The 72,089-nt window shown below is 32.2% G+C and overlaps 3 protein-coding genes, 1 long non-coding RNA gene and 1 pseudogene across 9 annotated transcripts in view; 4 read left to right on the forward strand and 1 right to left on the reverse strand.

Annotated features, from left to right (window-relative positions):
- LOC107892193 (uncharacterized) overlaps positions 1 to 153 on the forward strand; it is a 6,734-nt gene extending 6,581 nt beyond the window's left edge. The window contains exon 6 of the long non-coding RNA XR_001682518.2: positions 1 to 153. This exon is cut by the window's left edge and continues 640 nt beyond it. This is a non-coding gene — a long non-coding RNA (uncharacterized lncRNA).
- Positions 154 to 9,113: 8,960 nt separating this feature from the next.
- On the forward strand, positions 9,114 to 11,803 carry LOC107892192 (cytosolic Fe-S cluster assembly factor NBP35). 2 transcript variants are annotated; one of them, XM_016817205.2, is made up of 3 exons: positions 9,114 to 9,427; positions 9,501 to 9,602; positions 10,622 to 11,803. In XM_016817205.2, the coding sequence occupies exons 1-3, from the start codon at positions 9,391 to 9,393 to the stop codon at positions 11,545 to 11,547; spliced, it is 1,065 nt and encodes a 354-aa protein (XP_016672694.1). In that variant the 5' UTR covers positions 9,114 to 9,390; the 3' UTR covers positions 11,548 to 11,803. The 2 variants fall into 2 exon arrangements, with proteins under 2 accessions (XP_016672694.1, XP_016672695.1); XM_016817206.2 differs by having other exon boundaries at positions 9,198 to 9,427; positions 10,640 to 11,803.
- Positions 11,804 to 13,459: 1,656 nt separating this feature from the next.
- LOC107892188 (glyceraldehyde-3-phosphate dehydrogenase 2, cytosolic) lies at positions 13,460 to 16,703 on the forward strand. The gene is made up of 11 exons (XM_016817201.2): positions 13,460 to 13,735; positions 13,804 to 13,904; positions 14,327 to 14,442; positions 14,553 to 14,652; positions 14,814 to 14,960; positions 15,051 to 15,111; positions 15,188 to 15,285; positions 15,429 to 15,571; positions 15,672 to 15,755; positions 16,241 to 16,330; positions 16,426 to 16,703. Exons 1-11 carry the CDS (start codon positions 13,708 to 13,710, stop codon positions 16,466 to 16,468), a joined length of 1,011 nt encoding a protein of 336 aa, XP_016672690.1. The 5' UTR covers positions 13,460 to 13,707; the 3' UTR covers positions 16,469 to 16,703.
- A 2,997-nt stretch (positions 16,704 to 19,700) lies between these two features.
- On the reverse strand, positions 19,701 to 22,263 carry LOC107892189 (prohibitin-3, mitochondrial). Of its 5 annotated transcripts, none has more exons than XR_001682517.2 (4): positions 21,846 to 22,246; positions 21,012 to 21,544; positions 20,582 to 20,656; positions 19,701 to 20,040 (listed from the first exon to the last, which is right to left on the reverse strand). XR_001682517.2 is itself a non-coding variant. In XM_016817202.2 (3 exons), the coding sequence occupies exons 1-2, from the start codon at positions 22,155 to 22,157 to the stop codon at positions 21,014 to 21,016; spliced, it is 843 nt and encodes a 280-aa protein (XP_016672691.2). In that variant the 5' UTR covers positions 22,158 to 22,263; the 3' UTR covers positions 19,701 to 20,040; positions 21,012 to 21,013. The 5 variants fall into 5 exon arrangements, 3 of the variants coding, with proteins under 3 accessions (XP_016672691.2, XP_016672692.2, XP_016672693.2); XR_001682516.2 differs by having other exon boundaries at positions 20,582 to 20,642; positions 21,846 to 22,245; XM_016817202.2 differs by lacking the exon at positions 20,582 to 20,656 and having other exon boundaries at positions 21,846 to 22,263.
- A 443-nt stretch (positions 22,264 to 22,706) lies between these two features.
- On the forward strand, positions 22,707 to 23,822 carry LOC107892190 (uncharacterized; annotated as a pseudogene).
- Positions 23,823 to 72,089: the final 48,267 nt, after the last annotated feature.

The raw sequence follows: 72,089 nt of genomic DNA on the forward strand, positions 1-72,089 counted from the left end.
TCGTAACTTTTTCTGTTTGTAATATTTGGGATGGTATGTCATTACAATCTTCTAACTTTTTTATGTTCTAAAACTGTATAACATATGAATTATGACATAGAATTTCATGAATTTCATTTAACCTTTTGTTAATATATAAAAATTATGTTTATGAAAAATATAATTCTCAAGTTATTTATTACTGCTAATATTTTTTTATTGTAGAATAATTAAATTATTTGTTCCACTAATGATATTTTAGCACATTAAAATATGTATTACAGTTTAAAAATAATAAAGTAGACTATAAATTATATTTAATAATAATTATTTTAAATTATATTTTATAGTATTATATATTATGATTTTAGTAAATTCATATAAGAATATTTAATACTAAAGAATTTTATCAAATTATATATTTTTATTAAATTATATTTAATAATAATTATTTTAAATTATATTTTATAGTATTATATATTATGATTTTAGTAAATTCATATAATAATATTTAATACTAAGAATTTTTTTAAATTATATATTTTTATTAAATTATATTTAATAATAATTATTTTAAATTATATTTTATAGTATTATATATTATGATTTTAGTAAATTCATATAAGAATATTTAATACTAAGGATTTTATTAAATTATATATTTTTGTTAAATTATATTAATAATAAATATTTTAAATTATATTTTATAGTATTATATATTATGATTTTAGTAAATTCATATATTTTATTAAATTATATTTAATAATAATTATTTTAAATTATATTTTATATTATTATATATTATGATTTTAGTAAATTCATATATTTTATTAAATTATATATTTTTATTAAATTATATTTAATAATAATTATGTTAAAATATGATTAAATTATTTATTATTTATATTAATAATCTTATTAAAATTTAATAACAATAATCATCTACCTAAAAAAATTTTGCTAAGGGTATTCTAGTCATTTTAGTTTTTTTCCTTATGCTATTACAATATCATTCCATTCAACCAAACACAAGAATACCATTATGCCTCTATTCCATTCCATTCAACCAAACAAAAGGATCACCTATTACGCCTCTATTCCATTACGCATTTATTCCATTACACCTCTATTCCATTATAGCGAACCAAACGTGCTCTTATTTCAACTTGGGTCCAATCCAATGTATCATTCTTCTAATGAGTACATCTATGTCTCTACCCGTGGAGTCAACTGCTCCAATAACCAAAACTAACCATCTCCCCAATTGAAATTGTAGATGATATAATAATCTTTCTTAAGTATTTGAATCAAATGCTCACTTTGATTCTTTTACGAGATTACGGACTCGTTTAAATTATCTGCTGGAGTAAGTTGTCTTTCTCGCAATGTAAACATTCTTACAATGCCACTTATAATTAGTTTGAACTTAGACAATCAATGAGCTAATATTTGCTTGTCACAATTTCGTTATGCATGCAAAACATGAAAGACAAAAATATAAAAAAGATAATAGTGACATGTGAAATTAACTTTATTTATTCATTGTTCAAATACATAGAAAATAGTTACATGTTTACTACAATATGGGCATATTTCCCAACATCATCAATATAAAGCAGCAAATATATGAATGAACCATCATCAAGACATTGTAAAAATACACAATTGTCATGCTTACTTTGTGAAAAACCAATACTTAACATGAAAGAATCAAACTTTTTGTACCATTGCTGAGGAGACTGCTTCAAACCGTACATGATTTTTAAGAAGGCAAACATGATATTCATTTCCTTCAGTTCTAAATCCTTTCGATTGCTGCATGTATATGTCTTCCTCAAGGTCATCATGAAGGAAAGCAATCTTCACATTTAACTGCTTTAATTCAATATTGTTTTATGCAACAAGAGTCAAAAGTGCCCGAATGGACGTATGTTCTACAACGGAAGAGAAAACATCATGAAAACCAACTCCCTCCACTTGAATTTAGCCCTTTGCAGCCAATCTTGCTTTGTTTCTATTTTTGTTTGGCTCGAACCTTCCTTCTTCTTAAACATTTATTTGCAGCCAACTATTTTCTTACCGATGGGTGGTTTTACTAGCCGCCAAGTCTCATTCTTTTGAAGTGATTTCATCTCTTTTTCCATAGCAACAAGCCATTTTCTAGAATCAAAGGCTTCAACTGCCTCGGAATAGCATGAAGGATCGGTCGAATTAATGTTCTCTGCAACACTTAAAGTATATGCCACTAGGTTTCCTTCACAGTACTTCTATGGTGGTCGAATTTCTCGCATTTTCTTGTCATGAGCCAACTTATAATTAGTTAACTGAGATGGTAAGGGTACCTAAGGGTCATATGAAGTTCCAAACGGATCCAAAATAGTTTCAATTTCGCAAGAATTTGTATTTCTTCGTGTTGTCGTGACGTCGCTTGCTTCCTCGTCGAGACGACAACCCTGTTTGTCGTGACGTTGCAACAAGGCTTTTCGTGTTGTTATGACGTCACCCCCTATTTTGACATTTAACTCCTCCTTGCTTGAGACACTCTAATTTGTTGCGTCTTTAAAAATAAGTGACTTTTTTTCTGATCAAAACATGATAGATTCATTGAACGTGACATATCTGCTAACAATAGTTTTGTTTGTTTCTGGACACCACAGTTTGAAACCTTTTGTACCGGTAAAGTAACCCAGATAAATGCACTTTACGGCCCTTGAATCGAGCTTTCCCTAGATAACTTTAGCATAAGTAGGACAACCGAAAATTTTAAGATTAGAATAATTGGGAGGATTACCTAACCAAATCTACTCTGGAACTTTACCATTCAATTCTTGATATGGAGGTCGATTTACCAAATAGCTTGCCAAATTTACGGCTTCAGCCCAAAACTCCTTTCCTAGTCTTGCATTTGAAAGCATGCATCAGGCCTTTTCCAACAAGGTTCTGTTCATTCTTTCTGCAACTCTATTCTGTTGCAGAGTACCTAGAACGGTGCGATGTCTCTTTATCCCTTCTCGTTTGCAGTGGTCATTAAACTCAGGTGAACAAAACTCAAGTTCATTGTCTGTTCTCAACTACTTTATAGACTTCTCGGTCTATTTTTCTAACAGTGTTTTCTACTACTTGAAGATTCCGAAGATTTTTTTTTCAGAAATAAACCCAAACTTTTTTGGAATGGTCATTAATAAAAGTTAAAAAATATTTATTACCTCCTTTTGAGATGTCAAGAGTCGGACCCCATAAATCGAAATAGAAGTAGTCAAGAGTACCTTTTGTTTTGTGCACTGCTGAATCGAAACTTACTCCCGTTTGTTTCCCACAAGTGCAGTGTTCACAAAAACCTAACTTACCAATTCCAGTGTCTTCTAGAAGACCTTGTTTGCACAATGTTGTCATACATTTCTCACTTATATGACCGAGTTGCATGTGCTAGAGTTTAGTTGAACTAGAATCTGTAGAGAAAGAATCATGTCGCATCGTTGCGACGTCAGGTTGGTTCTCATCGTGGCATGGCAATGATTTTGGCTGACGTACGAACAATATGGTTGACGTACGAACTTACCACAGATTGAAATTTGCGATGTCGTTGAACTTATCAATATCAAATCTTGATGCTGCAATCTCTGAATGGGTTGAATGCGAAAATTGAACAAGCTTTGATACCAATTTGTAAGGAAATAACTCGTGTATGCAACGAACAAGTAAATAAAGTAAAATCGACAAGATCAAACACTCAAATCTTACGTGGAAAAACTCCTCAAAAGAGGATAAAAAAATATGAGAAAAAAGAGATTTTACTATAATAAAAAGAGAGTACAAAAGATAGAGAGAATCAAAGAAAAACTTGAAACCTTGAAAAAACCCCGTTTAAAATAAAGAACAAAATTCTCTCAATCTCAATATTTCTGTCATATGAAACTTAGAGTAACTAAGGCCCATTTATAGGTTGAAATTCGTAACATATGACTAAAATATCCCTACTTTAATCAAAGTTTAAGTGGCAAACGAAAATAGAGTTTAACTGAGAGAATAAAATTGAGAAAACTTGAGAAACACGTCGCCATGCCATGACGTGGCATTTGCGTCATCGGGAGGAAAGGGATGTCACATCGTCAGGATGAAAATTCTTTTCTCGTCGTGACGTCGGCTATTCGTCGGAACAAAGAACAATTCCTTATTGTGACGTCACACACTATTTAGCCTGAAAATGCGAGGCATAACTCCACACCTATGATTCAAAACTCTAGCTACTTCACACATAGTGCAAGTCTCAACCATAGAAACCTCAAACAATTAATCATAATCAAATTGGTCGCCAATCCTATACAACTTGAAGATTGCAACTTCAAAGGAGAACAATAGCTTAGAAGCTCAAAGGTGGAGACATTGATAAACTCAAGGGATCAACTTTAAGGTCTCTAGTGCATTTTGTTGAACACAATGTAGGCAAGAAACTGTAGCAAGTTTTGGATAACCAAGTTAGATGATATCCAAATGAGGAGAAAAAAGATGGTCCAAACCAAGAAAAAGAAACTAAAAAAACAAGACTCTCGACAAGGGCTCGGGGGAAGACAAGACAAGAGCTCGTGGACAAAACTTCTTCTTGTTTTGTAAATAATATTTGAAAACCTAATTTTATTGCATGACATAACATTTTTTTGGATTTTGTGGGTAAAAAAATATAGCATTTAAAATTTAATACTAGACTGATAAAATGCCAATATCATGCTATTCTATGTTTATTACATAATTTAAAAAATATGTATACCATGGAAAATTAATTTCCAGATTTTATTGCTCCTCTTTTTATCATTTCCCTTTAATTATCTAATATATTAAGTTATTAATTAAGATGGTGTTATAAGTCAATCGAACACCAATTCAGTTGGGTAATGATTAAAATATCATTGTTTTACAAAATAAATTATATTATTTTAAAGATACTTTTATTTTTTTATATCTTATATGTAAAAAAAAAATAGAAAAATACAGACACATAATGAAATTTAAACATCAGACGCTATAGCTTTTAACATCTTTGCTTAACTATTTCAACTGAACTCTCATTTGTTTTTTATATCAACATGTTTAATTGGGGGAAGGCTATTCAATTCCCCCACTTATTACATATGTAACAATTAGTTTGTTTAGATTAACTATTTAGCGTTGAATTCTATTCCATTGAATGAGTTGTTCAACAATTTCGTTGAATAGTTATTCTGAGCACATACTTAAGGATAACTACTATCAAGAAATCCTAAATAGGATCAAAATCTTTAACATCATTTTAACCCCTACGACCCTCCACTATCAATTTTTTATTGTTATTTTTCATATAAGCCAACATCTACCATATTTTCAAAAGAATGCAAATGAAATAGATAAAAGTAATAGGGAAAAATAGGGAAAAGCTTTTGTTTTCATGAAATTTTTGTTATTGTTAATCATTTTTAACATGGTTAACCACATAAAGATAAGAGAAAAGGGATAAACTAAAGAGACATATCAAATCAAATAAGGAAATTTTGAACCCAAAGTTTTGGAAAAAAATAAAATTTTTAGATCTTCTTTTGGATTTATAAAAAGAAACTATGCATTAAAAATCATATTGAAAAAAAAATGATAAAAAAAATACAAATAAGAACCAAAAACCAATCATAAATAAGCACCATGGTGGTGGTGGGATGAACTACAATGCTAAAATTTGGGGAGGGGAGAGAAATGAGATAAGAGAACATTTTAGCAACTTTATATTTTTAAGCGTAAAATATGAATTATATATAATATATTTAATTGTTTTGAGTATAATATATTATTTGGTTGCAATCAGGGCATCCATCATTGGTAGTAATGACTAATTCTTTTGTTGTGGGTGTTCTTTGAAGATGTAATCGGTTGACTATGGAATGTGCTCTATTTCCATGAGCAAAAATAAAATTGCACATGGGTCTGGTTGAGGCTTAGTTCCAAAAAAATTTTATGTCCAAGCCTGCTTTTGGATTGAGACAGCCCACCCAAAAAACTTATTTTATTGTTCCAATAATAATAAAATATTAAAAAATATTTTTAATTGATATTTTATATATTTTACAATTAAATTTAAATTTTAAAATATTTTTATTATTTAAATTGAACTCCAACTCAGCTTGAGACAGATTTTTTTTGTCCAAATTCAGTCCAAGTCGAGCCGAATGAGCTACTCGACGCTTGGACAGATTTAGGCGATGATACTATATAATATTTATAGATCTTAATTTTTCATACAATATTTTTATTAATATACATTTTTTTATTTTTTATCGAATACAATTCAAATTTATTTAATTATGATATAATAATATAAATGTATTAATTAAATAAGGATAGTAATCTCAATTTATAATTATTGTTGCAGGCCATTTTGCCGGGGGCCCATAAAAAATAATAAAAGTCCAAATTACAGTCCATAAGGTCCAAAACAACAAACCCAGTACCACTAGCCCAATAACCCATTACCAAGATACCCAACCACTTACCTAAAACAGACTTAACCCAGCAGAATCGACCCACATGCCAAACCCAAATAGGCCCAATACCCTAGCCTTAGCCCAAAAACCCAAAACAAAAAAAACCCTAGCAGAAAACAGAGGAGCCCTAGGCGCTGCTCCTAGGGTCTTCTGACCTTTGGTCTTCTGCTCACCTGCTCTGCCAGCAACCATCGCCAACTGCCACCGTAACCTCCATCCACGTGCGTTGATCCCTGCAAACAAATCAAGACAAACGAGATAGGCATAGGCATAGACTAGGGATTTCATGTAAATCGACTATAAAAGCCGAAACTAAAAACATGTAAAGGGTTCCGATTTGAGAAAAAATATTGAAGAAAGGAAAAAGAAAATTAGTTTAAAAAGGTGATATTTTTAGTCTTTGTCTCTTCGATTTTGATCTGTTCTTGTTCTTTCTTTTCTCTCACAGTTAATAAACTTAAAAAAGTAATAAACAGAAACTTACCTGAACGTTGCGTTTAAGTTGTCGCAGGAGTCCTTTCGGTCACCGAAATGGACGGGGATGGCAGTTTTTGGGGGTTTTTCTCTCGGCTTTAGGGATGGGAAAACCCGATCTATGAGGGGCCTTTGCAACGGGATAAAAAATCGACCTTTCGTCTTCTGACCGCCGCCTGCGGTGGTGCCGGCGTCGGTTGGCGCGATGGCCTGCGGTCGGGTCCCTTGGCCGGAGAGGAGAGGGTTGGGGGAGAGGTTTTGAAGTTTTTTTTTGTTTTTAACAGAGAAGAATGAAGAAATAAAAAAAAACAAACTTAAACGGACACCTTAAACGGCGTCGTTCTGACATGGATCAGGCCGACCCAACCCGACCCGATGAAGGTCCGCGTGTTTTCGTACCTGAGGGTCTATTTTCGATTTCAATCCTTCCATGTTTATTTTCCTTTTAATTTGCTCCCTTTTGTTCGATTTTATTTTATTTCAATTTTGTCCCGAAATTTTGTTTCTCTTTCGATTTCATCCCTAGCCATCTGGCGTACTGGGCAACGAGCACGTGTCTTAATAATGGTTTTATTGTTTGTTTGGTCCCCGACATTTGCACGTATTTTCATTTTAATCTTTCTTGTTTGTTTTATTGTAGTTTTTACCCTGTAATTTCATTTTGCTCCCGATTTCATCCTACTGTTTTGTTTATTTGTTAATGTAATTTTTTATATTATGACTTTCATTATCATTAAACTAACTATTATTATTATGGTTATCTTTGTTATTATTATTATTTTTTTACTATGGTTTACGTACCCATATCATTTAACTTTATATATATACGTACATACCTTTTTTTTATATATACGCATGTACCCATTTATATATATATATTTTATATTCTATAATTTATATATACATTTAGATCTATATATATTTTCCTTACGAATACACATATATTAATATCTCTTCTTTTGTCCTTTTATATACGCATGCGTACATATATGTATATACCTATATGAGTTTTTTTATATTTAATAACTTTAAAACATAAATATATGTAGGTCTTCATGCTTTTATAAGTATATATATATTTTTTTTTCTTACGTGCGCATGCATTTATTTATTTATTTATTTATTTTTTACTTTTTTTAATCTGGGCCAATTTACCCTTTTATTATTATTTTGTTTTATCTCATGTTCATTCGTTTATTTGTTCATATGTCTATTTTTATGTGTTAGTTTATTTATTTATTTATTTGTCATTATACGCATATGATGAATTTGCTTCATTTTTATTTATTTATTATTTGTTTTTGCTCATATTATTTTAGTCTCATTATCTTATTTATTATTCCATTATGCATATAAATACATATTTCAAAAAAGAAAAATATTTCAAAAAAGGCAATGTTTTGCATTTGAAAATTCGAGAAAACATGCCCTAAGGTGCTGGGTGTCGTTTTTCTCGTTTAACCAAATGGCTTTATATCCTTTTAAAAATTTTACAATGAGGTAATGTTTTGCGTTTGGAAATTCGAGGAACGTGCCCTAAGGTGCTGGGTTTCGATTTCTCGTTTAACCAAATTACCAAATATCCTCTTGAATTTTAATCTATGCTATTCGAGTTTTTAAGGATCGTATTTTAAATTTCTTTAAAGTTTTCAGTTTTTCGACACTAAGACATTAAGTAATCAACTAGGTACCAATTTTGGGCGTATCGAGGGTGCTAATCCTTCCTCGTGCGTAACCGACTCCCGAACCCATTTTTCTGAATTTCGTGAACCAAACTTGTTGTTTTAATAAAATCAAATCGTTTATTAAAAACAACCACTTTTCGAGGTGATCCAATCACACCTTATCAAAAAAGGATTGGTGGCGACTCCCGTTTTCGTTTTCATTTTTAAAAACCCAAGTTAACCCCGTTTTCCAACCAAAAAATGGTGTCAACAATTATAATTTACATATTCCTAAAATCATTTTATTTAACTAAACAATTCGATTTTTTTTCCCATTAATCTATTACTTATTTATTTCATTCCTACGGAATAACCATCCCATTCGTATTTTCTTTCAGTTTAGGGAACCAAAAATACTATAATTTTATTTTTTTAGTGATGGGCATCTTTCAAATTTATGATATATAGAGTGGGCCTCTTTTATTTTCTTTTCGGTTCTTAAATTTGTTAATTCGATTGGGCCTTTATTCATTCTTTCGCAAACTTTTATAACCTAAAATTTTAATGTTCAATTAAGCAAATTTCAAATCAAATAAGTCAAAGTTTGGATAATTATACAGCAATTAAGAGGAGAATTCGCTTTGAAATTAATTTGGGCTTTTTTAAGAACAGTATTTTCCTCATTTTTTGTTGCCGCCATTGTTAGCACTTGAAGCTCTCCCTTTTCTTCTCATAAAATTTTATTTTGCTTTCATCAGAAATATCTGCCCATGGAGAACGGAGAAATCCCAGAAAACGCCAATGAACGTATGTTTTCTCAGTCAATTTTGTGGATTACTTTTTTTTATATAGTTTATTCATTTTCTTCATTCCTCTTCAGATTGTCCGGGTCCTCAATCGGAGTCAGCTGGTAAATCCGATGCATGCCAAGGTTGCCCTAATCAAGAAGTTTGTGCCACCGCCCCTAAGGGCCCTGACCCGGGTTTACTCTTTCTTTCCAATATTTTCATTATATTTTCTAAGTTTGGGTTTTATTTTGTTTTTTCATTAAGTATTATTACTTTCATGGTGATCTGGTGACTTGTTTTTGGTAGCTAAAATAGAATTTATGGTTTCTTTAGCATATGAAGCCTTATTATTTCTTCTTTTTGTTCGAAGCATATGAAGCTTTACTAGAGAAAATAACAGCTGTTGTAGATGTCACCAGTATGGTTCTCTCATAATCGATTGGAGCTAGAATTTGTTAATAACCTTTAGTGGTGATGGAGCTCTTATGTTTTCAATGATAAGTTATTGCTTCAAAAGTTCTAGTATTGTATGTTAGGGAAGCTTACTCATGAAGTGGGGTTGAATAGCTTAGCACTTTAACTGGAATTTCGGACCTTGTAGGAGATTGGAATTAGTATTAGATGATTTCGGATATTGACTCTTCGACATTCATATGCTATGGTGGTAGTTCAATAGTTTTTTAGTATTAAGTTGTGTTGCATATACTAGTGCATCGGGTCTTATCTATACGAGGGCTTTGACTTTTGACACGGTTTATCACCCTTTAACTGTTCCATGTTTTGGTTGTCCTTGTAATTTCATTTCATTATTTTCACACTTCTTGATTTAAATTTTGATAATGGTCTGTAAAAATATGCTCTCTTATAATTGCTTTAACTGTCTAAAGCTCAATAGATTTTACCTCATATATTAATGAGGAGAACTGTTTGCAGTGAACATATATGCCATAAATGAGAAGTGATGAATTCTTTTGGGCTATGTAACTTGCTCTGTCCATTTTAGTTGCTATGTTGTTTTTTTCCTTTTTCATCTGTTCTATTTTATATTTGGCACATTGTGGGTTTTATATGGAAGGATTATCATCTATCTTTGTATGGCTATATAGTTTATGAAACATAAAGTTCTTTGCTTCTTTCCTAGCTTGACCATGTTATCCAGAGTATGAATCTGTTATTGGACATACTAATATTTATAATGCTTTGCATTTTGCAGACTTGGTTGCAATTGCAGAGAGAATGGCTACTGTTAAGCATAAGATACTGGTTTTATCGGGGAAGGGAGGGGTTGGCAAAAGCACTTTCTCTGCCCAACTCTCATTTGCACTAGCAGCTAAGGATTTCCAGGTGGGTCTACTGGACATTGATATTTGTGGTCCAAGCATTCCGAAAATGCTTGGCCTAGAAGGTCAAGACATTCACCAGAGTAACCTTGGCTGGTCCCCTGTTTATGTTGAGTCCAACCTTGGCGTAATGTCAATTGGGTTCATGCTCCCCAACCCTGATGAAGCTGTCATTTGGAGAGGACCGCGTAAAAATGGGCTCATCAAACAATTCCTTAAAGATGTATACTGGGGAGAGCTTGATTTTCTGGTTGTTGATGCCCCTCCTGGGACCTCTGATGAGCACATCTCAATCGTTCAGTTCCTACAGGCTACTGGGATAGATGGAGCTATCATCGTCACCACGCCGCAGCAAGTCTCTTTGATTGATGTGCGTAAAGAAGTTAGTTTCTGCAAAAAAGTTGGAGTACCAGTTCTTGGAGTTGTTGAGAACATGAGTGGCTTGTGTCAGCCGTTGAAAGATTTCAGGTTTTTGAGGATGACAGAGAATGGTGAACATACTGATCTCACAGAGAAGGTTATTGAGTATATGAAGGAGAAAGCACCTGAAATGCTAGATCTCATTGCTGCCAGTGAAATCTTTGATAGCAGTGGTGGTGGTGCAGCAAAAATGTGTACAGAAATGGGAGTACCATTTCTCGGAAAGGTTCCATTGGATCCACAGCTTTGCAAGGCAGCTGAAGAAGGCAAATCTTGTTTTTCTGAACAGAAGTGCAGTATTAGCGCTCCTGCATTGAAGATTATTGTTGAGAAGCTGATGGCAAAGTATTGGTGTAAAGAAATGTCTGTGGAACAGTAGCCCAGGGTGAACTAATGTTCAGCTGTACTTGGAGATCTTTGTGTAATAGAAGTTTGTTTGCATGTCATGTAATATTCATATAATTATTCCTTATTTTCTGGAATTTTCTGTGAGGTACAATACTTGAGTTATAGAAGCTCAGTACCCTACAGTCTGGACACCGAAACTTTACAAATTAGAACTGTAATTTTTTTTGGTAATTCTGAACTTTGTTTTTGTAATGTTTGCTTAATGGGATCACTCAGCCCTTAGAACAGATCTCCTGGTGCTCACCAGGATGCATTCATACACAACTGTCCTTTTAAGTTTATAGAGAGTTGGGTCGGTGTCAATACCCTTTGCAGGTGCTTTGTGGATTCTTGTGTAAAATGATTTTATGCTCTTACTTTGATGTGAAAAGCTTCGCCATTTGGTATGCAGCAGGTTACCGGTCAACAGCTAAACCAGATCAGGCATTAGATCATGGAGGTGACATTCCGGTCATTACTGTCACTAAGGTTTCTTCTTCCTCTCATTTTTGCTTTTATTCTTGGAACTTGATCAAGGGTACTGGGGGTACAACTAACGAAGCAGTTGTCTTTGCCTAGGTGATGAACTAAACAAGTGTTTGGTTAGAGGATGAGGACATCCTTTTAGGAAATCATGCTCTCCGTCTCGATAAGGGTATTTAACGTCCTTAACTTGCATTTCATATAATGAAATTGCAAAATTGTTCATCAGAAGCTGTCGTACAAATCCTTGTGTTTGTTGGCAGGGAATGAATTGTGCCTTCAAACTGAAGTTGAGTGCAAAACTATTGGCACTGTGGTTGTACACAGAAGATGGTCTCCATGCCTTGACTTGACAGGGTTAAGAGAGAGACAAACACAGATGCATCACATGTTAAAGCAAATGAAAGTAACGCATACCTCAAGCATGGTTAATCAATTGATTTCAAAGACGAAAGTTTTAACAAAAGAAAAGAAAACAAAGATGAAAGTTTTAACCAGAAGTAGAAAAAAAAGAGAATTAGGATAGTCACAAAGTAGAGGCGAGGCGAATGTTCTTGAAGAAATTCAAGATATAACTAATTAGGGAACTCAAAAAGAGATTTAGGTACTTGAAAATAAAAACGAAAACTATTAAAGATTTCGATGAATTATGTCAATACGATAAAATATAGAATCAAAATGAAAAAATTACAGACAACATTTATATATATAATGTTACTATTGAAATGATAAAAATAAATGAGGATTTTGAACATAAATAAAGCAATTGATTTGAGTCCTTGAATAGTTTTGAAGTTTCTTGTTAATTCCTTTATTTTGTCATCTTGGCTCTGTATTTTTGGGCATTCTTTTTAGGTATTTTTGGAAAGAATTTCTTTGCTTGTATGTGAGGTTACTTTTAGAAGAGTGATATGTAACAATTGGAGCCATTGTTAGGGTTGTTAGATCTGGTGCTCTGGGTGTAATATATTCATTTGTAAACTTATAATTTTTACGAATAGATTAGTTAATAAAATAAATTCATAAATTACATTAATATACTTTGTATAATTGTCATCATATAATTTTTGCACGTAAAACAAAATAAAAAAAATATTATCTTATTGGTTGTCTAATGTTTAAACTAATATTAAGCGATATTATGTGGTCGGATCGTAATACAAAAAGACAACTTATCTTAGTAAATGAACCTAAATATGTTATTAGTCTAATAAAAATTGAATAAACCGATTTAAAGACTAATATGCCGTCTATAAAACTCAATTAAAGAAATATTTTGTCTTGAGTATTAAAACAGATAACTCCTAGAAGATATAATCATTTGTGACTGACTAGATTAATAATAAATCGGATAAACTCAAGAAGAATAAATCTTTAATACATTTATAGTTTTATTCACTCTGCACTGTCCTCTTTGATTTTACGTTTTTACCCTTGCTTCTTCTTCTTCTCATCATCCTCCAAAGAACACGTGAACAACGACCCCACTTTCCTCGTGAGAATCTCCGTCATTTTCCCTTTTCTATCATTCTGTCACCAATACTTCCTCTCATATATAAACAAACCCCCTTTTTACTCATTTTTTCCTCTCAATTCTCACTTCCTTTACCTCCGTTCTTTTGCCGTCGTATTTTTTTTCCAGAGATTTGTTCTTTTCGCTTCTTTCGTTATGGGGAAGATCAAGATCGGAATCAACGGTACTCTTATTATTATTATTATTATTATTATTATTATGGATCTGATTTTCTTTTTCTGTTTGGTGAAGGATTTGGAAGGATCGGGCGTTTGGTTGCCAGAGTTGCTCTCCAAAGTGAAGATGTTGAGCTCGTTGCTGTTAACGATCCTTTCATCACCACCGATTACATGGTCCGTACACTGTATTTTCCTTCCTATTTCTCACTTATTTACTAGGTTTTGGCATTAGTCTCCGTGCATGTTTGTGTTATATTGGTTTTAGTTTTAAGAAAGCTGATCTGATCTTCTCTGCTCTGAGATGAGTGCTGATCTGAATTTCTTTCTTTCTTTTTTTCTTGTGATATGGTTCTTGAACTTTTAGTGTTACCTAACAGAGCATGATGAAATAGTTTAAATTTCAACTGGTAAACTGATGTATTTCATGTTCGATCTTTAAGAGATTTATTATAAACTTACTGGTTCTGATTGGGTGTTTTTTAGTGAGCGAATCTTGTGTCTAATTTGAAAAGAAAGGATGAAAAATGAAGAACCGTTTTAATCAGTTTTTTTAACGATTTAATTATTGATGTGATTTGATAATTGTATTTGTACAGACCTACATGTTTAAGTATGACAGTGTTCACGGTCAATGGAAGCACCATGAGCTTAAGGTGAAGGACTCAAAAACCCTTCTCTTTGGTGAAAAGCCTGTCACTGTTTTCGGCATCAGGTGATATCATGTGTTTCTTTTCAAAATGGGTTGTTGTAATTGACTTGAGGAACATGGTGAGTTTTTCCATTTAGGAGCTATTGTATTGATTGGCTTTTGATTTATGCCAGAAACCCTGAAGAAATCCCTTGGGGTGAGACTGGAGCTGATTATGTCGTTGAGTCTACTGGTGTTTTCACTGACAAGGACAAAGCTGCTGCCCATTTGAAGGTTTGTGATAATAATTTGATCCTATGTTTATTTTATGGTACCAGCTGAGTTCTCTTTTTTGGAGTTAAGGCCCCCAAAAGTTGTGTGTTTGGAACTTGATTTTCTTCTTCTTATCTTCGTGTATGGTATTCTCATCTGATCTATGCTTTTTCACTTTTTAGGGTGGTGCAAAGAAGGTAATCATCTCTGCTCCCAGTAAGGATGCTCCCATGTTTGTTGTGGGTGTCAATGAGAAGGAATACAAGCCTGACCTTCACATTGTATCCAATGCTAGCTGCACTACCAACTGCCTTGCTCCATTGGCTAAGGTAATAGTGGTTTCCCTTTTATTTGTTTTGGAGCTTCTGACAAATAGTTTTATCTTCATGGTAATAATGGTCTTGTAAACATGGTGGCAGGTCATCCATGACAAATTTGGCATTGTTGAGGGTCTTATGACCACTGTCCATTCGATTACTGGTAAGTATATATGGTGTTTTATTGCTTTCTGTTGCTATCAGTATGTATTGTTTATTGATTAGTCTCTTCACTTCAGCTACTCAAAAGACTGTTGATGGTCCATCAATGAAGGACTGGAGAGGTGGTAGAGCTGCTTCGTTCAATATCATTCCTAGCAGCACTGGAGCTGCCAAGGTATATAATCATCTTTAGATTTTCAAATACTAATAACTGTTTTCACCCTTGAATAAATGAATTACGATCAACAATGACTGTCTTTATTATTGTTAAATAGTCGTTGGATTTGAAGTTTGACAGTTTATATTGTAATTGTATAGGCTGTTGGCAAAGTGTTGCCATCATTGAATGGCAAGCTGACTGGAATGGCATTCCGTGTTCCCACAGTTGATGTCTCTGTGGTTGACCTCACGGTTAGGCTTGAGAAGAAGGCTTCTTATGAAGATATCAAGGGCGCTATCAAGTAAGGATTAGAATATTTTTATATTGTAATGATATTTTTAATATTTCAGAATATAATATTATCTATATAATGTACCTAAATAATATATATTTTTATGTAGGGCGGAATCTGAAACTAATTTGAAAGGAATTCTTGGCTACGTAGATGAAGACTTGGTATCGACTGACTTTGTTGGGGACAGCAGGTGTGAAACTTCATTCTTAATGCCTTTCATAATGTTGATTTGCATGCTTGAGACAGTTCTTTGTTGATCAGTCAATTCTGACCCAAATCCGTAGAAGTCAACAGTCAAACACGATAATGATTTGAACAAGAAATTACCTGAATTTGAAATAACCTGAACAACTAACTTAAATTGATCAAAACTTGAGTTTCAAAAATATGAAATTTCTCCAACTTGAAATGACCTAACCTAAAAACCCTGATTGTCGAACCTGAATGACTTGAACTCAAAACTGCCCAAACTTGAATAGACCTAAACCTGAAGCAGCTTGAACTCGAAATTGACTTGAATACGAAGTGATTTGACCTGAAAATGTCTTGAAAATTTTGACACTTAGATTGATCTTATCTAGATTTACCTGATCTGAAACCAATCCATTCTGTCCTATTGTGATTAAGGTGATACAAATATATAAATGGAACTTACCTTCTGTTGTATTCTAACAGGTCAAGCATCTTTGATGCCAAGGCTGGCATTGCATTAAATGACAATTTTGTTAAGCTTGTCACGTGGTACGATAACGAATGGGGTTACAGGTAAACTAACATTTCATTATTAGCTTGAGATATATGTATATATATATGCTTGTTCTCCGCGGCTTTTTTTACGGTGTCATGATTTTCTGTCACAGTTCTCGTGTGATCGACTTGATCCGGCACATGGCTTCTGTGTAAGTGAGTGATTTTGGTGAACCAAACTCATTTCATAATGGACTTTTTAATAATAGCCTCGTTCTTCAGCTTTAGCAAAATATAGAAGAGATGCTATGGGAATAATAATAGAAATTGCTCGGGATTCTGGGAGTTTCTAATTTTACACTGTAATTGTGTTCTGTCTGAAACACTTGTAATATATATAATTACGAGGAAACAAACAAACAAGGCAAGGCTAAGGTAAACTTGGGAACAAGAGCTAAACATTCTATTTAGCATCAAAACCTAAAGAATTTAATTTACTTATTTAAATCTAAAATCGGCGTACTGAAAATGGTTGAACGGGAATGTTAGACCTGTTTTTTTATTATATACACATTATTCCCGACGTAAGATGCTTCTAAGTTGAAACGTCACTAATTCAAAAAAAAAAAAAGGTTGAAACGTTAAAAGGCCTAAATTAAGGCATAAATGTCGATTTTAAAACTTAATTGAGTGATTAGGTCCATTTTTGTACCGGTTTTTCTCTCTCTTTGGTCGGATTTTGATTTTAGGGTTTGTTTGGTTTGTGTTAGGGTTTTGGTTAAGGTAGTAGTTGGATTTTAGGGTTTTGTTAGAGTTTTTAAGGGTTTAGGGAGGTTGATTTGTTCGTGTTTGTGTTTGTGTTCGTGCTTTAGGTAGATATCAAAGGTTTATTTCAATTGTCGGCGGGATGAAACCATTGCCTTAGAAGTCGATATTGATAATAATTGTAGGAAAAATTTAGGGGATTTCCTGTATAACCATATTTTTTTTCTCTATCTCCACCAAAATGAGTATCGGTAACCTACTTATTGTTTGAAACGGTGAAAGTGAGGTCAAGAAGTAAGTGTGTATTGATTGATTCGTTAGGTAGGAGAGGTCAAGAGAATATTGTTTAGTTAATAATTAATCATCATTAAAATCTGATTTCTCCTGTTAATTACAATCATTAAAGCAATTTAGTCTTCTACTTGTTAATCGGATATAGGCTAAAGCTCTCATTAGTGACGCCAGGAAATTCTATTAGGTTAATTTAGGGTAATTAATTTAATTTATTTATTTAGTCTTTCAATTTGGATTCGCACTACTAATAAATTAGTAATTATTTTTTTGTAATTTATTTAATAATAAATTTTTTCAATCTGCAACCTCTTGGGTACGATATTTGGAATACTTACCGATGTTTCATTGTAACACTTCTATATATTACTATTTGGCCTATTCTTTTGCAAATACTACACTTAATATATATATTATTTGCACGATTTTTACTCTGAATGGTTGCACGTTTAGAGGTGGTCAGTACACTGATCTAATCTTAATGCATGTCAACTATACTTAATTTTGCCCGAGACAGTTAATAGGATAACCAATGAATCAATACATTTATGTTCATTATCACATCTCATAGTTTCATACCATGCTCATTTATACTATGCTTGTCTTAATTTAAATTCTCGACATTCTATATCATCATATGCAAACTAAATCATAAGACAATAGAAAGCTTACCTCCATAAGCTAGTTTTTAACAAATCATGCATACATGCATATTGAACTCAAATCATAAAAATACAAATCGTATTTCCTTTACTCGTCTATAATCTCGTTTTTCCTTTCTCTCAAGATGACCCGACATCATCTTAGTTACGTTTAATAATTTAATTAAGACAATGGCATTAGTCCGTATCTAAATCACATTCAAACTCAAAATCAACATATTTTACATTTTATTCATTTTAGTCCTTATATATGAAATACTCATTTTTCTTATATTTAACATCGGTTCAAAATCTGATTTCACATCCTTATATTTAGGACCCTATACTATTTATCTATAACATAATTTCATGATAGCTTTCACTTTATTTAATTTTTTCCCTAATGTCACAAAATCTTCTAACAAACTTCACTTAATTTCTAACTTCATCTTTAACATAATCTAAATTCACTATTTAACAATCTCTTTAATTTCAAGCTTAATTTCATTAATTATGCTTTAATGACAACTTGCTAAACATCAAACGATTGAAGAAATTAACACATGAACTAACTAGATCAAATTCTCATTATTCAAATTCCATAAAAATATTAAAGATTTAGCTTAATTCCCTTAGTGAATTGGTGGCCGAATGTTTGCTTAAGAAAATTAATGTTTTTCTTTCTTCTTAATAGTTTAGACGATTGAAGGAAGGACAAGATGGGCGATGTTAATTTCTCTCTCCACTAACTTGCTTATATATTACTATCAACACTTAATTTATTTAATTTAATCATGTTTAGTTAAAGAAACCATGGTTAAAGAAACCATGTTTATTTAATTGTAAAGTTAATTAATCACCGTCGTTATCATCCGCTATAGTACAAGAAACCATGGTTTCGTAATTATTTAGGCTCTTTGGATAATTGCTAATTAAGTCCTCAAACATTTTCTAATTTAAAATTTAATAGTGATTGAACTTTTATAATTTAATCTGAGTTTTAATTAACGATTTTCTCTGTTAAATTACTTAACCGATCTTTAATATATTTTCATACTAATACCGTACATCTTCTAATTTTATCCTTACAAACTCAATTTATAGAAACAAAATTTCGAAACCGCATTTGTTATCACCGAAAAAAATCGAATTGTTACATAGAGGCTATTGGGTGAATGATTTCATCAAAATTATAGGGAAATGCTCAGCCTTTGATGCAGAGCTATGGGACATATACGAGGGATTTTGAATGGCTTGGGAGCTGAGTATTAAGCAGCTAACCATTGAATCTGATAATACGAGTATTGTGCGGATGATCTCCAAGTGTGATGGCCATAGCAACCTACTACAGCGAAGAATTCGTTCGCTGTTACAATTGAACTGGACTGTGAGGCTATCGGGCACTGGGACTGAAAATCCCTCAATCACCACCGGATGAGGTCTTACAAGCTTTGCATGATGATATAAGTCAGATAGGAAATGCATAGGGTCTGTTTGGGTTACGTAGAAAATCAAAAAAAAGAAAGCAAACGTTCGGATATGACGTGGAAGAGGACATTGGCGGTACAAGAAATGAAAAATGATCTCATTCAAGCTTTGACCCACCTTCCAACTTACGCCCCCACTGGATGTAGAAGTACTAAAGAACTAAACAGGTACTTTTTATATATTTATGGTTATTAGTCTTGCAAATTGCTTCAGTGAGATTTATGCCAACAGACCATTAAGTATCCACTAGTGAACAACAATGATTAACTGATACCGTCGAAGAATTTTATTATCAATAAGCAACCTTACATGGTAAGATTAAGGAATACTTTGGGAACAATGAGAAGTGGACATATATTTAGCATCAAAACCATCTTTAAAGTTCTAAAATCACTGATTTCTACTAGTAATCTAATTCTAAAAGGCATATGTTCTCCAACTGGACATCAAAAACACCTTAAAGCTAAGCATGGTCCTTCAAACTTTATTTTCTTTTTCCTAGACATAAGATGGTTTCAAACATCACAAAGTTCCCATCAATGATAATGCAATAAAAATACGTAAATTCACAACCAGTCGAGCCTCGTTCCAAGTCATAAGCTCCTGCAACAACCAGAAGGGAAAACAAAAGCAGAACCATTAAAACAGCAGTGAAATATCATAGTCGATCTTCACCATAAGGCCTGAATTACAAATTGTAGAATTACACATACAGCCTTCTATGAAGGTATCATAATTGCATGAGCCATGTAATCAAAACAGAATAAAAATACTAAATGATGTTAAAACCCGATTACATATTATAAACTTATGAGGAGAGCAGATGACTGTAGGCATTCGTACTTCTAAGCTACATCAAGTTCCCATTGAAATAGGATCCATACAAGGAAAATCACTTCCCATTCGTTGGTTATTAGCAGCACCCCGAAAAACATTTGAGTCAAAGTATCACTTTCAAATTAAGTTCTGAATTAGTAGATGCTGCCAAAGGGAGTGGCAATGCCATACGCGATAAGGAAGAGACTCATAGATTGGCAGAGGCAAATTTTGCCTTAGCAGCAAGGTATCAAATTTGGTTTATTTTACGTTGCTTCCTTTCTAAATCTATTACTTCCTTCATTCGTTAATTGTAACAGTTCTTTACTTGGAAGGTTCGAAATCTCCATTCTGTATGTATTCCATTCTGTATGTATTCATCCCTGAAACTGACATTTGGCATCTAATATCAAAATAGGAACAATGCATTAATAAGAGGATGTTGAAAGGAACCATACTTCATAATTAGTTGAAACAATTCAGATGCAGACAAATATGACCTAATGAAAGCTAGAGCAAGTTGCTAAACAGCCTCACCGCAGATAAGCAAATATAGTCTTCAAAAAATTCATTCTCTCGGTAACAGTTAAATCAAGTACTATGTAATAACAACAGAAAATAAACACCAGTATCCATTTTCAGTCAGCAAATTCATGCAATGTTTGACACAGAGATTATTGAGAGAGCATGATAAGTAGTGATGTAACAATAACTGTATATGCCATGACACATATATAGGTAATGAAAAAGGAAATTACCATCATGGCCTAGATGGATTCATAGCGAGAAGCATGTTTTGTCCACCAGGAATATATTGCACGTTGGGTGACTTAGCAAGGGTTCCAGCTATTTCCCTTGATGCCTCAATCCTCCTTAGCTCAATCAGTCCCATACCAGCAGTCAGAGTTGCTTCCGAAATTAACTTCGCAGCCTCACTTTCACCTTCTGCTCGGATAACAGCAGCCCTCCTTTCCTGATCAGCTTTTGCCACAACGTACCTCGACCGCTCTGCCTCCTGTTGTGCCACCTGTTTTTGCTCCACTGCTCTTGAGAATTCGGCACCATATGACAAGTGTGTAATCGCTACATCGGCTAGCTCAATGTTAAAGTCCCTCGCACGCTGTGTCAGTGAATTCCGGACCAATGCAGACACTTGGGGACGCTCGGTGAGAAGCTGATCAGCATTGAACTGTGCAACCACAGCTTTCAACACCTCATTTCCAATGGAGGGAAGCACTTTCTCATCGTACTCAAGACCAAGGCGTTGATAAATTTCAGGAAGCTTATCCACCTTTTTCGCAAAAATACAACCAATCAAACATTAATATTTAAATAACAAACTAAACCGTAGCATTCATCAAGCATACATACATGATCAAAACTACAATGTTAGTAGAATCAGAACTCCGGTCATAGCATCAAAAAAGCCTTTTCTTTTCTTAAAATGCAAAAAGCAAAAACCAGAACCTTCATTAACCCATTTCATAATTACATACAAAAAAGTCATGCCTAATCAAGATTTAGTTCTTCATACATATATGTAAAAGAAAACCCATTTAATTTGAATAAAAAAAAAAGGCTTTCTTGATTACCTTAGGTTTAGAAAGGACTCGAAGAGTGAGATTAACCATCTGGAGATCCTTGGTTCCGGAAATAGATGAGAAGGTGTGAGGCTTCATACGGATATCATAGATGAAAGGCTTCTGCAGCCATGGGACCAAAAAGTGGGTACCTTCTTCGGCCGTTTTGTCCAACACTCCTCTTAAACGATCAAAGATTACAGCTCTTTCGCCACCGTCCACGGTGTACATGGAGGCATTGAGGAGAGTTGCAGCGGCACCGAGGCCAAAAGCTGCGCGTGCGATGTTGGTTAAGAAAGACACTGCAGCTTGATTGCTTCCCATTTTTCTGGAATTCCTTGTTTGATTTGCTTTCTGCCGGTTGACAGGGATTTTTGATTTTTTTGGGCAAGTGGGGGTTATTATTAGGGTTTATCTACATATATTTATATAGAGAGGGGCTTAATGCATATTTTAGTCCCTAAAAATACTGTTTTTCTCACTTTAGTCCCTAACGTTATTATAAGTTCATAGGTTCAGTCATGTGTTAACGTTAAGAATTGAAGTGGGCCAAAAAAACATTTAAAGATCAAAATAGAAAAAGAAAATTACTTTAGGGACTAAAATAAGCATAAGCTACGGTTTAGCCTTTTACCAATATTAATTTTTCAATTTCACACCTAAACTTCTTTTTGTACAACTTTAGTTCTTAAATTACCAAATACATGCTACTTGACACATTCTTATTGGGTGCTAATAAATTTTCAGATAAAATAGGATGAAAATAATAATTCTCTTATTAAAGTGAGAAAATAGTATAATTCAAAGGCCTAATCATAAATAAAGCCGGATTTTAAAGTGGGTTAGCTTCCTATTTAAGCGCTAAACAATGAGCCCGGATTAGCCCAAAAGGATTCCCTTTTCGTTTCAGTTTCAATCCAGAAAAATCGAAAACCCCCAAATTTGAATCCAACAAAGGGAGGCGTAAGGATTCAATTTTACGAGCTCTCAAGAAAGGTAACTTCTTTTACTTGTCTTTCTTTTTATATTGTGCCATTAAACTCCTAGAAATCAAACAGAGGAAACTCATTTCCTATTTCCTTTTTTCATACACTACCCAGTTGATCTCTCTTCATTTTACTTCAAACCCCATAAGAAGAAGAAACACTTTTTCCTCTTTTCTTCTTTGTTGGGGTTGATTGATTTTTCTGCTGAATGGATGTTTCTTTGTTGGGGTTGATTAAATTCCTAGTACAGCGGCTCCATGACACTTTTACTATTTTTTGCTTTCAGACATTAATCAAAGTTGGCTAGTCTCAACACATTTCAATTTAATCAAAATTCTTTGCTCATAGGACTCAAGAATGGCTGGGAAAGCAGCACAATCTGTGGTGAAGGCAGTGGGAGAATACCAATACCCATGGCGTGAAAAGTTGGCTAAGTATAAAGTAGAGTTATCAAAGGGAGTATGGGCTATTGGGAACTTGGAGCTTGGAAGCCTCTAGGCATCAGCGCTAGGCGTCGACCCAGACTCTGAAAAGAAATGCTTCTAGCGGGCAAAGATTGGTCGTACGATCCAGAGGAGAAAGAGATGAGAAGCAAGATGAAAGGTCACAAGTGCGACAGAATAGCTGCTGAGAGAAGGGAGATTACTGCTAATTTGATGCAGAAAATGCCTGAGATGTTGCTTGCTTATAAGAAACGCAGGTGGGAGAAGAAAATGAAGGAAGAAGAGAAAGCTAAAGATAAATAAATCTGCATTTTTTCCTTATTTGGGTGGTTGAGAACAAAAACAAAAAAGTTGAACCTTGTACTAATGAATTCAATGTTGGGTTTTTTTTGTTTAAATTATTATGTATTGGCTGAATAATATTGATACATATGTTAGTAATGAGATAGAGCTATGGGTTCCTAGGGTGGTTCTCAGATAACGAATTAAATGAATTCGGGTAGTTCAAAGAATATGGGATATTATCATTTTGGAATATAAAATTATTATTTTAACTTGTCCTAAATTTGTAGTCAGAAATTTTTTTGTGACAATGGCCAATCGAGCGTCGTGATATCCTCTTGTACCAATTTTTATTATTATTATTTTTCCTCTTCCCTTTTTCTTTTCTTTTCTTATGTTTATTTTCTTTTTCTGCCTTACTTCTACACATTTTCATCTTTCTTCTGCCAAAAACTTCTAAAATTTTCTCACTTTAATACCATCCAATCACCAACAAAATTACATCTCTTAAACCCTTTTCATTTTCTTCTTCATTTTCCAACCACCAGCAACTAATCCCCACCACTTCCCCTCTCCTTTTCAAACTAACCCACAAAGACAAAATCTAATAGAAATATCACGATAGAAATATTTCACTTCTTTCTTCTATTTCTTTTTGCAGTTACACGAAAATTATATATGATATTATCATTCACATTTATGTTCAAGTTTGAAACTTTAATTTTTTTTTGTAAATAAAGTCGACTTCAAATTTTAGATTTTAATTTTTTATTAAATTATTTATTAACCAAATGCAACAGGAGGAGTGGCTCGGGACCGAGATGGAAATTGGATAGTGGGTTTTAACCGATTCCTTGGCATGTGCTCCCCGTTCGAAGCTGAAGTTTGGGCTATTCTTGATGGGATCCTCATTTTACTTAATAAGGGCTATAAACGTATCACTATTATGACAGATAATCTTGAAGTTGCTCAGATCTTGACTGATATGGATTTGGAAGATTCAGGGATTACTGTGCTCCGAAGAACTCTTCGTATTTTGCATTCAGAAGGGGAGTGGAGGATAAAGCACATTCCAAGAAATCAAAATTTGGTAGCAGATCGTCTTGCTAAACTCAGTTTGAGTTGGAAATCAAGCTTACAAGTTATTGATGAGGCTCCTAAGGATCTTTTAGATTTATTACAAGTAGACAAAACGAATGGTTGCTTTATGTAACTAATGTTTTTATTTCACCAAAAAAAATAAAAACAAAAGAAAATAAAAAATTCTTTAAACCTAAAATCCTTAAAAAAATTAAACCCATCAGCTGGAAAAAATTAACATCACAAAAAAAAACCCATAAATATCCCCAAGAACACAAAACCTAGAAAATTTTCAAACCCCAACAAACATGTTGGTGGCGACTTACAAAGTGATGGCATAGGTGAGCGAAGAGCGTGGTGGTTTTGGTTGTAACACCCCAGATCTGACAAGTCTAAAGTTTTAGGCGTATAGCAGTAAATAGTCTGTTTGGCGAAGTGTTATCCGTCCAAATGATTATTTTGGCGTATAGTAATTGCCATATGAGTTTGTAACAATTTGACTTCATGATATTCTGCTATATTAAAGAGAAGTTCTTGTTAATTGATAAAAGGGTAAGTATGGAATAAGTATTCACCAAAGGTATAGTATGCCTGGTTTGTATGGAATACTGTGTTAGTTAGATTCCAAGTAATTTGGTTAGAAATAAACTAGTTAGTCTAGCTTGATAATTGTGATTGGAAGGTGTTTATTTATATTTCGCTTAGAATCTCTATGCCATTAAGAAGACAAGTTTTGAAACGTATGACACTTGTTAAATTCCACTAAGTGGAGTCATATTTATATATGAGAGATGAGTTCTGAAAGGGTTTTTCTTTCTTCTTCCTCTTCCTTAAGTGGTATTTACTGATACCTACCTTAAGTTTGAATTATCTTACATCGATGATCTAGAAGCTATGGTTCTTTTATGATCAAAGGTTATTTCGTATCAGGGTAAGCATTTTAGCTCTACATGTTAAGTTTTGGATGAGTAAATCTGTATGTGGTGATCGAACAGTAAGACTGTAAGTATAAGGTTTCCGTATGAGATTGTCAACGATTAATATGATAAGTCTTTCGTATGTACAAAAGTGGTAATAATGAAATTTTGTTTCTAAGAAGTGGTTGTTGCTGGTTTGAGATGGATATCTGGATTTGGAGTTTTAAACTGCAGTAAGTGTGAATCAGGTGGGTCTTTACTTTGAATCTTACATGTGAACAATGCCAGTAAATAATTTAAATAGTGATGAATTTTGAGTATTTAATGAATGAGTAAAACATAAGAAAGATGTTGCATGTGAAAATATAATATGTACAAAGTATTTTAGGAATAGGAAGTTGAATGATAAGTATGCATGAAAGTTCAATATGGAAAGGTAAGAATCAGTCAGGTGAGTTTCTACTCTGGCTCTTGCACGTATGAAGAGTGTTATGAAATTATGAAATCTTGGGTCTGGGATGTGTTTGGTTTGTAGAGTTTGTAAGGTGAGTCGAGTCACCATGGTGGTAAATAAAAAAATTCGTCGGGACAATAAACACGAACTCTGATATGAAACTCTGAAGAAAAAATTTCATGGCTATGACATACTCTGAAAAAGAAATGTTGAATGACAATTTATCTAATAGGGTTCTTTGTATGTCCAAGGGCGGTGATGGGCAAATCTCACTCTTTGTGAGTTTAAGTAAATCCATATCGTAAACATGACTATTTTAGGATGCCTATGTGGCATCTTGTCAGCCTTTGTGGCATACTCTGAATGAATCGCCTTTGGGGCATACTTTGTACGGATCACCTTTGTGGTGTACTCTGATTAAATTGCTTTAAAGTGTATTCTTTAATAAGGACTTATGGTGCATTCGGTATATTGTTTGCTTGCCTCTGATGTGTTCTGTGAAGCTTACCAGACAGTAACAAGAGGTTCTATATGATTGCCTGTATGGCGTGCTTTGTTAGGTCTACATGACGTAAACTGTTAGGAATGTCTGGAATGATTTGAGTGTAAATATCTGTCTCTATGGTAAAATAGAAGTAAATTCTTGTAGTTCTGTAATAAATATAGTTAAGAGGAGGTATTGATGTGTTTTGAGTTAAGAATAAATAAGTCTTAAGGGTTTCCATGAAAAAGAGATGTGTATCTGTATGTTAAGAAGGGTATCTGTTATGATGATTTATAAATGTGGAAAGTGAAGGGGTATTTAATCTTCTTCTAGAATTATTTTGAATCTGAATTAGTGGCATCTTGAGTTATGGGATTTTGATATAATACGATATGGAATTCGAATGAATGGTCTAGCAGTACTCTTCTACACGAGTATGAGCAGTGTTGAACCAGGATATGTCTGAAGATGAAATTGATGGTATCTAGTTCTACATAGGAATTTGCCAAACATTTATGTATCCATCCGTGATAAATGTTATTGAACAACTATTTGAAATAAGAGTATGTGTTAAGATATGTTTTTTGGAAGTGGACTCGGAGGGTATGTCTGCAAAGAATTTATTTTGTGACTAGATTTATGGAAGTTTTGGACGAATTCCTCAGTTAATTGGATAGGAAGATTGAATATGACAAGAGCATGATAATTGGAGTATAAGAATATGATAAAATTGTAGTGGTATCCGTCGAAATAATGATGCAGAATAATGGTTGACACAATAGTTCATATAAGATTTCAATTATCCATCAAGGTATTGTTATGTTAAGCTCACTAAGTACTCGTGTACTTACAAGATTTGTTACTGCTTTTCAGGTACTTGAGATGAGACATCGCTTGAAGGGACAATGATAGGAGTACACCAAAATGGTTGCAGAGTGGGCTATTATGCATACAATGGAGATGTGGCGTAGTCTAGGAATACGCCTTTTGAGTCTATATTAAATAAACTTCCATTTTGTAAGGATTTGCATTGAGTCTATTGTAATAAGATTATTTCAAGTTACTTCCCTTGTTTTCATACAGTAAGTTTCTAATTAAAATGTCAAATAGCATGCTTAAAGAAATGTGAAATTGTAAATTGTTTTCATTAATGGTTTAACTTTGTGAAGTAGCACATGAAATTCAGACCAAGTGAATCGGGTTAGGTTTGGGGCATTGCACTGGCGGTGTTCAAAAAGTTGTTTTGACCAAACCTTGGTTGGAAAGAAAATGTTGGAGAAAACCCAATTGTTGACCCTAAAGATCTCATGTATTGAAATGCTTTCTATTTTTTAATTAGAAGAATAACAAAAAGAAACAAAGGCTTTAGAAGGTGAAAAATCTTCTCGAAGATCAATTTTGTGAGTAGATTTTGTCTATGCTTTTGGTTTGGTTTAAATTAATTAATGGTGAATCTTGAAAGTGGGATGACAAACAAAAGCAGCCATGGAAGTTGGTGAGGGTTGGTTGATGGTGGTTGGAAAATGGGGAGAAAAATGAAAGGGGTTTAAGAGGTGTGATTTTGGTGGTGATTGAATGGTGAGAAAGTGAGCGAAAATTTGGGGGCGGGGAGGTTGACAGAAGAAAGAAAGAAGAAAAATGAAGAATTGTAGAAACAAGGCCAGAAAAAGAAAAAGGGAAGAAAATGAGGGAAAACAAAAAGAAAAAGAGGTACAAGAGGACGCCACGTGGTGGCGTGTGATTGGTCAGCGCTGCCACGTCAGCAAAAAATTAACAACGTTAGATTTGAGTACCAATTTAGTTGACTGAAAAAAGTTCGAGTATTAATCTGGGACAAAAAAAAACCATAAGTATCAATCTGAGAGAAATGGACAAGTTCAGGTACCAATTTTATATTTAACCCTTTTGAAAATGGTTAGCTGATTTTAGCTGTTTTTTTTTGTAGAGTAAATATATACAAAGGTGCCTGGACTTGACAATTTATTCTTATTTGATACTTAAGGTTTTTTTAACCTATTTAACTCCTAGGGCACGTTTGGTTCGTTGTAATGGAATAGAGCTGTAATGGAATAGAGGCGTAATAGTAATTCAATTGTTTGGTTGAATGTAATGAAATAGAGGCGTAATAGTATTCTTGTGTTTGGTTGAATGGAATGATGTTGTAATAGCATAAGGAAAAAAACCAAAATGACTAGAATACCCTTAGCAGAAATTTTTTTAGGTAGATGATTATTGTTATTGTTATTAAATTTTAATAAGATTATTAATATAAATAATAAATAATAAATAATTTAATCATATTTTAACATAATTATTATTAAATATAATTTAATAAAAATATATAATTTAATAAAATTCTTAATATTAAATATTCTTATATGAATTTTTTAAAATCATAATATATAATACTATAAAATATAATTCTTAATATTAAATATTCTTATATGAATTTTCTAAAATCATAATATGTAATACTATAAAATATAATTTAACATAATAATTATTAAATATAATTTAATAAAAATATATAATTTAATAAAATTCTTAATATTAAATATTCTTAGAATTTACTAAAATTATAATATATAATACTATAAAATATAATTTAAATTAATTATTTTTAAATATACTTTAATAAAAATATATAATTTAATAAAATTCTTAATATTAAATATTCTTAAATGAATTTACTAAAATCATAATATATAACACTATAAAATATAATTTAAAATAAAAATTATTAAAAATATAATTTAGTAAAAATATATAATTTAATAAAATTATTAATATTAAATATTGTTAGAATTTACTAAAATCATAATATATAATACTATAAAATATAATTTAAATTAATTATTTTTAAATATAATTTAATAAAAATATATAATTTAATAAAATTCTTAATATTAAATATTCTTATATGAATTTACTAAAATCATAATATATAATACTATAAAATGTAATTTAAAATAATTATTATTAAATATAATTTATTAAAAATATATAATTTAATAAAATTCTTAATATTAAATATTCTTATATGAATTTACTATAATCATACTATATAATACTATGAAATATAATCTAAAATAATTATTATTAAATATAATTTAATAAAAACATATAATTTAATAAAATTCTTAATATTAAATATTCTTATATGAATTTACTAAAATCATAATATATAATACTATAAAATATAATTTATAATCTACTTTATTATTTTTAAACTGCAATACATATTTAATGTGCTAAAATATCATTAGTGAAATAAATAATTTAATTATTCTACAATAAAAAAAATTAGAAGTAATAAATAACTTGAGAATTATATTTTGCATAAGCATAATATTCATATATTAACAAAAGGTTACATGAAATTCATGAAATTCTATGTCATAATCCATATGTTATACAATTTTACAACATCACAAAGTTAGAACATTGTAATGACATACCATCCCAAATATTACAAACAGAAAAAGTTACGAAAATATCATCAACAGAACCATGATTTTTAATGGTCAGCAAGAAATCTTCTGACCCATTCCAACCGCACATCAGAAAGTAAACTAAAGAAAACGAACATTTGAGTTGGATGATATGGAATTTTGCTTAATGCTCGTAGCGCTCATCCACAGTTAAACCTTCTATTTCACATAAGGTTGGATATAAATTTGTAGTTTTTTCTTGGATGATCTGAAATTCTTCTAACTTTTGTTGAACTACCACATCGGAGGCAATACTCCTACTGATTTGTTCGCCAATGGCCCGCATGTTTTCTGCCAATAAAGTGGTAGCATCATGAAATGAAGAAGAAATATGATCACTTGCATCAAAATTCTTTTTTTTCTTCTTTGAAGATGTGGAACCCCACTTGGTTTCTATCTGGTTGCGGTTCCGTAGCAGAAACATCCATGTCATCCAAAGAGACATCAGCTTCGTAGTCATAAAATTCGTTTCTTTCTTCATTAATATCTGTAGTAGGTACATCCTGAACATTTATTTCTTCAATAACATCAGCGGCTGTTTGAGCATCTCTCCCAGTCGCTCGATCTCTTGCATAGATGGCAGTAAGTTGGTTGTAGTAAGGGAAACTACGATGTCTGAATTGACCGACTTCTTTATGACTCTATAAAAATGAGGAAATCATATTAGTTATAAGTTTGGTAAAAATAATATAATAAAGACTTGAAACAATTCTTACATTTAAATAAGAGTTCCAAACCGCATCTTCAGCAAAAACGATCTGCCTATGCTCATCCCAACCAAAACCGCTATTGTTTTGGCCATTAAGCATGTCATACACGATTGACCAATCCTTTTTTAGTAACCTAATCCTCGATTCAATATTAGGTCTAGCCTTCAACACTGCATTGGGTAAAGCCTTTTCTAACATTTTTTCCAACTCGTTTAAATAACCGGCTTTGAACCCCGTATCAACATTAAAGGTTCCAACATTGTGCAAGCCCACCATGCAGGAAACCAATGCCGCATCTTCTTCTGGAACCCATTTCCTTTTGGTTCCTCGAGAAGCTTGGGAAGAAACATTTGATTCTGAAACACCTGACATAATTATCTTAAGAAAAAAAAAAACAAATTACAATTAAGTTTAATATCATGAATCAAAAGGTGAACACTTTATAAAATTAAAATTAAGTTCAATATCATGAATCAAAAGCTCAAGACTTTATAAAATTATAACACATGATGAATGAAAAGAAATTAAATTATAATTCAACAAGTTTAGTACAATACAAAAAACAATTCAAACATCACCAAAGTTTCACAAACTAGATACATAAAATAACATAAACAAATTAACTTAAACTCATTTTGTCCCTAAACCTAACTAATTTCTAGATGCTTGCCATTCATCGAACATTTGGTTGGCTAGTTCCATCCTCCAAGTAGCCCATGCATCCGATGGATGAATATTTACGATATTCGGTTCATTGTCATCTACCACATTACTAGGTAATCCTTCTCCCACCTTCGATTCAATAGGATCAATACTCATATGGGTTCGAATAAAATTATGGAGCAAACAACATGCAATAATGATTCTATTATGCACCCTTACAGGATAGAATGATGGACTCCTAAGTATTCCCCATCTAAGTTTTAATAACTCAAAGCATCTTTCAATAACATTACGTGCTGAGGCATGTTTCATATTAAAAAATTCTTGGGGAGTACTTGGCTGATAACCCTGACGCCACTCAGTCAAATGATATCATTGTCCTCTAAAAGGTGCAAGAAATCCCTCACAATTTGTGTATCCAGTATCAATTAGATAATAACAACGTATAATTTTTTTTAAAATGATTAATTCCCTAAAAAAAGTTTGATCTTAATGAATAATTCAAAGTCCTCTAACTATCTAGTTTACCATGAGGAACTTTTAGTCCATGTCTCCTACTAATGGCATCTCGAAGAACCCGTCCATCAGCAACAGGACCTTCCCAACCAGGAAAAACATAAAAAAATTACATATCAGGTGTACAAACACCTAGCATATTTGTTGCTATGTCACCTTTTCGCGTTCTATATCTAGGTTTATCAACTGTTGGAACCCTAATCTTGATGTGGGTTCCATCAAGAGCACTTAAGCAGTTCTATATCACATGTTATAAAACCTTGAGTTAGGATACTAAACTTAAATCTAAATCAACTAAATTATGTACAAGCTATATATAAAACTCAATCCAATACCTTAAACCATTTCCACCTTGTGTCTGAAGAATTAGCTGTAATTGGCTCTGCCTTTTTAAATAACACATCTTGTAAGCGTATGACAGCATTTAAAACACCATGAAATGATCTGCTAACAGTTTCCCTGGACCTATTAAAGTGATGCTTGATAACTCGTTTTTTAAGGTGATGGGAAATGATATGTAAAATCATTGCCACTTGCTCATCAACAAGTATGTTCCTTGACGACTTCAATCCCTCTAACGTTTGTAACATCTCACATAGTTTAAAAAAGGCAAATCTATTCATCCTAACTTGTTCAATACAGGTCTCGTCAGTAGCATATATAAGCCTTTTCACATAATCCCGTTTTGCATAGAAATCTAAAATATAGGACCTAATCCTTGGTCTATAAGTATGTAGGCTATGGCTGGCACCCAATGTAAGTAAGAACCAACTCGCAATTCTACAGATTTGCAACCATATTGTCAATGCAATACCAATTCTTTTACGCCTCACACTTTGTGCAATTAAAGGCAGACGAGCCATTACTGCAAGATATTAAAGTGTTATATAGCTTGAGATCATAGTAAAAGGGTCACATTTCTCCAAACATAATTTCAATAACAGTAAAATAAAATTAAATAATTTAATTTCCAAAGAACTTACAGTGATTATGTGAATAGAAGACGCTCCACTGTGGGTGGAGGAAGCAATCAACCAAGCCAAAGAATTCAAGTTGCAATAACACACTATCAAAGAAAAATGAACAATACAAATTTAGAATCTTTACGAAGCAAAAAATAGAAATTAAAATTATCTTTGCAACTTGAAATTCATTTCTTTATCAAATTAGTTGTCATGATATAAAAGCACTTTAGGCCTCGATAATACAATCACAGATGGCATGCCTAGTCTATTAACCAAAACCTTATGTAGAAATAGACTATCCTTGTGAGGTGAACAAATTTTGAAAATAGTCTAAAGCAATTTGCATAAATTCATCTATATATTGAATTAAAATTAAATTTATATTTATACAATTGAATTCAGAATGAAACAATCCAATCTCAATCCAAAATAGCAAGCAACAAGGGAAAAAAAGAGAACATATTGAAGACCTAACATTCTCCCAACATGGTATGTATAAAAATACGGGCATAGTTTGTCGTCAGACGGTAAAAAAATAGGCCAAAAATAGAGAGGAGCCCCATTCAATAACATCTTCCTCATTAATATACATTTATATCTGAAGCTCACATCCAAGTCCAAATAACAAATTGAAGGATGTCTTATCCCCAAAACAATTTTTTTATTTAGTTCCACCAATAAAGTCAGCATAACTTCAACTGTCAATCATAACTATATAGATTAAGTTGCTTGATCAACCAGTAATAAAGGATATGTTAGGAAATTTCTAAGATCGTTCACTATCTTTCCTAGTTTTTCTTTGTTTGCGCGCCGAGGAAACAGAATCTATCACCATCATACCATATTATTAATTTTAGTTCCGAAAGCTCATAAGGCAATGTAGAGAAGAAAATTCAACAAATATCGTTCACTTCATCACTGAGAACATGTACCCTTCTTCCAAAGCAATAATCGTTATCCATTAAGCAGACACTATTGACATTTTTCATAGAAACAAACAAACAAAAATTAGACACAAACAAAATCCACCAACTAATCCCAAACTTTTGAACTAAAGTAAAACAAAAACAATAACACCCACTTGCAATTTTCATGTCAAGAATGTAATAAAACATTTCAGAATTAAAATGTGCACTTTTATGCCATTAAAAACAAAAGATAATCAATTTATACACACCAAAGTAATATATCCATTTTCTATGTTCATGCCAAGAATGAAAAAAAAATCATTGAAACCTCAAATGAACCATAAACAGAAAAGACCCATTTTTCATCTTCATCTAAAAACTGTAAAAAAAATAAAAATAAAAATCCATAGAAACCTCAAAATGAACCAATCCTAAAAAAAAATAGGAAGTACCCATTTTCAATCTTCATCTAAAAAATGTAATAAACAACAATTCGAACCTTAAATGAACTATCTCAACACACACCAAAAGAAAAGAAAAACGAACAAATCCTCATCTAAGAATGTAGTGAATCATTTGAACTGTAAAACTACTCATATCTAAACAAACAGATAGATAATATACCAAAAATTAAAAGCCATTTGATATTCATGTAAACAATGTCCTTAATAAACATCCTCTCCAACCTTCAAATAACCCATTAAAAAACTGCATATACCAATGCACATATACAAACAAAATACACTCATTTGCCAACACAATCCCAGAGACGATACAAACCATTCAAAAATTAAAGTGCACCATTAGAATTCAAAAACACAAAAAATAAAACAAACCCATTCTCCAGATTCTTTTAAAAAGGAACATTCTAATTGATCGATCAAAATAAATAAATAATTCAAACCCGATGCTCTAATAAACATTCCAATAACAGAAACAACACCATTCAAAAAGATAAAAAGAACAAAAAATTGATCAATCAAAATTCTCATAAGCCACATGCAAACATATCTTCCACATCTACATTACACAGATTAAGCAAATAATCATAACAAAAAACATACCCAGCGACAAGGCAAAAACCAGCCTCGTACCTTTGCTGAAGACGACCTGTACGGGCCACCAAATAAGAAAACGATGGAAGAAGAAGCAAAAATCGATGAGGGTAGAAAAAGGAAATGAAAATAAGAAACGGGTAAGGAATCCCTAATCGGCGCTGAATGGGGAGAATGCCTATTACGGGATGTGGGCGTATTAGGGACGGAATGGATTCGGGACGTAATAGCATTACGGGCAACCAAGCGCCCGTTTGGTGGTGGGCCCGCATAATAGGGGGGAATGCATTCCTATTCCCCCAACCAAACAGCCCGCTAGGAAATTGTAAGTTAATTAGGTATTTTTTAAGTATCTAATTAATACTATTAAATATAATTATATAGTATTGATGATCAATAACATGGTAGCAACTCACAGTTTAACATATGACAAAAAAATAATGTTTATAGTACACTTTTTTATTCACTCAGAGCATAAACTTGGAAGTCATTTTTTGAAGCTCTTTCTAGGTTTTGAACCTTTTGAGGCATTATATACTCATGGCATTTCATTCATGTTGGAGAAAGTTACTATGGTTTATTAAATAATTTGGGGTCACCTATTGATGTTTAGCTTCCCTCCTCATGGCCATCTTTTCTCCAAATTTATCAATGGATTATATAAATCCATAATTTGCCAATTTTGCTCATATATAAAAACTTACGAAATGAACACATAAAGCTAGAAGTTATTTTAAATGACAACCATTGATTGTTTTCATTCTCAATGTTTTCCCATAGCATAAATAATTTTGGGTATAATTTGAAGCGAAGACTTGATTTCATGGTAGTCAGTTTAGGCTGAAATTTGTTTGTACGTTACTTTGATTCTTAAGTTGTTTAAACCTTGAAATTTGTGTTTTTGATATTTGGAAATAGGGTGTTCAGTCGGTTAACCGACCCGAAATAACATTAATCGAATTAACTGACATTTCAAAATTTTTAACCGTTAATCGAACCGAAATTTTTTCAAAAAAATTAACCGAACCGAAATTTTTTCAGTTAATTCGGTCGGTTAACTAAATTAACCGAAAATTATATGTTTTTTATTTTTGGTTAAAAATTAACCGAATTAACTGAATTACCAGATTAACCGAATTAACCAAATTGAATCACTACATAATTAAAAACATTACATAAGTCTTGAAATTAACACATAATTGAAAATTTATTTTTATTTATTAAATTATTTGTAATTTTTATGATTGGGTTGGGTTGGATACTTGGGTTTGGATTGGGTTTAGGTAAATAGTGGGCCTATTTATATATTATAATTTTATTTATTAATTTTTTCGGTTAAATCGAAAAAATTCAGTTAACCGACCGGTTTCGAACCGAATTAACCATTAACCGAAAAATCAAAAAATAATTAACCGACCCCCGACCGAAAAAATTCGATTAACTGACCGATTAACTGAATTCGGCCGGTTAACCGAATTTTTTCGATTTTATCCGAATTTTGCACACCCCTGTTTAGAAATATGGATTGAAGTTGAAATTTTTTAAAAATTAAAATTCTGAAATTAGACTATAGGGAGAGTTGTCGTATTGATTTAAGTAGAGTTTGACCGAAACTGTGTATTTTATGAAGTGGACATTCATTTCCATAGAATGTTATATGAAAAATTATCATAAAATATAAATCCATGAATGGTATGGTAAGTTTCAAAGTTATTAAAATGAGTATTCCAATATAAATATTCAATTTCCATACATGTGGATATAGGGCAATTTATAGTTTTAAACAAATGTGAATATTTTGTATATTTATTTTAAATTAATGTAAAATAAAGAGAAATATAATTAATGTGGCAAAAAAAACAGAGAAATATAATTAATAGTTGTATTTGGTTTGGAATGAGAATATTTATATTTGTTAGTTTTAACTAAAAATTTAGTCAACAGTACAAATAAAATGAGCAAGTAACTAAAATAAATGAAAAGTATAAACCCGCATGGGACATGCTAATTTATTATGAATTTGAAAAAAAGAATTATTTAAACATTAAAATATTTTTAATTAATGTAGTAGCACATTCAAATAATAAAATTAAAAAATATATATCTTCTTTTAAACTATAATTAATATTATTAAGATGGTACTTTTTTATCGTAATTTTTTTTCTTTTCATACTTTTATATCATCTTTAAATAAAACAATTATAAATTCAAGAATCAAATGCGTGTTACCACTTAATCAGATTACCAACTCAATTATGAAATTACTTCCTTGACTTTTGAAATAGACTATCAATTTTTACCACTTTTAGATTTGAACTCAAGAATCGTAGGTTTTGCTTATATTTTAGGGTTTTCAAAATCAATTCCAAGGTTTCTAGGAATCTATGAAACCAACAAAAGGTGTTAATCCCATTTGATTTTTATAAACCCTTGGTTTATGATGCGAAATGAGTTTCGATGGAGATCAAACAAATTTGTGTTGCTAAATGATGCCACGGTAAATCATCCAGAGAAGTTGAAGACCTAAAAAATGCTTTTGGGTAAACTTTGTAATCTAATTGAATTTTTTTTCTTTTTCTTGAGACGGAACCATGGAAATTTTTGGCAGGTCAGAGTTTTTATTTTTCAATTGTTAGATAGATATTGTAGATATTTGTATGAAGAAATTGATTAAGCATGCTATGCATATATGATTGCATGTCATTTACACTAGGGTTAATGTCACTTGGTTATATCTGCATTTGATCATACATGGAAACTAAAAAGCTTGCATGTTTTTAAAATATTAAGTGAAAGAGAGTCCTTAAACAAGACCCACGACTTCTATTAATGGTCCTTATGTGATAGTGTGATAATACCTCAAGTTGATTTTACCCTAGACACACCCTATAGTAAGTCTTATCATGCGGGTTCACTAGGTAGATTTCCTTTAAGAGGACAACTAGTCATATATTATTCTTGTTAAAATTATCCCAAGATAAGTCATTTTGAGGACGTATTTATGATAGGTGTTGAATTAATGGTTGTACAATCAAGATTATTTTAATTAAATAACTCCCCACAAAGTTATATTTAAGTTAAAATAATGGCTAAAGTAAAAAGATTGTTAATATGTGTAGAGTCTTACGGTTAGATTATTTTAATTAAATAACTCCCCACAAAGTTATATTTAAGTTAAAATAATGGCTAAAGTAAAAAGATGTTAATATGTGTAGAGTCTTACGATTAGATTCACATATTAATTGGATGGAACCCATGTTCTTACTAGTTGTTTATGATTACCCTATAATGACATAATAAATGGGACATTCTCTTCTTTTTTTCAACACTTGTGACACTGTATTCCCTTCCTTTTCTCATTAGGAGCATTCAGTCATTTCTATTACCTTGCCTTTGTCCTTCTTGGTGTTTTGCTTCCTATCAAACTTTTTGTTTTTCTGGTTAGCTTTTTAAATGCCTTGTTGAAATTTTGGATGAGAAGAGCCAACTATTCTTATAGATCCCCAATGGTAGTTTCATCCTCAATTGCAACTGATGATGCAACTTGTAATGTTATATTCTTCTATGTTTTGCCTTTACTCTTCTGTAACATCCTTAAAAACCCCTTAAGAGTACTAATATGAGATGACACGTGTTAGAATTTTTGAAGGAAATAAAATAAGAATTATTAGTGTTGTAGAGAAGGTAGTTGGATACTGGAGGAAGTTGAAAAGATTCGTGTGTTAAGAGAAATAAATCCAATGTATAGACTAAATTGTAAGGGAGTGAAAGTGTTAGGGAAAAAATGTGAAAAATTAAAAATAAGAACAATTAAATTGAAGTGAAATGAGAAAGGGGAAGGACTAGAAATGTGATTTTACCAAAAGTGAACAATGAATCAATGATGGAATTGTAGAGAAAGTTTAATTGCAAACTGGTCATTCTATAATTATATATTTTTGACAAAAATTTAATGAAATTGTGGTAAAATTTGAGCGCTTGGATGAAATTGAAATTGGAGAAAAAATGTTGACGATTAGATGAAAATGATGATGTTGGGATTATTTTATTATATTTTAATATTTTAATAATTTAATTAATAGACTTTTATGATGGAAAAATGTAGATTTCTCCATATTTTTTCTTCCATTCTCACAACACTTTCATCCATGTATGAAGGAAACCTTCATTTTCTTTCATTATAGTCTTTTTCCACCATTTTTAACCGAATCAAGCTTGAAACCTTCAAAATTTCTTAGAGATTCTAGTGAAATCAATAGAGCAACAACATAGAGAGCTTAGTTTCATGTGGAAACAATATATTTTCATGTTGGAGGAGAGAGAAAATCAAGTTAGGGTTTGAAATTAACAGAACAATATATGAATATTAAGGTTTTATTATGTTTTCAAGTTTAATCTTGTTGGAAAAGTAAGGAAGTGATGTTAAAGTAGAGATTTCTCATGAGAAGTTTTATATTTTTGACTTGTTATTGAAGAAATAAATAGAGGAAGCGATTCAAGTGATATGGAGATGAGAGAATAAGTGATTTATGTTGGAAGATAGGTAAGTACCCTTGAATTCTTTTGTTACTTAAGGACTAAAATGTAAACTTTATGAAATTTGTGGTAAACTAATAAAATAAAGTGTAAAATAATTTTGATATGTGAAATAAAATATTATGATAGTAGGCTTAATTGAAGTGTAATATGATAGTGAATAAAACATAAAGCGATGTTAAAGTGAAATTATAGTAAATATGGAATTTCCATGATACTAAGGACAAAATTGTAAAATATCCAAAAGTGTGTATATGAATTAATTATTGAATGAAACATTATATGAAAATAAAGTGTTTATAAAGTGATCAAGAAGTGAATATTGAATTTCATGGCAATAGGGACTAAATTGAAAATAATGTAAAGTCTTACATGATACTAATTGTTTAATGAAAGTGGTTATATAATTTGATAGTTTTAGAGATCTTGAAAATTAATATACATTTCTTGAATATTTATTATGAAATAGAACTCTTGATAAGTGATAAAATAAATAGGGTTAACTATAAAATTGGTAACCAAACTTGTCCACTTCTTCTAGATTGGTACTTATGGTTTTTTTCTCAGATTAGTACTCGAACTATTTTTCCGTCCACTATATTGGTACCCAAGCCTAATGAAATTACTTTTTTGCTGACGTGGCAGCTCTTTCCATTCGTACGCCACCACGTGGACTGCTATTTGCAGCTTTTTTCTTTTTCATTTTTCATTTTTTTCTTTTCTCCTTTTTCTTTTTCCTACTCTAGTTGCCTTGCTTCTACACTCGTCTGGCCTACTCCAGTGAGCTCTTCAACCAACGACAACACTAGAGTTGCATGGAGATTCCCTTCTCCTCTCATTTATTGTTCTACTAATATGACAACAGTGGCGACGACGAGATTTCCTTCCCCTTCTCCAATCCTTTAACAGTCCCATTTCTTTTCTTTCCTTTCACTTATTTTTTTTCTGAAAATCCTTGTTAACAGCTCCCACCCACCAAATTTTCTTCTCTAGACCTTTCCATTAATCTATTTTCAATTCTCTCTTTTAAGTCCAAATCACTGCATAAGCCTATTTTGTATTTCAATGTTTAAGTTCTTTTTAAACAAGAAACCCATCTTCTGCAAAGGTTGCTAGTTGTTTAAAGCTTGCATGTTGTGTTAATGAAACCTTTGATTCTTTTGAACCAAACAATCTTGTATGTCTTTAAATATTGAATTCAGGGTTAAAAGAAATATTGGGATAATTTTTGTGTTTCTTTTTTTAGCTATAAAAATTGGGTGGTGATTTGGTTAATTGAGTTTTGTACTTAAATTTTAGTAGGTTTAGGCTTTGCTACATTTGCTTTTTGGGTTACTTTCACTTCCTTCTCACCACTAGCAATAACGGCTAGTGAGGATGACGGGATTCCCTTCCCCTGCCCCTTCCCTTCTTCTTTTCTTTCCTTTCACTTATTTTTTTCTAAAAATCCTTGCTAATAGCTCCCACTCACCAAATTTTCTTCTCCAGGCCTTTCCATTAATCTATTCTCAATTCTCTCTTTTAAGTCCAAATCATTACTTAAGCCTATTTTGTACTTCAATTTTTAAGTTCTCTTTAAACAAGAAACCCATCTTTTGCAAAGGTTGCCAGTTGGTTTTCAAGGTAGCTTTTTTTGCAATTTTTTTGGGTTTAAAACTTGCATGTTGTGTTAATGGAACCTTTGATTCTTTTGAGCCAAACAATCTTGTATGTCTTTAAATATTGAATTCGGGGTTAAAAGAAATATTAGGATAATTTTTGTGTTTTCTTTTTTTAGCCATAAAAATTGGTTAGTGATTTGGTTAACTGAGTTTTGTACCTAAATTGGGTTTAATATAAAATTCTTTCAACACATGTTATTCCCAATGGGTTCACGAAGCTCTCGACAAACTACCCGACAATTTTACCATCTTATCCTTCAATTTCAGGTCACCTTATCATTTTTGCCAATCGGGGCTTCCTGAGAATGTTGAGTTATTCCCTAGAAGAAATGATCGGCGGAAATGGCAAGATATCTCAGGACCCCATGATGAAAATAATTTGACAGGAGAGGGATAAAAGTTAATCCCTTTCAAATTTTCTCCAATTGATTCTTCCTACTAACATGGGTGAGATTTTGAGAATGATTGCTCATATCGAAGAGTGGTAGTTCATGTCAATAGCGGCAAAAGACAATGGGATTTTTGAGAGAAGAAGAAGAGTGAATGAACGAAAGAAAAGAGATAAGAAAAAGAGAGAAAGATGATAAAGAGAAGGAAATAAAATAAATAGGGAAAAAGAATGTGAAAAAATGAAAGGATAAATAAATGAAAAAGAAAAAAGCTGTAAATAATAGTCCACGTGGCAGCGTGTGAATGGTCAGCGTTGCCACATCAGCAAAAAAGTAACGACGTTAGGCTCGGGTACCAATATCATGGACGAAAAAAAGTTTGGGTTCCAATCTAGGACAAAAAATCATAAGTAACAATCCGGGAGAAGTGGACAAGTTCGAGTACCAATTTTATATTTAACCCAAATAAATAAATAGTTTTAATAATTTTGATAATTAATTTATGTGTGTATAAACGTTCTAGTGATATGAAAAATGGGATTAAATTGTGAATGAATCCAAAGTGAGTTAAATTGTGTAAACAATGAAATAAATGCTAGTGAATATGAAATATAGATTGTCATAAATTAAAATACTAGTGCTTGAAATCTAATGAATCTTTATAATTGAAATTACAAGTATTATTGAAATTGTGTAAATGAGGACTAGTTTAAAAGATGTAAAAAAGTGTAGTGAAATCATGGAAATAGTGAAATTTTACATCCGTGTAGAAAAAATGTGAATGCAATGACATTTTAATGCCCATATAGACTAGCACTGAACTTTATGGCTATAAGTGGCATGCTATAGGAACCCGAGTGCTCCCTTGTTATTCGTGATATTCGTGGTGGGGAAAAGATTTCTTTAAATGTCGAATGTAAAGTGATTGTTTCTAGGAAGGTCCCACTGAAATTAAAAGACCTTAGAAGTTTCATCATCCTGATAGAAATAGGAGGGGTGAATTTTGGGAGAGCCCTTTGTGATCTTTGAGCTAGTATTAACCTCATTCCTTTTTTGATTTATCGTAAGCTAGAGGACCTTAGAGAGATTTCAGTGACTTTGCAGCTGACCAATCGATCCTTAGTCCATCCTAGTCCTTGAGGATGTATTGGTTCGGGTTCAACAATTCATTCTTCATGTAACCTTTATAGTGGTTAACTTTGAGGAAGACTTAGAGATATCGATCTTATTGAGGAGGCCTTTGTTAGCTACTTATAGGGCCACCATCGATGTTGGTAAATGGGAGTTTACCATTGACATCGATGGGGAGGTCGAGGTTTTTAACTGTGTTGATCCTGACCATAGCTCTAGGGAAAAGTCACCCTCTTCGAGGTATGAGTGTCAAGTTTTTAATTTGTCTGATTACCATGCCACTGATCCCGCTGCTTGTTTGGAGTGGTGTAAATTTCATCGGGTAAAATCGACATTGTAGAGGATTTAGAGGAAAAAGAGGGTCACAATCCATTAGTGATCCTCGAGTAGCCTCAGTCAAGAGATGAACAAGAGGCGCGTCAAATTGTCAAAAATGCCATGCAAGCTTCATTTTGGGGCCGTAACTGGTAGCCCCGAAATGCATTTGTAATTTGCCAATGGATAATTCAAACAAAATTTGTACATAATTGAATGATTTGAGTATAGACTCCTTTTAATTTTCTTTCTTAGTTTAGGTTTAAATTTGTTGCATGTTGAATTTTTGGACTTGGTAGGGTTTAATATTTTATAGTTGGGAGTTAGAATAAAATTTGGGAAATTTTTGGGGTACCACACAATGAAATTGCAATATCCAAGGATTGGTATCACGATACCCTGAGCAGACTCGAGGGGAGGCCAAAAGTCTTATGGATATCGCGATACAAGACCTTTTGTTTGGCGATACCAGACCCTTTGTATCACGATATCTCGGGTAGTTTCAGTTAAATTTTTGGCCAAACACAATGGTATCACAATACCGAGACATTGGTATCACGATACCCTCGTCAATTTCAAAATCGGAGGGGTGTAAAATTTTTTAGCGATATCACGATAACCATGTCGGGTTGTGCAAAATACTCGGGTTGGGTATCGCGATCCACGTGTTTTTAACCTTAATACCCCCTTAAAGCACCTATACATCTCATTTTCACCTTTTTTTCTCTCAATTTTTTTCTTTAATCTCTTTATCTCTAGATTTAGGGTTTTTGGTTCTTTGTTTATTTTTCCTTTCATTTTTCAGATTTCGTCATTTGGTTTGGGAATGGAGCACACCGAGTAGTCTTCACCCACAACAATCACTTACAGTTTAAAGTTCCCAGTCTCTTGTTATTTTCCTTCGTCGCTATTTTTTGAAAAAAAATCATTCGTTGCATGTTAGAGTATTGGATAATTTGTTAGTTTGCCTATAGGATTGTTAACTAATTGAGGCTAGTTAGTTAGTATTTTTATTGAATTCTTGATTAAAAATTAAGAGAAATGCCATTGAAACAAGAAAAACGAACTAGATCCCAACCGAAACCTACTCTACCCCAAAGTATGTTTTGAAAAAATTTAAATCGGAAGAGGCTGAACAATTTTTTCTTAATGCTTTAAGGACGAACGTTCATCCTTGAATGCAATTTTGACCTAGCCTCTTCTTTGTGTGATGAAATCTACGATTTAGTTCGGTTTCATGGTTGGAATAGTTTCTAATTGTTGCCAAAAGCACCTGCGGTTATCCCCATGGTTGGAATAATTAGATTAAGGCTTACAAACTTAAATAGTAATTATCCAAAGGACTAAAATGGAAAATAGACCAAATTAAAATAGATGCCAGTGGATGATGATGTAGCATTTCATTAGCTTAGTTAATTAAAGGTTTATGTTTAATTAAATATGATTAACTTAAATTAATTAAGCTTATTGAGAATTAAATTTAGGATATATAATGTGATAGTGGAAAAAAGATGAAAACATCTTCTTCATCTTTCACCACCGTCCACCATTAAAGGGTTTGGGAAGGTTGGGTTTTAACATTCAACCCTTAATTTCAAGTAAGTCCCTAGCCATTTTTAATTAATTTTTATAGATTTGAGAGCTTGATTTAGCTAACTCATGTACTAATTTGTAAAACTGTTATAGTTTTGAAAGTTGCCATTGTTGAATGAAATTGGTGTGAAATTGTTAGAAATTAATCTTAGTATATGAAATGACTAAATTATGAATCTTAATTGTTAGTTTTGTACATTAGGGCCCAAATTGAATAAATTGAAAATTTTCATGAATTTTTATTAGGGACAGAAAATAGAGGGTGCGTAATGAGTTTTCATAAAATTAAATTTTAAACCGATGCCCTAAATTAAAAGTTATGCTTATATTGATTTAGGGACTAAATTGAATAAATTAAAAAAATATGTAAAACTGGTATTTGATTTAGATTTGACTGGAATTAGATAATGTGGTATGTTTTATGAGTATTCATAGCTAACGATAACATCGAACTGACGAGAGGGAAAGGAAAAGCAAAAATCATTGACAAGTGACACACGAAATCTCAGTTTGTACATTTATGATTTAAGGTCGTTTCAATTGATTGTATTTTCATGTTATCTACATATGGGAATGTCAATGTGAGTATATAATGATAAATTGAACTATTGAATTGAGTTTGAATATGAATTGTCGGAATAGAGGACTAAAGCGAATAAAATGTAAAGTAGCATGAATTGTTTGAAATATGATGTGTTATGGAATTGGGTGAAAATATGTATTGAATGATATGGTAATGAATTGAAGTATGATAGTGAATATGATTGAAAAATGATATGTGTACTAAATTGTAAATGGAATTGAATATTGATACCCTATTTACTAGTCAGGCCGAGTCGAATATAATTGGCATGCCATAGGATTGGATTGCGTATAGGACTATGCACTTATGCACCAAGATGCACTTAATGTTCCAGTATGTGCTTTGTGCACTAGCATGCACTTACGTGCCTGTTAACCCTATTTGCGTTTATCCGATGATGCACTTCGATGCCAATTTAGTGTGTTGGTTGGACAATTCGAGTATCCATCCAAGTTTGAGTTGAGTTAATAGGGGTTATAAATGGTGCGTATGATTTATAATGCTAAAAATAGAATTGGTAATGCTATGAAATTGATTGTACATTCGAATATGGTTTGTAACTTGAGAAAAGTTTGCAATCCAACTTGCAAGTTAGTCGAAACGAACCCTAGGGGCCGAAACGAATATGAATGAGTCGGTAGACTCTAAAATTAGATTGAATGCCATGGTTACATAAATGTATGTGATTAATTCTTAAATGTATTGTATGATTGTTAATTGGTGAACAAGTTTGAATTGAACATATATGTGGATTGTTGAGTAGGTTGGTTAATAACATGTTGGTATGCTTATACATGTAGATTAAATATTCAGAACATAAATGCATGACTTGTGCTAAAGCTTATTGTTAATGTTAGGTTATATATTTATGTCTTGAATTATAAATGTACCACTGAGCCTATTGCTCAGCGTATGGTTTATTTTCCTAGTGTGCATGTTCAGGTATTCCTCAAGGCCTTGGAAATTAAAGTCAACATCTAGATCATCATTTTCGACTTAATTAAGTTCGTATAGTTCGTTTGTTTTGGTCTTGTGGCATGTACCTAGAAACTCTTAGCTAAATGTTTCAAATGGTTAGATTGTTTAAGTTGTGACCTTATGCAAATATTAAAAATCATGTTTGAATATGTTCCCAAAGTTGATTTGGAGCCTAAAAGTTAATAGTTATGCATCTTTATGTGCTTTGATTGGTTTATTTTGAAAGTGTAATGGTTGAAATTAGATTTGATAGTTTATATTTTAGAGACCATCATTTTTAAATACATTTTTGATAACACTTTAGAATAACGTATTTTTATGTATTAATTATATATTTATTCTGAGTATGATCTTGCTAATTTGAGCTTTTTATGATTTTTTATCTCATAGTATCTAAATTTGAGGCAAAAGCAAAATTAAGGGCCAAAAGCATGAATTTAGAGATAAAATGGGCCAATGTGCGACACAAGGAAAAGTTGGTACCAAAAGTGTAAGCATGGAGGACACAAGGGTTGAAATGCAAAAAGAAGAGATTTTATTCTATCAGACTTTATTTGAATTATATTAGGATAATTAATATTAAGATAATTATTAAGGATTATTTAATTTTAGGATTTTATTTATCTTCAATTAAATGTATTTATCTTTTGGGAGTTTAAGTAGGATTAGACTATCTCCCCAAACACTATAAATAGTGGGTGAAGTGACTCAAAAGCCATCCATATTTTTCTGTAAACACTCTCCCCCCAAAAGTCTAGGCTTTTGTTCTTCTCATATTTCCTTTCAATAAAATCTCTATTTTTATTTTATTTATTTTCTTTTCCACCACAACAATGAGCCACTAAACCCATCTAGCTGAAGGTTGTCGATATTCCCCAAAAAGGGTTATTGAGGCTTAGAGTCCGTACTTAGCCTCCTCACCGAGTATTCTTCATTTCTCTACACTACGGGGATGACGCTTCCGTCCATGTCCCTTAAGAAGTAAGCTTTTCAACGTATGCAAATGCGGCCGCTTTGTATGTTTTGGGAAGGTTGCACAGTCGGTTCGTTAGCTTACTACGTCAGAGGTTAGCGAGCCTAAGAGACAAAATTGCGTGGGATTCGCCATTGAAAAGCGTTGATCTAGCATAAGACGATCACACAGAAGCGATTGTTGGCTAGAGTCAGGTTCCACTAAACCGTAACTCTAAATCCTTGGAGCTAGTGGTCGTAGGCGTCCTCTTCCACTATAACTGGCTTATTCGGTTTGGGAAGTATCATCTAAAAGCCAAGGATTGAACCCAAGGCAGAACGAGACAACTAGAGGCTAGAACCTTCCATAAGAATTTCCTTTCTCTCCACTCTATTTTTAATTTCTCGAATCTTCGATTCAATATTCTTAATTCTGTTTTTATTTTCTTTTTCGTTTCCAGATCCAAACCTTTAATTCTGTTATTTTCTTATTTTTTTCCAGGAACGCAAGTTTTCTTGGATAAGATTCTGCCTGGAATTTCATGGAATAAGACATTGTGCAAACCTAGTCCCTGAGGATTTGACCCTACTTCTCTTTTACTATTCTTTTTCATTTTTTATTAGGGATAGGATATTTTTGGTGTTTTCAACGATCGCTTCAAATTTTGGCGTCGTTGTCGGGGTTAACGAAAACCCTACTCAAACACTTGAAAGCGAAAAAGTAGAAGTTGACTCACCAGAAGAAGTGCTTAATGCTAGGGTTAATGAAAACCCGAATCTAGCACACCAACCAATGGCTCAAATGATTCGGCAACTGACCGAAGCTCTGACAGAACAATCACCATTGGGCATCACGTATCCTACTGTGGATACCGATTTTGAGTTAAAGTCAGGTTTAATCCAGTTACTGCCAAATTTTCGTGGGTTGCAAAATGAAAATCCCCACAAGCATCTGAAAGAGTTTCATATGGTTTGTCTTAGCATAAAACCTCAGTGGGTAACTGAGGATCAGATTAAATTACGTGCTTTCCCTTTCTTCCTAGAAGATTCTGCTAAGGAATGGTTATTTTATTTACCCCCTAGATCTATTACAACTTGGGCTGATCTATCTCGTTTGTTTCTGAACAGGTTTTTTTCCAGCGTCTCGAGCAGCTGAGCTAAGAAGAGAGATCGTTGGAATAAAGAAAAAAGAAGTTGAGTCCCTTTACGATTATTGAGAGTGGTTTAAGAAGTTGTGTGCAAGCTACCCCCAACATGGTATAACGGAGAAATATCTCCTCCAATACTTTTACAAAGGTTTGAAGCTCATGGAGATGAATATGGTAGACACCGCTAGTGGAGGAGCATTGGTCAACATGACTCCCCAACAAGCGAGAGACTTGATCTGCACGATGGCTACAAATTCTCAACAGTTCCGAGCCAATACTGAACCCCTTAGAAAGGTTCACCAGCTAAGTAATTCAACCTTAGAGGATAAAGTTGACAGACTTACTAATATGATGACAGCCCGGTTATGCGGAATATGTGCTACACCTGATCATGCAACTGATGCATGTCCCAGTTTGTATGATGATACCATGACCCATATGAATGTTGTGGGAAATTTCCCTAGGCCGCCACAAAGGTGATACGAGCCCTACGCTAATACCTTCAACCCAGGGTGGAGGGACCATCCTAAGTTAAGTTATGGGGTCAATTCACGAAATAACCAGCCATACCAAAATCAGTTTTTGCAACAGCCGCAAGGTTCAGGTAATTCTCTAGAAATCATGGTCAATAAGTTAGCAAATAATATTCTTGATTTTCAATAGTAAACTCTTAATTTCAAAAAAGAGACTAAGGATTTTCAACAGAAAACCGAGGCGTCCATTAGAGAGTTGACCACATCGATTAAGAAATTAACCTCTCAAGGGAAGCTGCCGTCACAAACAGAACCAAACCCTAGACAAAATACAAATGCAGTGACGTTGCGAAGTGAAAAAGTACTGAAACCGATTCCTGACAGGGATCTTGGCTGAGAAATTGCCCAGGAAAAACCTGAGAAAGACGAACAAATCCAACCGAAGTCTCCATTGCCTAAAATTCAACCTCCATTTCCAGAATGATTCAACCAATGTCGAAGAGGTAAAGAGGACAAAGAAATCCTCAAAACATTTAGGAATGTCGAGATCAACGTTCCGCTGTTGGACGTCACAAGCAAATATCGCTGTATGCTAAATTTCTTAAAGAGCTTTACACCAACAAGCGAAAAGTAAGAGGTAATGAAAGGGTGAATGTTGGTGAGAATGTATCCGCAGTGTTACAGCGGAAAATGCCGGCAAAATGCAAGGATGGGGGCATGTTTGCAATACTATGCAAAATAGGCCATCTGGGAATTAAGAAGGCTATGTATGATCTAAGGGATTCTATAAATATAAATCTATATTCTATTATGAATCACTTAATGCGTGTTTTTTGAAAAAAACAGGTGTTATCATTCAATTGGCGGACAGGTCTGTTGTGCATCCAGAAGGAGTCCTTAAGGATGTTCTGGTAAAAGTTAACGAGCTTATTTTCCCTGCAGATTTTTATGTGATCAAAATGGAGGAGGATAGCACTCCTGGATCTTAAAGTCTACTACTGGGTCGACCGTTCCTTAGTACAGTTAGTACTAAAATCGACGTTTGAAGTGGATCTCTCACGATGGAGTTTGATGGGGAGATCGTAAAGTTTAATGTCTACAACGCCATTAGCCATCCAAGCGAAATCTTGAGCGTAAATCGTATCAACATAATTGACTCTTTAGTGGAAGAGAATTTTGAGTCAATTTATGGAGATAATTATGAACTTGATAAATTTGAATTTGTTAATGAGTTATTATCTCCAAATACTAAACTGTTACCTTCTGTTATACAGGCACCAGAGTTGGAGTTAGAACCCGTAGGAAAGGTAAGGAAATTAGACATCCAAGAGTTATAAGAAATTCGCAATGATGCCTACGAGAATGCTCGTATATATAAAGACAAGACAAAGTTGTTTCACGATAAGAGAATAACTCAGAAGCATTTTTCATTAGGACAAAAAGTTGTACTTTATAACTCTGTGTTAAAGTTATTCCCAGATAAGCTTGAATCACGATGGCAAGGACCTTTTATTGTTACTGAAGTGTTCACACATAGAGCATTTGAAACAGAGTGAAGAATCTAAAAAACGGTTCGTAGTCAAGGGCTAGCGGTTGAAGCTATTTTATGAGAATTTTCAAGCCCACACGGTTGAGAAAATCCATTTGGAACCACCATAGAACCAATAACGGCGTCAAGCTAACGACGTTAAACGAGCGCTTGTTGGGAGGCAATCCAATTTTTATTTATTTATTTATTTACTTATTTATTATTTTTAATTTATTTATTACTTTATTTTATTTTATTATTTATTACTTATTTGGATATTAATAAATTGTTTTCCTTTTGCTTAGATCAAACAAAGCGAAAATGCGAAGAAAAAGGAAAAAGTTAAAAAATAGAACCAAACAGCCTTATCCATGGTACCAAACAGCTTCTATTTCAGATACTATTCTAGACCAGAATGCCTGCAGCCAAACTACCCTATTCCTGCAGCCAACCACCGTTATCCCTGCACCCAAGCACCACCCCTCAGCACAAATTAATCCCCCAACCCTAAAATTTTAAAACTTTTTTTTCTTTTTCCCACAAAACCACCATAGTCGCCGCTCTTCCCTCCACCATTCTCCCTCACCATCGATTGCTACCACCATGGTTCGGACCCGTAGTCGTGCCACCGTTGAGCCCTCATTCACTATGAACCCATGACAGCGCCGTTTCTCTGCACCCCAGCCATCATATGTGATCGACAGTAACAACACGGGGAGTTTTTCTAAACTTTTCTACCTATTTATTTCTTTACGTCCACATTGAGGACAATGTGCTTTCAGTAGGGGGTACTCTTCATTATTACTATAATTTTCTGCTGTGATTTTGGTTGTTGTTACTGTTGCTGTGATTATTTTTGGCTGGTGTTGCTATTTGAGGCTCCATTTTGTCCATATTTATTTATTATTTTTAGAATCTCCTGCCTCTTTTCATACCCAAGATTTTTACCAAGAATTGCCTACTATTTGACCTACAAGCATGATTCTTGTTTTCTGAGAAAATTACGGATTTTCCATAATTGATACAATCTCCACTGTTTTATTCTTATTAGGCTAAAAATAATTGTGATTCATAGAGTTAACTTTATCTTACTTTTCGTAAAATTAATCAAGTTTAATACAAAGTGGACACTTAATATGTTCGCATGCTAAAATATGTTCATAACTATTAAGGTAATTACTGAAACTTATTTTTGACACTTGATTATTTTTTTCTCTAAAGTCCTCATAAAAAAAGTTATTATTAAAATGTCGTTTAATGTTTTCGTGGTTATGAATGCAGCTTAGAAACGTGATTGACTGGGTAACCGGGGTAGGGTGCTTGGGTTGTTATCCTATTTCGCTTCAAAAGGTTGTGTGACGAGTTAGGTAAAACTCCACTAACCGAAATTAATTTTAAAGAACATGTTGGGCTGAGTAACCGAGGTGAGGTGCTTGGCTGTCATCGCTCTTCACGTCAAAAGGTTCGATGTGTTCTTAAGAAAAAATATAATAAATTAGGAGTCTGCTGGACTGAGTAACCGGGGTAGGGTGCTTGGCTGTCATCTCTCTTCGCGTCAAGAGGTTCAGTATATTCCTAAAGCATAAAAAATATAAAAAATAAATAAATCAAAATCAAAATAAATAAAAAAGAAAAAAGAAAAAGAAAAAATATATAATTTGGGGACTAAAGGAGGAAACAAATAAAATGTCTTGGTAGGTTTGGTAATTTACCTAATTTTCATTAAATAATTCAAGTCGATCCTAATTTTTGTGTGTATTAATTTGAAAACTTTTTCTGTTTTAATTAAAGCAAGCTTAGGATTCTCTTTATTTTTCATATGCATTTTTTACTGATTTTATAAAACTTTGGAGTGGTATTTCTTTTATGGCAGAATCTAACTTTCACAGTAGATAGGAACCATACTTGAAGGCAAGCATGGGCTAAGTAGGGGGAATTTGATAACACTCTAGAATAACATATTTTTATGTATTAATTATGTATTTATTCTGAGTATGACCCTGCTAATTTGAGCTATTTATGATCTTTTATCTCATAGGGACTAAATTTGAGGCAAAAGCAAAATTAAGGGCCAAAAGAGTGAATTTAGAGATAAAATGGGCCAATGTACGACACAAGGAAAAGTTGGTGCCAAAAGTGCAAGCATGGAGGACACAAGGGTTGAAATGCAAAAAGAAGAGATTTTATTTTATCAGACTCTATTTTAATTATATTAGGATAATTAATATTAAGATAATTATTAAGGATTATTTAATTTTAGGATTTTATTTATCTTCAATTAAATGTATTTATCTTTTGGGAGTTTAAGTAGGATTAGACTATCTCCCCTAGCACTATAAATAGGGGGTGAAGTGAAGCAAAAAGGCATCAATATTTTTCTGTAAACACTCTCTCCCCAAAAGTCTAGGCTTTTGCTCTTCTCATATTTCCGTTCAATAAAATCTCCATTTTTTATTTTATTTATTTTCTTTTCCACCACAACCATGAGCCACTAAACCCATCTAGCCGAAGGTTGTCGATATTCCCCAAAAAGGGTTCTTGAGGATTAGAGTCCATACTTAGCCTCCTCGCTGAGTATTCATCATTTCTCCGCACTACGAGGCTGACGCTTCTGTCCATGTCCCTTAAGAAGTAAGCTTTTCAACGTATGCAAAGGCGGCCGCTTTGTATGTTTTGGAAAGGTTGCACAGTCGGTTCGTTAGCTTACTGCGTCAGAGGTTAGTGAGCCTAAGAGACAAAATGGCGTGGGATTCGCCATTGAGAAGCGTTGATCTAGCATAAGATGATCCTACAGAAGCGATTGTTGGCTAGAGTCAGGTTCCACTAAATCGTAAGTCTAAATCCTTGGAGCTGGTGGTCGTAGGCGTCCTCTTCTACTATAACTGGCTTACGGTTTGAGAAGGATCATCTAAAAGCCGAGGATTGAACCCAAGGCGGAACGAGACAACTGGAGGCTAGAACCTCCCATAAGAATTTCCTTTCTCTCAACTCTATTTTTAATTTCTCAAATATTCGATTCAATATTCTTAATTATGTTTTTATTTTATTTTTCGTTTTAATATCCAAACCTTTAATTCTGTTATTTTCTTATTTTTTTCAGGAACACAGGTTTTCTTGGGTAAGATTCTGCTTGGGATTTCACAGAACAAGACATTGTGCAAATCCAGTCCCTGAGGATTTGACTCTACTTCCCTTTTATTATTCTTTTTCATTATTTATTAGGGATAGGATATTTTTGGTGCTTTCAACGATCACATCAATTTTCACTTGGTATCCTTGGTGGTTTGACAATTTGATAGCATGAAAATATATTATAAGTGTTTTCAGGTCTTTTTAACTTGCACCAGTTTGAATTTGGATGTAACAGGTTGTCACGTCACGATGACAAACCCCTGGTGTCGTGACGAGGAACAGAACAGGATTCTCACTATGATGTCATTGCTTCGAGAACACGACGAGCCTAGTTAGAAAGACATGTTGCGACGAGAAAACCTTGAAGTTGCAACATCGGCTCAAAACTTTCAATTCTTTACAATTTGGTCTAATTTCAATCTCGGACTAGAAAATGAGCTTTCATAAGCTCATATAAGCCCAAAATTGATAACATACAATATAATATGCATGAACCTTTTATATTTAGATATATAAAGATGTTGGATTGAATGTTGTTGAATATAGTTGCTCCGGCAACAAATGTGGTACATTGTAGCTCGGGCTTGGTGATTGGGTTGGGTATTGGGGGTGCTATAATACCAATACATTATATGGCAAGTTACAATATAATCTCGATTTAAGATGAGTTGCAATTGGAGATGCATTATGGACAGTGTAACTAGCACTAACAGATTTAACAACTACCATTTGGGTACGGCTTGAAATTTCAAAATTTGAAAAGTACAATGATTAAAAACAACCAAATTAGAATAGATGGACTAAATTCGAAACTTGCGCATAGTATCAAGCCTAACAACAAAATATGACCTATACTTTATATTCATCTTGAATTACAGTTTTACTATCATTTAAAAAGATAATTGTCTAAATTATATGTGATCTTTGATCTAATATGCAATGTTATGAATGGGCTGAACAAATATTGAGTTTATTGTTCTATTTTCGATCAATAAATCGAATCATTTGTCTTAAAAAAAATCTGACAACTCAATTATTTTTATTTAATTTTTAAAAAGTTGTGTAAACTAAATTATTTAGTTACAACTTTACATATATAGTTTGTTGATACTTGAAACTGTCAAAGATTGTTTTTGGTTACTAAATCAAAATTTTGTTATAACCTATCATCATAATTAATTGTTATTTTATAATTAAAATGCATACGTTAGGAGTAGATATGTTCCAAATTTTAAAAAAAAAATGGTGCCCAATGGTGAAGGTTGATATAGTTAATTGGAGAAAGTTTCTAAATACAAAAAGTAAAACATCAATGCTTCAATTGTCCGAAGAATTGCGTAAAAGAAGGTTCGGTGCAAACCTAATTTCTCCAAATATTTACATTCCCTTGAAACTCTAATTATTATTTCTTTGGCACGCTACTTTAAAAATCATTAATTATTTTATTTTTAAAATTTGTTTGAATATCATATAATTATTATTGGAGAATTTTTTTTTTGGATTTAATTGTAGAAAACGTCTTCAAGTTATAGCCCTAATTTTTAAAATAATATTTAGATTCCAAAATATTTTAATTAAAATTTTAAAATATTATTATTATATTAATTAATATTGAAAAACAAAATTGATGATTGAATTTATCAGACCCTCAAATTCCTAGTTCAACAATCGCTAAATAAAAATTAAAAACTAAGAAAAATAAAACTAAAAAAAAAATCTAAGAAATTAATAAACACAAATGGTACTAACAAGTATTGGGTGCAATAGTAAGACACATTACATCCCTAAAGGGAGATGCAAGTTCAAACATTGAAAATGATATTATTGGGATAGACAGTCACGAGCCTCAAATATGAATTGTAAAACAAACATGCATAACAAAGACATGAATAATACCCAAAAAGAACACAATTGGTAAAATTTAGTTAATAAATATGGGTCAAACTGATTGGTCCATCCTGGTTCTAACAACGCATGCCAGCTTGGTCATTAAATGTCAATTTAGATATAAATCGAACATATTTAAACACGTGTATACTTATTGCATGAGTATCTGAAATCTAACATATTTAAAAAATAATAATGTCATTAAAATGTATAGAGATTATTTCTCCTTTTTAACAGGTGGAACCCAAGTTATCCATATAGATATGATTAAAATTTAATTAAAATATTTCAAAATTAATTTAAAATCTAAATCAATATTTAATGCAAGTAACCTATGCTTACAAATGCTTTTTGTTTAGTATTTATTTAATTTAATAAAATGAACCGACACCAAATCGAACATGAACCGTTGAATTATGAGGAGTAAAACAAGAATTAAAATTGGACGAAATTGAAAAAATAAAATAAAAGTAATAAAATATTGTGAAATGGGAATTCAAATCCGTGAACATCTTTCAGGGTGCAGCCATAAGTGTATTTTCAACGTCCCTTACCCTACTTTTGACATTTTAATTCCATAAATTAATTATTCAGCCAAATTTTCTTTTCCATGTTTGAAGTGATGAATTTATCTTCTTTTTTTCATTTTAACACTTCGATTGTAAGTGTTGAATCTGTTGTCCGTTACATGGGATTATTTGTTTCCTAACTATTTTACTAAGTGTTTATCCAATCATAATGTCCAAAGTCTTCATGATAAAGTTGTGTGGGGATGCATTGTTTTTGTTTTGGTACAGGTAGGTTTGGATTTGTATACTGATGTGTTATGGTATATTGTTTTGAGTTTATCAATAATTTAAATAATATATATTTATAGTTGAATTTTAGTTTCTTAATAAAGTATATAGGGTAAATTACATCTAAGGCATTAAATTATTACTAAGTTTATATTTTAGTCACTTAACTTCAAAAAGTTACAAAATGGTCATTGAACTATTCAAAAAATTTCATTTAAATCACTATCGTATGGTCTTTTCTATTCGCATTGCCTACACCAATCGAAAGCTTTCATTTCCCTTCTATTCTACAATTTAGTTCGTTTTCATGAAATAACTTTGATGTCACAAATCTGTGAACCAAAATCCAAACAAAATTTTTCTTCGATCTCTAACACTGACCATCGAATCGACTTGGATCTAAGGTATGTTCTTCTACTCATCGATGGGTATTGATCCATTGTACTGTCAATCCAAATCATTACTTTAGAATAGTTCAATGACTTAAATGAAAACTTAAGAATAGTTTAGTGATCATTTTGTAACTTTTTTAAAAGTTGAGTGCCCAAAATTTAAGCTTACTAATAATTTAGTGACCTTGTTTTTAGTTTACCCAAATATATATTATATATGAATGCAAATATACATTGTTAACCAGTTGGATTAATAAATGGAGGAAGTGGTGGTTCACCTAAGAGAGGTAGAGAGCCACTAATGATGAAGCTAGTTTTTTGGCAGGGGAATTGTAGAGGAGGAAGTTTTGAGTATGGAATGGGACTTAGCCTTATGAGCTATTGCATGGGCTTTAATACTACCTATGTGTTTAGGGACTACTAATGGTGAGATCCTATATAGTTCCCTGTAGTGACGGTGATGCTATGTCTTAGGTTATGGCTGTTGGGAAATGTGTCCATATTGTAGTAAACATGTAATCGTTTTCTATGTATTTGAACAAATAATAAATAAATTTCACATTTCACTCTTATGTATTTTGTATTTCTATCTTTCATATTTTGCATATGTAGCGAAATTGTGACAAGCAAATATTAGCTCATTGATTGTCTAAGTTCAAAATAATGATAAGTGGTATTGTAAGAATGTTTACATTACGAGAAAGACTACTTACTTCAGTAGATAATTTAAATAAGTCTGTAATCCTGTAAAAGAATCTAAGTGAGCATTGGATTCAAATACTGAGAAGGATTATTATACCGTCTACAATTTCAATTGAGGAGATGACTAGTCTTGGCTATCGGAGCAGTGGGTAGAGGCATAGATGTATTCATTAGCAGAATGATACATTGGACTAGACTCAAGATGAATTAATTCTGAATCCGTTTGTGAATTAATTCACTTGTGATATTCATGGTGTGATTTACCTAAATTCTGAGTTAGCCACTGACCATAAGTATGTAACTTATGTGCTTTCATATAAGTGGAAGCTTATGTTGTAAAGACAATCGAGCAGATCGTTGGTATATTGGGTACATAACTTGTGTATGTCATGGCTTTACTAGCAACAGTGGAATCCATAGCTCAACTAAAGAGTTATCGATATCCTCTCATTGACATTGCGTGGAATGATAAATATGGAACGTGGCCACGGGTTGCTTGTTCACGACCAAGAAATTTATCACAGTCATTTGTTGATAGTGATCATATTAATCATTAAGAAGACACAATGGTGACAATGAGATAAAATAGGATTTGATGCGATCCCGGCCGCATCATGTTTCGATACAACTTGACGACCTCAGAATTGGCCTAAGCTCGAGGGGCCTAAGTGCAAAATGAAGCTTAATTACAAGCTCATTCAGCTTACTAAGCGTGCATGGCAATTTATTGCAAGCTGAATTTTAATTTAATCAAACTCATCTTAGTTAATAATTGAGTTGCTGGACTTTATTAAACTCATCTTAGTTAATAATTAAGTTATTGTTAAACTTTATTTAATATATGTTTCTTTTAATTAATCTAGTTGCTAGAATAATTTATTGATGCATAAATTTTTAAGCTTATTTATTTAAGTGTTTAATGTGTTTTGTGTTTAATATGAGTTTAAATGTGATTAATGTGTTTGTTTTAATGTGTTGATTGCAGGTGTCTTTTCAGCTGGAAACCGTTACATTCAAGGGCTGTTACAAATTGATTAAAGTGACTTTTCAAGTAGAAATCAGTTACATACAAAGGGAGCATTATATATCATTTAAAGGAGCTGTTATATCAATTAAAAAGGAGAGCATTATACCTCCTTAAATTAGCAACAGCCTTTTCTTATTCTATAACTGTTTGTTGCTTAAATGGTCACTCCATGAGCTTAAATTTCATTAAAAGCTGATGGTGTCCATTTGGTTGGCTAAGAGGGACTTCAAAAGTTTTCTTAAACACTTTTGGATGCTTAAGAATGAAACCTAAGCATTCAAGCTTATTGAATTAGCTGAATTAGGACATTGAATTTTATTAATAGTTGATGTTATTTAGGCCTGAAATTTTAAGAGTTTGAGCTTAGTGATTAAGTTTTATTTCTGCTCATTATTAGCTCAGTTAAGCTGAACAATTGTGACCTTTCATTTAGGCGTTCTCTAGCACTATAAATATTTATAATCAGCTCATTGTGAAGAGACTTTTGCTGAATTTATGCTAAATTTGAGTTTTGTGAGTTATCCAATTCTCTTTGATTCTTTTGGAATTGATCCGACTTATCAAGCATAACTTGTGGCGTCTATCCATTCCTTTGTTTGCCGAAATTATCACTTTTAAGTGTGGCATTCGTATACCTTTGGTTCCTATCACCATTGATAGCGGGTCAAGGTTTTCCATTATTTTCTTAAACCGTAAATCACCTAAGAGCCATTTGAGATTCGGGTCAACAATCCAATATTGTTGGTTCTTTTTCAGCCTTAGTCAAAATTATCCATTATATTTGCTTAACCATTCTATTACCTTATTTTAAACCCATTTCTTTCATTCTTCAACCTTTTTTTCTTTGTTTAAAAACTTAGTTAATTTCTAAACGAATCAATTCTACTCAAATTCACGATTGGGCATCAAACGACTCGAATCATTCACGAAACGAGTTCGTATCAGGATTGTATTGAGTGAACGAATTTAACTCAAAGGAATCAAGGATATCATATGAGGGTAATGTTGGAAAATGTGTTCATATTGTAATAAACATGTAACTATTTTCTATGTATTTGAACGATGAATAAATAAGTTTCACATTTCACTATTATGTCTTTTGTATTTTTGTCTTTAGTATTTTGCATGCATAGCGAAATTGTGACAATCAAATATTAGTTCATTGATTGTCTAAGTTTAAACTGATGATAAGTGGCATTGTAAGAACATTTATATTGCGAGAAAGAAAACTTACTTTAGTAGATAATCTATATAAGTTTATAATCCCGTAAAAGAATTAAAAAGAGCATTTGATTCAAATTCTGAGAAGGATTATTATGTCGTCTACAATTCCCATTGAGGAGATGACTAGTCTTGGCTATCGGAGCAGTTGACTCCACGGGTAGAGACATATATGTATTCATTGGCAGAAAAATACATTAGACTGGACCCAAGATGAATTAATTCTGAATCTGTTTGTCAATTAATGCACTTGTGAAATTCATGGTGAGATTTACCTAAATCCTGAGTTAGTCACTCACCATGTGCATGTAGCTCCTGTGTTTTGATATAAGTGGAGGCTTATGCTCTAAAGACGATCGAGCAAATAGTCGATATGTTGGGTACATGACTTGTGTATGACATGGCTTTACTAGCAATGGTGCAATTTATAGCTCAATTAAAGAGTTATCGGTATCCTCTCATTAACATTGTATGGATTGATGAATATGGAATGTGGCCACGATTTTTTTGTTCTCGAACAAGCAATTTATCATAGTCATTTGTTGAAAATGATCATATTAATCATTACAAAGACACAATGGTAACAATGAGATAAAATAAGATTGTATTGAGTGCACGAATTTAACTCAAAGGAATCAAGGATATCATATGAAGGTAACACACACATGACGAGGTCATTGGACAAAGTAGTTGGATGAATTGCTTTCGTAAAGAGTATACAATAAGGAGTTTTCAATCATAATACTTATTGTGGACTGACTACATGATTAAGTAATTGTGAATTATCGAACTTTAATTTAATATTAAAGTGATTATCTTAATATTAAAATTAATATAATATTCATGTGCCTGTTCTTGCAGGGAATATTTACTGTTTTTGCTAGAGAATATTTCCTGTTCACTTGTCTTTTCTTGTAGGGAATATTTACTATTTTCATCAGAGAATATTTCATGTTCACTCGTCTTTTCTTGCATCAATTTTTCTTGGTCCTGGTGATGGTTACTGAAGTGGTATCATCTGCAAGATCTACCGTTTTGATTGAAGACACTGAAGATTTCTCATCTTCGGATTCAGAATCCAATGAGTTGAGCATTTCAGCCATGAGTTTTTTACATTCTTTCTTGGTCTTGGCTTGAGCTAACATCGCACTAGCTGTTAACTTTGCTTGAAAGAATTTTGCTGTGGTTTGATCCGGGGCTGCGGACTTACATAATCTTGGATTCTTGTTGAAAAAATTATCCAAATATTTTGAATCATATTTTTCATCATTGAAGTTGTCCAACCATTTAGTTTCGCAGTTTCGAACTAGTAATGGAATTCCAATATATTGATCTTGCTCATAAGATTAATTCCATGAAACAATCCAAGAAATGCACAGTTTTAAGAAAAAATGGATTGTCCTGTAAATGTGTTTTTGGTCTGCTTCAGGCTAAAATTTGTCAAAGAATTTGGAATATAAGTTTTGAATTTTTTCTGGTAGTATCTCAAAGGATGATGGTCCATTCCAATTCCACCATTCTTGGAACTAGTTTGGGAATTTGAATTGGGTACCATATTTGAAATATATGAGCCAAGAATGTCTCATGTGTTGGTTGTTCATTAAGAAGGCATTATACCATGCCATTTGGTAATCCCAATATGTAAAATATGGGTGGTAGTCAATTTTGGTGGTAAATTTGGTTGGGAATTTCTTGATAGAATTTTGGTTTTCACTCCAATCTCTTGGTCAAAGAATCTTTAGTATTTGGGCTGTTGAATGGGTAATAAAATTTAGATCTTTTGGGTATGTGTAGTGTTTGAACAGTACTGATCCAGTTTGAACCAGTATGTTTGCATAATATTGTTGGGGTTTTTGAAAATCCAATGGTTTGAAAGCCATCTATTGAAAAGTTCTTTTGCAAGTATATGTGGAGGTTTTTCTAAAAATTCTTCCTCCATAACAAGAATTTTTTCAAAATATTTGTTTGGAAAATATATTGAGGATTTTTGTGTAGCAGTTTGTGAAGACACTACTGTTTGTTTTGGAAAAACTTCTTGGAGAGATGTCTCTTTTAAAACCTTTTTGAGAGGTTTTGATTTGTGTAAAACAATCTCTTTATTTTTTGAAATCTTTGCTGCTTTAGCAGCAATTTGTTTAAGAGTTTCCTCTTTCATTTGTGAAAAGGCTAATGCTACTTTCGGGGATTGAGAAAGGGACTCAATCCATTTATTGATTTGAGAACCAATTTCATTTGGATCTTGTGCATCTTGAACTATTGTGTTTTTGGAGGATTTTGATGATGATGATGATTTCTCATTTTCTTCTTCATGACAAATTTCATACCATGACTTAATTGGTTTTGAGGAAATTTGGGTTTTGGATGACTCTCCTATTTTCCCTTTTCCTTTATCTCGGAGTTTGGGTGTCATTTTTGAAGAAATTTTCTGGTGAGAAAATCAGCCAAAGAATTAGTTTCTCCTTTCATGTATTCAATATCAAAATCAAATACGCTCAAAATTGCCTGCCATCTTGCAAAAATCTGTTTGAGACAATATTTTGAACATCTTTTTGTAAAACTTCTTTCTCTGATTTGCAATCGATTCGTAAAAGAAATTTTTGATTTAATAAATCACTTTGGAATTTTTTAATGTACAAAATAATTGATAAAAATTCTTTTTTAATAGTACTATAATTTTGCTGAGTTGGATTCCAATGTTTGGAAGTAAACTGGACTATTTGCTCTTTTCCCCTTTTAACTTGTTTTCAAATCTCATCGTACCCTATTTCAGAAGCATCTGTTTCTACAATGTTGGGGGCATTTGGATCGGCTAAATATAAACAAAGAAGCTTAGTGATTTGTTTTTTAATTTGGGTGATAATATTGGTGTGGTCATTTGTCCAAGGTTTTGGATTCTTTTTGAGCCTATCATATAACGGTTTACATAATTTGCTAGGACATGGATAAAAGTCTATGACATAATTGAGACTTCGTAAGAATCTTTGTATTTGGACTTTATCAAGGATTTGGTTTAGGAGTTTGCTAGCAAACTCTATGGACTGTTCTATTGGAGTAATTGTTCCTTGGGTAATATAATGACCTAAAAACCTTACTTTGGTTTGGAACAAACTTATCTTGGATTTTGAAACTACTAAACCATTATTTTTTATGACTTTAATAAAGATGGATAATGTTTGAAGTGTTTTTCTAAGTTTTCTGAAAACACTAATACATCATCGATGTATACTATTGTGAAATGAAAATATTGGTAAAAAGATCATTCATTATTTTTTGAAACTCGATGGAGCATTTTTTAATCCAAAAGGCATTACATTCCATTCATATTGTCCAAATGGTACAGTAAATGTCGTTTTATATCTTTCTTCTTCTTTTATTTGGATTTGCCAAAATCGAGATTTCATATCAAATTTTGAGAAAATATTTGCATTACAAAGTTTCTGTAGCAAATCATTCTTATTTGGTATTGGGTATCTAATCCATTTTAAGTCTTGATTGAGAGGTTTGTAATTAATTACTAATCTTGGCGTTCCTCTTTCGATTTCTTCATTTTTTTTACATAAAATGCTGAACAACTCCAATGAGAATTACTTTTCCTAATTAATTTTTTATTAAGAAGGTCTTGTATTTCTTTTTTATAAAATTCTTCTATTTCTTTGTTCATTTATATGGTTCTTGCTTTTGTAGGTATTTGTCTCTCATCAAAATTGTTTTCATATGGTAATGTTACTTCATGTTTTTTTCTTATTCCAAAAAGCGTTAGGAATGTTAGAACAAATTGTTGATTCTATTTGTTTTTTGATTTGATTTATCCTTTTTTGCACTTCTCTTTTTTCTAATTGTTCTGTCAACTTTTTAAAACATATTTCTTCTTTTAGAAAAGAAATTTGTTTTTGTTTATGATTAATTAAATTATTGATTTTCCCATTATGGATGGATAAATATTTTAATAAGTTGAGATTTCTTATTTTTGGTTTTTCTACAAAAGAAAATTCTACTTTAGTGTTTAAAACTTTGGTGGAGATAGAATTATTTGTTACTTTATAAGGTTTGAGTAAGGATATGAATGGGGTTCCTAATATGGCATCTTGGGTAATATCTTTTACCATTAAAAAACATGTTTGATATTTTATAGCTTTATTGGATATTTCTGCATTGGTAATTTTGTAAGTAATTTTTAGTTTTTTACCATTTGTAGCTTAAGAGATTCTGATGTTTTGTCATAATATTTTGTTGGAATTGTCTCTTCTCTGATGCAGTTTTGGTCCATTCCTGTATCAAAAAGGGCTATTGTTTCTAATTGAAATTCATTGTTTATGACAATATTTATTTTTATTAAATATCTTTGAATAGATACTTGAGTTAGAACCATCATATATTCCTGTGTATTTTCTTCAGGTTCAGATTCAGTTTCTGACAAACTTTTTTCTAAGATTTCATGTTTTAAGGTCTGCATTTGTTTTTTCATTTCTTGATGTTCCATTTTAAGCTGAGAAAGTTCTAATTTAATTTGTTTTATTTCTACCTGTAATTCAGAATTTGTAATTTGTGTTGATTTTATTTTTTCATATTTATTAAATATTATATCTTGTATATTATACATTTTTGATTGATTAGAATTTTTTTTTCTTTTTATGGTTTCTCTTTTAATGAGGATTTAATTTCAAAAGGTATTCTCTTTTAAGTTCTGGGTCTTGAATTTTATCAATAACTTCTGTCATAAATTCTTGATCTTTGGTTAACATATTAATTGAGGGTTAATTTTCATCATCAGAAGACTGAGATGTTGTATGTAATTCATCTATTTGTAATCCATCTGTTTTTGTAGATGTATCATTTTCAGAAGAAGTTATTTCTAATAAAATCTCATTTATTTTTTGTTCTATTTCTTAATCTAGATTTAAATTATTGATTTTTATTTTAATTTTACAATATTTTGAGATATGTTCTGGTTTTCCACATCTATAACATTTTATTGTTTTATCAATTTTGTTTTCTATTTTTTGTTGTTTCTTTCCTTTTCTGTATTTTTTATATTTGGGGTTTTTTTTATAATATTCTGATATATTATTTTTTCCTATTTTTTGGTTTTACAGGGCAACATGTTTTTGAAGAAGAAGATTCATTTCTAATGTCAAATTGGTTGCAGAATGATCCTAATTCCTTTCTACATTGATATCTTTTTTTCTTAAGTTGTTTTTGTAATTTTAAATCTTGATAAATTTTTAATCATTCTTTTTGGGTGAAACTAATTAGTTCACCATATGTAAGCTTTTCATATGGAATAATACCTCTGTAATTTTCTCTTAGTTGATTTCTAACTTTTTCTCCTAATAAAGTGGGAAGTCCTGCTAGAAACTTTTCTTTTCAAAACGGTTGTTGATTATCAGATCTTTGCATAACTCTAGTCATAAAGACATCTTTATACCATTTAAAATTGGTTGATTTTTTGCATTTTAAATTTGATAATAGTTCTGAATTTCTATCTTTAAGATGAGTAAGATCTCCTATAAAGTGTTTAGAGATTGAGAAGATTAAAGTTGCTACTGTATCTTGGATTTCTCTTCCTTATTCATCTAAAATAATTCTTCCTTGATCATTCTTTTTTATTACTTTTAAAATTTCTTCCTGTTGGGTTTTAGTGAATGCATGATTCCACCATCCTTTTAATTGACTAGTAAATTCAACAACTAAAAGGTTAGCTATAGCATGATCATTGATTAATCCATTTTGGTTTTGGGTTTTATAAACATTTAAAACCACTGTCATTTGTTGTAATAAACTAAGAATATTGTATTCAGACATTCCATCTATATTCCATTCATAAATTGTATTAGCATTGTATTTATTCTGGAAAACAAGTTTTTCTTCTATATTAAGATCAGGTGCAGTGTTTTTTGGATAATATAATCTTTTTGGTTCTTTCCAAGTCATCTTGTTAATTTGTTGTTCATCTCACTGGTCAGAGTCAGATTGGGAAGATTGGTGTAATGTATTTACTGAATGTTGAGCTTGTATTGGGGTATCAAGTGCAATTAATTCAGACTTGTAACTTTCCAAAGCATCAAGTCTATTTTGGATTTTTGTTAAGAAATCATTTTGGGATTTTTGGAAAGGTTTTGGAATCTCATAAGGTGTGAATATTGGTTCTTTAGAAACTTGAGTATTAGATTAAATTTAATATTAAAGTAATTAAGTTCAATTATAGTTGAACTCTCTAAACTCTCCCCATATAAAGAGAGTCTTAGGTCTTTATTATACACACTTGGATCCAAGAGAAAGTTGTAGAGAGAAAATTATCTAAATAAATTATTTTAAAAAATTTCTAGAGATAATTTTCTTATTTACAACTTGACCTAAAATTCTAGAGAAATTATAAAATTACCCCACTAGTAATTTTTGTGAAATTTATTTTTGATTTAAAGCAAACCCACACTCGGCAGACGTGAGCTTGAGGATAACAGAAAAGACTACTTGATTGAAGTGTTCATCTTAGACGAATCAAAAATGCACAATTTTTATTAAGTGTTTATTACTTTAGATATCACAACCAGTTCTAGTTTGGGGGGAAAAAATTAAAACTCAGGTTTTTCCCTTAAACTATTTTTCATTGCGTTTTCTAAACCCGATTTTTCAACAATTGGTGTGAGAGTCAGGTTGTGCTCTATCTATAAGTATAAACATATATCAAAATATATTTCTTTTCTTCTTGAATGATTCGATTACATGGAAAGTAACATTCTTTAGATCTTATGCATGTTTTGAGTTATATATGGGAATGGATGTGATATTATATATTTATTATATAATTTTTTTTGCCAAGATTATGTTTCTTAGGAAATAGACCGTGGACTATCATCTCCACGTAGGGTATTTTCTAATTCATAGAATTCTTGTGAGCCGGAAACAGATATAGGACTTAAATGTAATTTTTTCAAAAGAAGTCCATGATGAGGAGAAGATGGAGTAATGTCGATTGAAGAGTCAAGAAACGCATTGTGGTGAAAAAGTATGTAATTTTTTTCATTTATTTTTTAGTAATAGAACCATGGAAACCTTGGTTGACAATTTTATTTTAAATTTCTATCTCTTTATATATATGTTTTATAATTGTTTATAATATTTATATTATGTTAGGTTATAATTGTGATATATATATGAGATGATCCACAATTGATCGATTAAAAAAATAAGAAGTGTGGTAATAAGAAAATACATGTGTTGTATTATTCTATTCACTTCTTTAGGTTATTCGATTACTGTGGTAATGTTGGTAATAAGAAGCTGTATGTCTAGGATTGGCTCTGGCTAGGAAATGCTTGGTTTTTAATAAGTCAAATTTGACTCACCTCCTTTTCCTAGGACCCTACCTGGTACATGGTTCACATTCACTTCTTCAATTTTTCCTTTAAAAGAAAAATGTGGAGAATCGGAATTGTTTTTTTATGATTGAGTGGTTCTTTTGAATAAATGAATGTGAATACTATAAAATTGCCATATCATGCCATGCATATATTGGAAGCATTTCACATAGATTAGGTAAAAATGTAACTACGACTATTGTATGATCATTCTTGAAATATGAGATAAAAAAACCATGTATGTTATTTTAAAATATTGAGTGGGAGAAGGTCATGGAATAAGACCTAATTCCTCCACCGATTGTCCCTAAGAGATAGCATGATAAAGTTTTGAGTCGGTTCCTATCTTGGCCGCACCCCAAGGTAAACTTTATCACGTGAGTTCACTGGATGAGATTTCCTTTTAAGGACAACTAGTCATGTATGATTCTCAGTGTGATTGCCCCAAAATGACTCACAAACGAAAGCATGTTCATGATGGGTGTTGAGTCAATGGTTACACAGTCAAAATCTTCTCTTATTAAATGATATTTAAGTTAAAGATGATGGCTAAATGTTAAACAATCATTGGTTCTTGTGGAGTCTTGATAATTAAGATTCACAAAGTCAAATAGAAAATTTGATCAACTAATTTCTCAAAATTTTCAATTTGGCCCCCTTTTATTACTTTTGCTCCAATTTAGCCCAATTTGCTTGTTAACTCGAACTTCGATACTCTAACTGTGTTCCTTATAAAATTAAACAAAACTTATTGAAATTGGGTGTGTTAAACATACAAATTCAGCCTGTTATCAATTAAAATTGATAAAAATGTGAGAAAAATTGATTGAAATGGAAAATTTTATACAATTATATTCATCGATCCCGGATGAACATATGATAGGATACAATTGGCATGCTAATAGGTTATTTTGCGCACTCTATAGGATTAACTTGTGATAAGATGATGATTCATGACTTTTTATTATACACTAAATACACTGGAGTCCAACTTTTGTTGTGTACTACCGAGTTGTACTTACAGTGATTTTGGCATGTTTTTGGGGGCCGATGTAAAGCCACGGGCTTGGCACTTGGTGCCCAAGCATGTTTCTGGAGGGATGTTAGCCTACGGGCTAAGCACTTAGTGTCTTGGTGGGTCTTGGGTGGATAATCACGTATTCGCATTTGTATACATTCGTTCATCGAGTAGAGTCATGCTTGTTAAATAAAATAATGATTTGTATTGACTTGGTGATAATGTAATGTTGATGACTTGAAAATATATACTCATGATTATTATGATATGGAACTATCTTGTTTAACTTGAATGGTTATTTGACTTGTAATTTATGACCTCGCCTCTTGATACGATTGTGATGATAGGATTATTCTAATTAATGGTTTTATTAAGTTATAATTGTGAACATAAGGTATGTATATTTTTTTAACCTATGAACTTACTAAGCTCATTGAAGCTTACTCGTGTCATTTTCTTGTTTTCTTGTAGATATTGTTTTGCAGAACCGAGCAATCAGATTGAGTAGAAGATCATACTATCCAGTTATCTTTTAATAGAATTTGAAAAATTTTATTTTGGGATATGTGGCATGTAATAGGAGTAACTTGTGATTATATATAAGTGTTCATTATAAGTGTTTTATTTTGTACTTGTATATAAGTTGTGCATTTGAGGTTAATAATGTGGTTGATCATGGATTGGTATGTGATGATATAATGGTCGAAACTATTTTGAAAGGTTAATAGCATGGTAGATGGAATGATGATTGTCAAAGATATATACATATGCATATTTGGTCATTTGATACTTGGTTGTGGTATTGTACCTTGTTGGTTGATGTTGAAATGTTTGGCATTTTATATGATCTTGTTAGGTAAGCTAGAATTTATTAGAAAATGGATATGAGTAATAGGTTTGATTATTGTTTGTGATGGTGTCTTATGGCATATTGGTTAGAATTAGGTTAATGGCATGATTTAGTATGTTTATGGTGTGATTTGAACTGGTTGAATGATTGATTAATGACATAAATGAGGCCTAAGTAAGCATGAAATTGTATGACTTGAATTTGAAGACACATTTAGGTTGTAACACCCTCTACCCTACTTGAATCACTAGGTCCAGATATTGGATGTTACAACACAAAACAATTAATAGAAAATTTATGCAACAAGCATAAACTATTTCTAAACATACTTCATATTATTTTGTATTGTTCTTAATATAATAGAGAATATCAAATTATTACATTTAAGTATTAAACCGTGTACAACGTTACAATATAAAACTTTATTAAAACAGACTCTTTAAGGCGTGATATACTATACACCATACTCCTAAGATGTCTTTTGCATGCATAATATACCAACTTGCCGTTTCCTTGGTGCATTCCTGGCTTGGTCCCTCCCAGTGTACTCACTCTCACAGCAGATCATGAAACATGAACAAACACTTTGTAAGTTCACTCTAACTTAGTCAGTGCTAATATAAAATACCTTTGAGTCTTTCTAGTTGAACTTCTGATCTTTAAATTTCGGGCTACATCTCTGTCTTTGGTGAATACTTTCATAATATCATATATATATACCTATAGGTCGACTTCCATACTTAACGTATCAACTCTCACTTCGCTCCTTGGCTAACTTTAGATCTTACTAGACGATATGTACCTTATTCTTTCTTAGAACAACAAAGGTACCTTTGAAAAGAATATCTATACAGAGCCCACTTTTAACGGATTCTTCTTCAAACAAACATTGAATATTTTTCCCCAGGATGGTTATTCACAGATACTATTCTTTAGCAGATAATTAACAAATTGATCTTTTACGATGAACTCCCTATTGATCTCACATTTGATGGATTCTCATACTAATTTTGATAACTATCAAAACAACAGTCAACTATAACATGAAACAGTAAAATTCTCAACATATTCTGAGGGAGGCAACGTTCTAATTCAACCTAGGAAATCCCTAACAACCTTAACACATTCCATAACACCAATTTTGGCAGACAACATTTTTATAACCTCTATATAACGTGAAATACTCAATTTGGAAGATACCATAGAATTTACATATCTTTCATACATAACAATAACAAACTCAGATCTGATAAACACATACTGATAATTTTGAATATGCCAAATCTTCTATACTAAAAAATTCGTATGGCAGATTTACCTTTCAAATTACACATCTAAAAATCCTTTCAAAAGTTTCCCTTAGGTCATACTCACTCTTTGTCATAAAACTAACCAAATAGAGATATCTTCAAACCTACCAAATCTTTCACATGGCATCGGTTAGTGGAAAAATCTCAGAACATACCCAGATCGCAACATAGAAATGTTTGTCCTAACTTCGTCTCAAGGGCGGTACGGAATATGTCACATGAATATCACAAATTGAGCCACACATGCTTCATTGAATATGCCACAAAGGCTTTACAAAAAAAAACCACAAAGGCATAATAGAGAATTACGTGTTTACTGTCTTGTTGGGCTTACTTAAAGGATGCCATGGGGTTCTCCCACCTGGCCTTATACATAACTTCATGTCTGATCTGCCAGTCTAGTCCGTATCTCAAAGGAGGCATCACAATGAATATTTTCGTTATCACACGATGGCATGGGTCTCAACCACATGGTCTTATACATACTCTCATGTCGTGATCTGTCAGTCCAGTCTGTTAGATCTAGTGCCCTGAGTGTAGTATATTTGTTTATAAACTTGTAATTTTTCTGAATAGATTGATTAATAAAATCATTCATGAATTAAATTAATATGCTTTGTATTATTGTCCTCACATGGTTTTTGCATTCAAAGCAAAATAGAAGCAAATGTTACGCATTGGTTGTCTAAATGTTTAACTAATACTAAGCAGTATTATGTGGTCGAATCATAGTACAGAAAGATAGCTTGTATTAATAAACAAACCTAAACATGTCTTTAGTCTAATAAAAAATGAGCAAACTGGTTGAAAGGCTAATATGTCGTCTATCAAGTCCAACTGGGGAGATGTCTTGTCTTAAGCGTCGGGGCAGATGACTCAAAAAAGATAGAGACATAGGTGTGACTAACTGAACTGGCAATATCGAATAGGACCCAAGCAAGATAGATCCTGAATCCGTTTATGGATTTATTCACTTGTGATGTTCATAGTGTAGCATACCTAAACCCTAAGTAGATTGCCGACTATGTATGAGTGACTCGTAAACTTTGATGTAAGTAAAAGCTTGAGCTCAAATAAATAAGGAACCGAAGCAGATGCATTGGGTGTACGACTTCTGTAGTGTGTAGCGTCATTCATAACAGTGGAATTCGTAGCTCAAAATATGGGTAAATGATATCCTCTCATTGATATTACATGGTTGACAGAAAGTAAACATGGCCATGGGTCATTCGTCTTTATGATTGATGACTTGATCACTATTTGATATTGATTAAATTTTCATGAAGAAAGATGTAATGATTACTATGAGATAAAATAGGATCATATTGGGAGAATGCATATTATCCCAAAAAGATTAAAAATATCCTATAAGGGTAACACACATATGATAAGGTCATTGGACGAGCACTGAGTAGTTGCTTTCGTAATGGTATGTCGTTGAGGAGAGCTCAGTCACGATACTATAATAAAATTAATTTGTGACTAAATGAGTTTATAATTAATAGGAAAAAATCCAGAACTCAATTATAAATCATTTGAGCCTTAACCACATATCTGCAATTGGTCCCTTTGTTAGCTTTTTGAAACCATAAATGAATTGTGTGTTTGAATAGAAAAAGAGAAATTGGAAACATTTAGGAATAATTATGATTTTTTTTTTCAAAATGGAAAAATGGAATCATTTGAAAATGAATGTAGGTTTCTAAAAATGGAAATGGAAATGGAAATTTGTAATCCTATATTAGGATTACTTAAAAAATGATAGAAGAATGAGTTTATATTTTTCAGACTATTTTGAAGCCTTAAAATGAAAATAAATCATTCGATCATAATGAACATGTTGAGTTGTGACATATTGAACGAATTTTCTCAGAATTTTACCGGGTTCTCGAAATTTTACCAAAGGTAAAATTTTCAAAACTTTATTATGGTAAAATTGGGTGAGAATATTATTTAATATGTAGATATTAAAGTTTATTTTTGGAAATAGAAAAACTGAATTGGGTTGGATCATATTATAGAGCACTGACTCAAAAAGGCCCAAGAAGTACAAGTAATTGGACTCGGCGTGAGAGAGGCCCAAAACCCCACATGTAAGGAGGTGGGATAGTAAAACCCTAGTATCATTAACTAGGGTTGTTGCCCCCTATATCTTAGATAAACTAGGATATTATTTTTCTACAAGGGTTCTACCTTCTCTTCCTATAAATAGATGGCACTGGTAGAGTTATTGAAATAGTTTTTGAGAGATTGTTATTCTTTTGAAAAATAAAGAGAATTTGTTCTCAACTTATAAATATATTTTTCATAATAACATTTTAT

This window comes from Gossypium hirsutum, chromosome D09, assembly GCF_007990345.1.
Source record: "Gossypium hirsutum isolate 1008001.06 chromosome D09, Gossypium_hirsutum_v2.1, whole genome shotgun sequence".
Taxonomy (NCBI): Eukaryota; Viridiplantae; Streptophyta; class Magnoliopsida; order Malvales; family Malvaceae; genus Gossypium; species Gossypium hirsutum.

Excerpts from the sequence above, each read along its gene's own strand:
- LOC107892188 (XM_016817201.2), top strand. The coding sequence starts at position 13,708 with ATGGGGAAGATCAAGATCGGAATCAACG. Across the intron at positions 15,572-15,671 it reads GATATCAAGGGCGCTATCAA|GGCGGAATCTGAAACTAATT; the intron begins GTAAGGATTAGA and ends ATTTTTATGTAG. Across the intron at positions 16,331-16,425 it reads GATAACGAATGGGGTTACAG|TTCTCGTGTGATCGACTTGA; the intron begins GTAAACTAACAT and ends TTTCTGTCACAG.
- LOC107892189 (XM_016817202.2), bottom strand. The coding sequence starts at position 22,157 with ATGGGAAGCAATCAAGCTGCAGTGTCTTTCTTAACCAACATCGCACGC. Across the intron at positions 21,545-21,845 it reads GAGTCCTTTCTAAACCTAAG|GTGGATAAGCTTCCTGAAAT; the intron begins GTAATCAAGAAA and ends TTTGCGAAAAAG.
- LOC107892192 (XM_016817205.2), top strand. The coding sequence starts at position 9,391 with ATGGAGAACGGAGAAATCCCAGAAAACGCCAATGAAC. Across the intron at positions 9,428-9,500 it reads CCCAGAAAACGCCAATGAAC|ATTGTCCGGGTCCTCAATCG; the intron begins GTATGTTTTCTC and ends ATTCCTCTTCAG. Across the intron at positions 9,603-10,621 it reads CCCTAAGGGCCCTGACCCGG|ACTTGGTTGCAATTGCAGAG; the intron begins GTTTACTCTTTC and ends TGCATTTTGCAG.